This window comes from Macaca nemestrina, chromosome 6, assembly GCF_043159975.1.
Source record: "Macaca nemestrina isolate mMacNem1 chromosome 6, mMacNem.hap1, whole genome shotgun sequence".
Classification (NCBI taxonomy): domain Eukaryota; kingdom Metazoa; phylum Chordata; class Mammalia; order Primates; family Cercopithecidae; genus Macaca; species Macaca nemestrina.
The window spans coordinates 83,819,012-83,891,100 of NC_092130.1; the positions used below are offsets into that span (position 1 = coordinate 83,819,012).

Consider the following 72,089-nt stretch of genomic DNA (forward strand, 5'->3'; position numbering starts at 1 on the left):
CTTCAAGTTTTTCAAAAATAACTGCCTGGAAAGGCTGGCCAGGAAGTCACCCAAGCCCACCCCTCTGCAGGATGTTCTATGTCAGCCAGGGACGCAGTGAATTGCCATTGAACAGAAGCGTGGAACAGAGACAGCATGCCTGAGCTTCTGGAAACCTTCTAAGTGCCCTTGTTGGCCCAGAAAAGACTGGTGCTGCCATAAGAGGCACAGATATGGCAACTTAGCCACTCTAGGAACCACACAAGGTTTAAAGGCTCCCAGGAAGTCCAGGAAGGGCAAACATGGCCTTTTAGAGCCATCAGATTTTATTCTAAGTCTACGTGGGAGACAGTGCACTTGGCTTCATAAAAACACCAGTGGAGGTGCTATCACTTGCTCCAGGATCCGGTCTTTTCCACCTCATCTCAGAGCCAGGCAGCCACCATTTCTCAAAGCTGCTGTGCAATGAAAGGGGAATATTCTAGGTGCTCTCCTGTGCCCACGAAATTCTGTGGCTGCACTAAAGGCAGGAGTTGTCCTCTGGAATGCTCTTCAGGAATCTGACAACACTAGTCAAGATTAGAGAAGTTCAATTCAACGTCATACAAAACCAATAAAAAAAAAAAAAAAATGCACAGTGAGACAAAATGATGAACACACCTGCTAATAATCATGAATGACAATAACAACAATGATGATCTTAGTGATAATGCCACCAACACTGTTAATGGCAATAACAATAAACCTGAGGTAATGGGTGTTAGGGTCCCGATTCACCAATGTGAAGGATGGCGCCAATTTCTGGCCTTACAGAAATAAAGGAAAAGTAAACACCTGAAGGAGGAGGAGGTGAACCTGGAGCTCCCGCCGGCCTCTGGGTGCTCCTTGGTGGAAGGAGAGGGACTTGGTCCTGAGCCTGCCCAGGATACACCCGCACCAGAACCCGGGAGTCCCAGTCACTGGATGGGCTCAGTCCCACCCAGGCCAGACGCCCCGGAGCCCCGGAGCCCGGGTCCTCCAGCCCTCGCTGCCGCCGCTCCTCGCGGAGCCCGGGCCCCCCGCGCCACCTTAGCTCCGGGCCCAGCGGGGGCATCCGGCCCCAACGGGATACTGATGCCCTGAGGGCGCAGAACAGCGCGGCCTGCGCAGGGCCCGCCATCTTGGGCCCTGCAAAAAGAGCGGCCTCTTCAACGCCCCCAGCCCCAAAGCCAGGGCGGGGGCGCCTCCCTCACCCTGGTTAAAGAAAACTCAGGTCCTCAGTGGAGACCCGGCTCGCCGCGGGAAGCAGACCGCGCATGCGCCCTGCATGGCCGGAACGATGGGTTTCATTGCCCTCTGCCGGCCATGAGGTGGCAGTACAGGACGTTTGGCCTTTACTGCTTAGCGGTGGGCCTGAGTCTGAATCACTGAAATTCAGGTATGGATTATTCAGTACGTTTCTTTTGGAAGATCAAATGGAAATTGAGTACGATATCTTGTGCTTTAATTAAAGAAGATGGGAATAAAGAAACAAATTCGAAAGTTAGTATACAAAAGTCGATTGATTCCCTATATGTGAAGGGAAGAAGAGCTTGAATAAGAGAAGCATTCTGTGTTATGCTTTAATGCTGGAGATCTGCCACCATGCATTTGTCAAATCCTGTAGAATTTCACAGCACAAATAGTACATCTTAATGTGGCTCAGGACTACATATAATGTCAGCCACAGTTTGAGAGTAAATTACATATTTAATTAAATAGATTAAACAATAAATAATGTTATGAGCTCTGCCTGGACACAATCCTTGCCTCTCCAACCAGTTTGCCAAGGGCTCAAATTTCTTGCTCATTATCCTCACACTTGACATAAACCCTGACTGCAGAGTGAAATCAATCACTTGTGGAGATTTTTTAATATAATGATGTGTCAATTTCAACCATGGATAAGGCCATTTAGCCTTAGTAAGGCCTATCGTATTAAGATTGTACCTGTTTTGCAAAATTTCATGTCATCATCCCACTTGTTATTCAGGAAATGTTTTCTCTTGAGTTTTAGGTTCAGTACTGAGGCTCCTTGATGGACAATACATTTTCCAATTCTGAGGACAAGGCAGAGGAGGCCCCCTCTGTGAGAACTTTCATTTTGCTTCTGGAAAAGTACATTGAATCAAATATAGGAAAGGCTTGCATGGTGGCTGACAGGTTCGCCTGCTTTATCATGCTGGTGTTTTATCTTCTGGACAGAAGTAAAAGGAACACAGCTATGTCTGTCTCTGTGTAATAACTCAGGACTTACCTGAGTAAACTCTGGGGTGTCATGAGATGAACTGCTACCTCCACTTAGAGAGGCTTCAGGGACAAAATTTCAAGAGATTTCTGAGGGATAGAAGAGCAGGGCTGCCTTATTCTCTGATCCCAGGTAACTACTCAGAGATAGAGGCAAGGGCTGGGGACACCCAAATGCATATACTAGGTGTCTTTGATACAGCCTCCATTTCCTTGCTAAATCTATGCAATGTCACACTGAGAAATCTGGCAAGTGGGGCTGAAGATCCCTGATGTGTCAGTTCCAGGGTTGGATGGAAACAAGTGGTTTCAGTGGACATTGAAGTAAAGGGAGGTGAACTGTGAGGAAAGAGCCGTTGAAGACTGGGGAGACTCAGAAGTTGGGGCAGAATCTCGACCCATAAGCCAAGGAGTGCAGATGCAAATTGATTTGTTAGGGCTGCATAAATGAAAGAAGGACTTCGCCAACACACTAAGTTTTTTCAACAACCGATTGTATTCTTTCAATATTTGTAAGTATTGATCTTTTGGAAATGTTTAATGAGATTTCTTATATAATTCTGCATTCAATTTATGCCCAGGTCACTTTGCTATTATACATTTATGTGTTGCTTTTTGTGAATAGACATTTTCTCAAATTTCTTAATTATTTTGCTAAACTATGTGTTAAGAGTTTTTTCTAGAGGTCCACCTTCTTGACTCACTTTTCTGATGAGAAATCTATCAGGTTTCTCCACAGTGATTTTCAAATTTGATAGCTCCTCGATGTGAGAAACTTAATGTCAACTAAGAAATGAATTACCACTAAAGAATCTTCTCCTTTCAAGATGCTAACCGTGTTTTGTCCAGTGTGAAATCTCACATGTGCCACAAGCGTTACTCTGTGAAGAAAGGATTTCTCATGATTTTTCAAGGCATAACTTCTCCAGTAAGAAGTGTTTGGTATTCCAAGAGAATTCATTGCCCTTGGAAAGACTTTCCCTTCTTATTTAGCTTATAAAGGATTTCCTCTCTTATTTTCCATTTTAGCAGCATTTTATCACCGTGTTTTCTTGTGAACATCAAGCCTAGTGCTTGGCTGAATGTTTATTCACAGAAAATACCAATAAAGGGTTCATCCAAGTAAAGTTTTCTTACGTTATTTGACAACAAATTGCACATAAAAACATTTTCACACTGAACGCAGAGCTAGAGATTCTCTACCTGAAAGTCCCACACGTTTTAAATTATTAAAACTGTTGCTGAAGACTTTTAGTTTATCATGTTGACAGTTTCAGCTCTCTCGTGTCATTTATGATCAGATCACTAACAAGTCTTTGGTACACACATGTCGTACAATTTCTCTTCCATATGAATTTATTGATGTGGATTGAAGAATAAAGGCAACTGAAGTAACGTCCATGTTGGGTATAGTAATTCTTCAAAATGTGAGTCCTTTGGCATGTTTAGATGTTACAACTACAGCTGAAGTCTCTTCCATATTCCTTACGTTCATCATTCCTAACACCATGTCATCTAAAGTCAGAATATGTTCTGAAGACATTTATAATTTTCTCTCCAGGGTAAATTTTCTGATGTTATTTAAGATTAGTACATTGACTGAAGGCTTTCCCACATAAATGGCATTCATATGGCTTTTCTCCAGTGCATGTTCTCTCATATCATCTAAGGTCAGAAGATAGACTGAAGGCTTTCCCACATAGAAGACAAGCATGTGGTTTCTCTTCAGTGTGAATTCTTGTGTGTCCTCGAAAGCCAGAGCTTTGACTAAAGACTTTCCCACTTTTATCACATTCATAACACTTTTATCCAAGGTGAGTTCTCTTATGTCTTCGAAGGTTAAAGGATTGAATAAAGCCTTTCCCACACTGATGACACTTATACGGTCTCTTTCCCGTGTGAGTTTTCTCATGTCTTCTAAGGTGAGAACGCTGAGTGAAGGATTTTCCACATAGATGACATGCATATGGCCTGTTTCCAGTGTGAGTCATCTTGTGCTGTCTAAGGTGAAAGCAATTAGTATAGGCCTTTTCACATATATTACATTGATATGATTTACCTTTAGTATGAATTTGTTTATGTGGTTTAGGGGACAACTGATTACTAAGGGATTTTCCACACTGTTTGCTGATGTAGGGTTTCTTTCCACTCTGAGTTAACAAACACTGAGTCATTGTGGAACTGTGAGTGCAATCTTCTCCCAAATCATTACATTCAAAGGGATCCTCCAGAATGAGAGAGTTCTCCTTTAGGGACAAAGATTAAAAGCTCTTAATGATTTACCAACATACATCTATACATTCATTTCAGCACCTTTGAATCCTAGACCAACCATTCAGTGGTAGAGCCCAGTTGAAATCTTTCCAATGTTACTCGTGTGAAAGGAAATTAAATTTTGGCGCCCCAAACTCATTTAACCAAAGGGAAAAATCAAGCTGGGAACAGGGTCACACAAACCTGCCTCCCCGTTCTGGTTCCTAAATAATATGGCTACAAGATGAAAAGCTACATGCCTCCCCCATATTTTGCCCACAAGGAAATTCCTGATGAGCTGTTAAAATTACACCATGACAATGCAAACTGATAGCTTGTCTTTACAGGCGCAGTCATCCCCAGTTCACCAGACACAAATGCATATCCAATTGTTTCCCTGCCCCATTTTGTCTATGTTGTCTTATATAAAATGCAGCTTTCCTGCGTTATTCCTCTGCCTCATTTGTTTATGTCATCTTATGTAAAAAAATCCAGATTCACTGAGCCAGAAAAATTCATGAATGACTATTTTTTTCTACCCACCTTTTACATGAAAATTGTGTACTTCTCAATATCCCACCCTTTCCCCCTTTAAATTTGGAGAAAATTATCTTTGGAGAAAGGTATACACCTGTCCCCCAGGTGCATGTCCTTAACTCTGGCAAATACATCTCCTAAAATGATTGAGACTTGTCTCGTCATTTTTCTCGATTGACACTTGCGTACACATTATCTCCTGCAGACACAGATATTTTCTGTTTTGTAAGATCCCAACTGCAGAGTTATTCCATTAATTGTGATGATATCAATATCTTTCAAAGTCTGAGCATGAGTAATGTATATGCACTTGTTCTATTTTAAAGATCTCATGTTATGGTTTAGAACACAGGTCACTTTATTCACTGAATTCAAAGTATCCAATTTTTTTTTTTTGCTTAGAAAGCACTTAATGCCAGCCTAATTACACTAAGGTGACTGTGCGTCATTACTAACTTAACCCATTACCAGGTCTTTAACTTAGATGACTGGTGTACAGAGCTATAAAACTCACCATTGTCATACCGGTGGATGCATCTTTTCTGATAGGATGCATGGATATAGTGTGTTTTTTCTTAAGGGCACTTTCCTTGTCTGAAATAATTGAAAAATAAATTGTTACCTTGGTATTATGGTAATAAAATTGTTTGAAAAACCCCAAGGCCTGTTTACTTTTTTTCAAAAATTGACACTTAGATGTGGCAAATGTGTCAAATGAAGAAAATACTTCAATAGAAGAAACAGATTGTACAGCGTCAGCAATTATAAAAGAGTTTTAAAATTAAAATGTGAAAAGAGTTAAAATGGACATGAGATATCAGGCAGGTAAATAGAGGGATAGTCTTCACAGGGGTATCGGGAAAAGAGTCGGCATGTGACAGTTTAACCCCAACAAGTACATGAATTATCCTTTTCCCGAAAGTAAAAGAAAAGGCAAGAGGACACAAGAGTAGCATCTGACATATGAACAAAATGATAATAACATCTAAGGAATTCTGCTCCAGTAGCTTAACCTACATTTTAGAAATTACCACTCATTTAATAAAACCGCTAATTAATATTTGACTGATATTATTCATTGACAAAGCACCTCCTCCTATTAGAGCACAGGACCCTGTTGCTTACCCAGATTCTGGCCTTGGAGAAATTCCATTCCTTCCCACCAGAGCTCTTTTCCTTGCTCCAGCTGCAAAGTTATATAAGATTTGCTTATCTGGTACCCTGTTAGTGGAAACAGTATATGTGTTTTGAGTTCACTGACAATAAATGTGCATTATCACCAACTGTAAGGCAGGCTATCAAGGAAGAATAAAAACAGTGAAGGTCAGCTCAGGCCACAAGACCTAGAAAACAGAAAACTCCCCAGGATTTTTTTGACCCAACATGAGACTAGAAAATAAATCCAAACGAAAGATCCATCAGGAAAAGGAAATTCAAAACAGTCAGGACCTATGAATGCTGAGTCCATGCCTAAGTTCCAAGACACAATGCCTAATACACAGTCTTTTCAGAAACAGATTAATTAAATCTCTGCACAGTATGTTTATTATTATTCTTATGCAGAACAAAAAAAAATTTGATTTACAAAAATAATTGATGTTCTATACAGAAAAGATATTGCTATTGTTTTCACTAATTGGTCTCAGCCTAAGCATAGCGACTAAAGCAGAAGAGTTATTTAGAAAATATTTAATTTAATACATTGAAAATATTCATTAAGTTCCCAGGTCTGTTCTGATTATTAGACACTGAGTACCAAGGAAATCATGAAATCCTTGTCAAGATTACATTCTAATTGAGTGACAAACTAAATAAAACAAAATAAAATAAAATAGAATAAAGATATTTCTTTCAGACAGATTTAGAGAGCTCAAACTTTTTCAGATAAGATCTGTGAGAGAATCAGAGAAGAGATTAGAGTTAGATATGGGGAAGCTGTTCCAACACTTATTGAATGAATGAGTCAATGTGTGTCTACATATGTATGTGAATGTTGAGGGACTCACCGAGGGACACCAGGTGACTGTTGTTTTCCAGCATTACATCTCTGTACAGCTTTCTCTTGGACGTGTCCATCATGGCCCACTCTTCCTGGGTGAAGTCAATAGCTACATCTTCAAAAGTCACTTTCTTCTAAAACATCACAGACATTTTAGTTTAGACAGAGAATCCCTTTTAACGTCCAGAGGAGGAAGGCTGAGATGACATAGGTAGGAGCTGGGTATGCAGAACACTCAGTATTTTAGTTTCCAGCCAGTTCATTCTCAATACTAAGCTGGTATCTGCCTTTCAGATTCACTCACAGAGACACACCCACTCTTAATCCATTAAACTTTACTATGAAGAAATATCGCATGAGATGTGGCGTAATATAGCCCAGATATTTTTCAGTAATGTGTTAATCACCTGTACATAACTGATTATAAAATTTTCACTTGAACCTTCATAAATAAAACAAATTTACCATGAATTTCAAGTAAATTACAGATTTGTCACAAGGCAAATAATCATGATTTACTACTTTTGAAACATGACCGTGATTAAATAAATTATTTCTCTAGATAAACCACAGGTTTCTCACCAATCAAATGGTTAAAAGACCTATTATGTGCTTTGAATAATCTAACGAAGTAATAGAAAACATGTTTCCTATCTAGCAAATATTTATTAAATACATGTCATTGGTCCCTTATTCATTAAAAAGTTAGAAAGTAATGAACCAGACTCCAGCATTCTTCAGAACTGAACAAGTTTTACACGGAATATAGGATTCAATTTATACATAGAGTCACTCTAATGTTATGTAATTCAGGTGTTCATGACAAGGCTTGAAGACAGTCCAGCAGCACAAGACAAGACCGCTGAGGCTGCTACACTGAGGAAGTCTTAGTCTGATGATTCCTGTGATATGAAGCCTCCTGTTCTTAACTTTCTCTGGGCAATCCAAACATCAGTTATCACTGCCTCTCTTTTAACTTTACCTTGTCACTTTGCTTGTTCAAGGATAAAAAGGCCTCTTTACTGTTTTGTTTTTTTCTAACCAGCCCTTATAAAGCATTTCCACAGAACCCTAAATTGTACTCTATCTACTATAATCCTTCTCCTGAGTGTGCAACCATAATTAAGTAATTGTATTTTTTATATGTTACTTTCAGTTACCAGAAGGCAAAAAGGTTAATTATCAAAAGGTAAAATGAATGGGGATAATAATAATAATGACTTCTTTAGTTGTCCTTTTGCAAAGTTTTTAAAAGCACAAATATATTTTATCAAACTCTCCTTTTTCCTCAGCACTGTGCAGCTCTTGCCCAAGGCCTGTCACACGGGATTTATTGAACTCAGCTGCTAGAACATCAGCCTCATTATTGGGCTGTGATCTTCTGCTCTTCACGCATCTCTATTGCCTGCATTCATCACAATCCTAAGTCTATTTCAGCCAACGGTACAGTTAATGGGTCAATTATTTCCCTATGAGGTTATAGGATGGATAGAAGAAAAAGAAATACATAAATGAGACCTCTCATGTCTTTTTTTGTAAATAGCCTGAATAGGGGCTGGAATAAAGTAGTGTAATATTAGAAATTATATTGATAATTTAGGAATCTTTGACACATGATACCCAACCTAGAGTCCTGAGAAAACTTAATTGGAGGCCGGATACCTGAAAGTCTCCTGATTGCATTTGGAACACCCAGGCTGGATGGATTTTGCATCATGAAAACAAACAAAAAAAAAGAATAAAAATGAAACACCCATGCAAACTGGAGAAAACTGCCCATTTGCCAGCAATATGGGTGTAATTTCAGTAGAAAGAGGCATCCCCTACTCACTAGTGAATGCATTGTCAAGAACTCAGTCTCTCTCTGTCTTCTTCTGGATTTCCACTTGCAGACACTTCAGGCACTAAGAAAAGCTGAAGTTGGAGAAAGAACACGTGAGACACCAGCCTTGTACACAATTTTCAGACCAACCTGTGATGAAAAGCCAGACCTTCACTGAAGTGTGACACCACCTGCACCACAGCCTGACCAGCAGACACAAACACACAGAGGCCTCTCCTCTTTTCCCATGGTCAAAATTCGGAAGCCTATGACTATGGTTTCTGACAAAGAAGGAACACAGATATCTTGTGAATGAGAACATCAAAAGCACTGAGTTTTGTATGTTAATTGACACAAGTCCAGATATTCAATTCCCTCACTGATTTTAAAATACAGGGATCCCTGACTCCGCCCACATGTGGAATATGATTTCCACCTGTAGATAAACACTGTGGGATTTCTCAGATTTTATTATCCCAGCTTTATGCCCTAGCAATGTTTCTCCAACACCAATCACAGCCTTCTGAAGCCTTACTCCACTTTTACTTTCTCTCAATTTCGACTTTTGTATTTCACCTTGGAACTTGGAAATCAATCAAGTAAGAATCTGTTTTAGGGTCAAGTGCGGTTGCTCTTGCCTGTAATCCCAGCACTTTGGGAGGCCGAGGCAGGTGGATCACCTGAGGTCAGGAGTTTGAGACCAGCCTGGCCAAAATGGTGAAACCCCATTTCTACTAAAAATACACAAATTAGCTGGGCATGGTGGTGCTTGCCTGTAATCCCAGCTACTCAGGAGGCTGAAGCAGGAGAATCACTTGAACCCAGGAAGCAACTACAGTGAGCCGAGATCCTAACACTGCACTCCAGTCAGGGCGACAGAGCAAGACTCTGTATTCAAAAAAAAAAAAAAAAAAAAAAAATCTGTTTTACGATGGGGATAATCAATTCAGGAATTTATTTCACTTGGAGGGTCAACACTCCCATCCTGCTGATCTAGCCCTTAAAATCCCCTGCATCAGAAATTCGCAGCAGTACCCTGAGTCATGGTGTTTCTGTCCTGTGTATACAGTCACAATCCTCTACGATGCTCAGAAAATACAAAATGACTTAGGGCTGAGAGAAATTTAGCAGCTCAATCTGATATTTTACTAAGGTGGTATCTAAAATTCTTGCAATCATGGTTTATATTAGTCTTTGTTAGTTGTAATATCTCTGATTATCATGATACATATTTGCTGAGAAATACTGATGACCATGTGTATATTCATACATAGATATGTAGGTATATAGATGGATATGTTTATATGAATGCATGTGTTTGAGATGGGGGAAAACATGCATGTATTATTTCCCTGCTAAAAATAAAAAAATGATTAAATATATTTTATGTACAAATGATAATTATGTGTCATAAACAAAAAATTAACTGACCCATTTGTACATGAAGTCCAGGAAAAATAAAAAGGGTAACTTTGTATTAATTGTGACATTGTGCTTACAGATATACATAAATTTCCTTATTTAACCCTTATAATAACCCTGCTGATTATAGTTTATTTATTTTACCAGTCTAATAAATGATCAACAGAGTTTGAAAAATATGACAAAATTACAAAACTAAAAAATGACACAGCATTACTTTTAATTATATTCTGCCTTGTCACTGCCTCTTCTTGCTTTTTTACAAAATTACTCCCCTAACCAAGGTTCTCTATGATTCTGGGGACTCCAGGATTTAGACCCCAGTTACCAAACTTCACTTTGTCTATTTTTACTGCCACATTTTAATGCACATTTACAGACTTCAACAAGCACTTTTCAATATCAACTTTTTTCTTATTCCTTGGTCTATTTCCTACATCTGTTCATCAAGACTCCAGTAACATATGACTCCATCTGCCTGTCCCTTCCATGAATGTACCTGACAGTACATGTATTATGTAGTCTATAATTCAAGCAGAACAGATATTCCTTCAAAAAAATAAAGTATTAGAGAATGCCTACAAAGCCTCAGTGAAACCAGCTGTAACCCTTAATATTATTACCATGTAAACGCTTCCTCGAATATCAAAATAAGATTTGGACTTTAGAGAATATTTGTGTGTGATTATAACCCAAACATGAACTAAAAGTAATTTAAATGGTCATATACAGACTGTGCCAGGGACAAACAAGGACAAATATTATAAGAAAATCAAAGCACACTTATTTCCTAAAGGACTCTTGTGTGGAATCTATAAAAACTATTTCAAGATATAGAGATTAAATATATTTCAAAACACATACATACACAAGCAATCTTTAGGATAAATTTTTTAAAACTTATGTTATGGGTCTAAAATTTTCATTAATTCATGGAAAAAATGTATTGACAAACTTCTCACCAGAGCAGGAATAACAACTTACGTATTTGGTGACTTCAAGATGAGAGCCTGCACAGCTTAGTATCTCCCTCCAGATCTCTCTCTCTCTCTCTCTCTCTCTCTCTCTCTCTCTCTCTCTCTCTCTCTGTTTTTTGACAGAGTTTTGTTCTTGTTGCCCAGGCTGGAGTGCAATGGTGAAATCTCAGCTCACTGCAACCTCCACCTCCCAGGTTCAAGCTATTCTCCTGCCTCAGCCTTCTAAGTAGCTGGGATGACAGGCATGCGCCACCATGCTTGGCTAATTTTGTATTTTCAGTCAAGACGGGGTTTCTCCAATTTGGTCAGGCTGGTCTGGAACTCCTGACCTCAGGTGATCCACCCGCCTCAGCCTCTCAAAGTGCTGGGATTACAGGCATGAGCCACAGCGCCCGGCCCAGATCTCCTAAAAAGTCATGAGGAAGGAGTCATTCTGCATCCTCAATATTACCTTAATATTTTAAGGACACCCATAACAATTAAGAGGCTGACTTGTGACTTCCTAGCCCTTTCAGGGCTATTTAGGCACACCTTAGTGAAGTATTAGGAATGCAGTATTAGGTCTCAAGTTCCTGGACACCAAAACCATGTTCTCCAACAGATCTTCAGTAAAAATAGCTGATGTCTATATTCTTTTGCCTGTCCTTTCCCTTCCTTTTAATTCAGAACTGCGGTCTCAAAAAGTGCTATTATTTAGTAGATTCTCTCAATTCTCAACACCAGCACTATACAGTGTTGAGTAACATCTCAGGTGCTAGGGAAACAGCACCTGACATTCTAGCAATGCACAAATAGAAAAGCAAAGATCACCACAGAGTAAAAGAGAATAGATTTTTTAAAAGTATGAAACCAAAACGAATATATATCAGATTACACTATAAATGGAAAATCCTGTTATCTAGACTGGATTGCAAGTCAAAACCTCTCATGGCTTCCAACATCCAATATATTCAAAGCAGTTCAGGAATGGTGAAAGTGGAATGGAATTTAAAATTATTCTAAGGTTGCATGTGTGAAAGCACCATGCCCTGAAACAAAATATTTATTTTTAAAGTGCATAATGAACACTGCATACAAAGTTTGTGTAACAAAAGAAAGAAAAAAATCTCATATTTTTAAAAAAGGAATATGCAACATATTTACATATAATAAAATAAAATTAAACTAAAATGACAGCAATGGAAGACACAATCTGACCTCTGAAAATCAAGGGAGAAATCTCTTTTAAATAAACTTGGCACAATTTTTAAAGTAAGTTATGAAAAATAATAATACCTGAATATAGTATGTAAAAGTACCAACACAATAAAGCTAAAACAATATCCATGGAAAAATTATTTGCTGTACATTATTTTTAAAAAATGATCTAACTACTTTCCTCAAAAAGGTAAATGAATGAAATTTAAAAATTGCCTGATAAAATCTGTGAAAGGAAATGAATATAGAGAAGCAGAATATAATTTAACTATAAACCACACAAATAGAATTTTAAAATAAGGCCGGGCGCAGCGGCTCATACTTGTAATCCCAGCACTTTGGGAGGCGGAGGCAGGCGGATCACCTGAGATCAGGAGTTTGAGACCAGCCTGACCAACATGGAGAAACCCCGTCTCTACTAAAAATAGAAAAAAAAAAAAAACAACAGGTGGGCGTGGTGGCACATGCCTGTAATCCCAGCTACTAGGGAGGCTTAGGCAGGAGAATCGCTTGAACCTGGGAGGCGAAGGTTGCGGTGAGCTGAGATCATGCCATTGCACTCCAGCCTGGGCAACAAGAGCAAAACTCTGTCTCAAAGAAATAAAAAATAAAAATAAATTAAAAATAAGTGGCAGCCAACATGCCCCACATGATTTTCTGTGATGAAAGAAATGCTCTGTATCTACATTGTCCAATGCAGTAACTACCACACATATGTAGTTACAGAATTTCTAGTTTGGCCACGAATTTGGCTATTACTACTAAGGATATGCCATTTAGTTATTTAATTATAATTAATTTACAGTTTATAGCCACATGTGACTAGTAGTTACTCTATTGGTCAATGCAGATCTAGAATCTTGGAGAAGGCAGTTAAAATAATGAGATATGGTCAAAACAAAAATGGAAAAGGCACTCAAATAGTGAACACAATATGAGAATGTGAAGTAACAATTCACACAGTAAAATTTACTAATGAGATGCTGCCTTGATGGGACACATGTCTAATGATATTCAAGGCTTGTCTTGTTACAGGTAGAAGAGCAGGAGCAGGGCAGGAGAGGGCTCTTCCCCTACCCACTAGAAATGTCAGGTGATGGCCTGTTAATTATCACTTTGACTCTCTAAAAATGATAATTAGGCAGCACCAGAGAGAGGCCATTTCCTGGTGGTCTACACCTGTTAACATCAAAAATGTTAATTAAATGCAGACCCCAGGAAGAAGCAACTTCTTTGGCATGCATGTTAAGAGACAAAAATGGCAAAGTATAATCTTCCGGGGACACACTCCACTGGAAAAGGAAAGAAAGCCTCAGATGGACATGCATCTGACTCCCTAAACACACCGTGCATGCTCAATTCCAAAGGGTAAGGAAAGCACTGTGCATGCCGGAAACTCTCCCTAAAGGAAGAATGATGGGAAAGAGGCAAGCCCATCCCAGGATCAAGGTTAAAGGCCCTTCTCTTTTCTCTCTTGGACCTTCAGGCATCCACTTGGGTCTCTTCCAAGAGAATTTTCCTTTCCTTTCTGTTCTAAAGCCTTTTAAAATAAACTTCCACTCCTGCTCTGAAACTTAGTCTCTTTTCCCGCTGTATGCCCCTCAGTCGAATTCTTTCTTCTGAAGAGGCAAGGACTGAAGTTGCTTATGGACCCATGCAGATATGCTGCCAGTAACTCGAATCTCTTCTACTGGTAACAGTATCATTGTAAGGGAATGAGGCCAGTTTACATCTCAGTGCTCGGAGAACTCACCAAAAATAAAAAGTTGGAGGATGCTGTGAACTTATCTACCTTCCAAGGCAAGTCCCACAAGCAAGCAGCAAGACTCTCCTCCCCCAAGGTCTTAAACTCTTCTGATGCTCCTTCTCTGGGAAAATGCATCCTCTGATTGGCTTCCGCTTATATAGGAAAAAACAATTAATGAACCTAATCAGCACTACTTTCCAAGAGACGTGCCCTGATTGCACAGATACTGAACCTAATCAAAACTTCATTCTGGAGACACACCCGGTTCAACTTGATTGGATTTTTGAGACAACTACTAAAAACCCCACGTAAAGTTGGAAACCAAAGAGTTAAGGCATTTTGAAGGAAAAATAGGAAGATTCATTCCTTTTTTCATTCATAAGTACTTCTTTTTTTTTTTTTTTTTTTTTTTTTTTTTTGAGATGGAGTCTTGCTCTGTCGCCCAGGCTAGAGCGCAGTGGTGCGATCTCGGCTCTCTGCAAGCTCCGCCTCCCGGGTTCACGCCATTCTCCTGCCTCAGCTTCCCGAGTAGCTGGGACTACAGGCGCCCGACGACTCCACGTCCGGCTATTTTTTTGTATTTTTTTTAGTAGAGACGGGGTTTCACCCGTGTTAGCCAGGGTGGTCTCGATCTCCTGACCTCGTGATCCGCCCACCTCGGCCTCCCAAAGTGCTGGGATTATAGGCATGGGCCACCGCATCCGGCCTCATAAGTACTTTTGAGTGTATTATATGTACTAGAAAGCATTCGCAGTCATGGAGTACAGCAAGAAACCAGACAAAGTAGAGTCTTATGGAGACTCTATATTCTAAAATTATTTGGAAGTAAACTGGACTTGAAAACAAATGGAAAGTGAATAGATATAAAAAGTTTCAATGTTCATGATGATGTAAAAAAATAAAACATATTGCAGAAATGAAGTCAGGAAGTGTTAGGGGTCATATGGTACTTGTAAGGCCATTGGTATCCTCTGAAATTCAAGCAGGCTGAAGACATTTGCATAACTAAAAGGAAAGCAGATGCTAATAGAAGACAATGAAGAAAGGGCCTGAAAGGCATTTCAGAGACCTTGGCTGGTGGCAGCCCCTTCCTTCAAAGGTCTGGAGGCCTATAAGGGAAGACTGATTTTGTGGGCTGGGCCTGGGGCTGCACCACCCCGGGCAAGTGCAGGACAGTGCTCACAGCATTCTACCTCCCAACCACTCCAGCTCCAGCCATGGCTAAAAAGGCCCCAGACACAGTTTGGGTCACTGCTTTGAGGGTGCAAGCCATAAGCCTTGGCAATTTCCATGGGATATTAAACCTGCAGTTGCACAAAGTATAGGAGTGCGCTGCTGATAAAGACATACCCGAGACTGGGCAATTTACAAAAGAAAGAAGTTTCATTGGACTTACAGTTCCACATGGCTGGGGGGAGGCAGAAGGCGAAAGGCATGTCTTACATCACAGCAGGCAAGTGAGGGAATGACAGCCAAGCAAAACTGGTTTTGCCTTATCAAACCATTAGAACTGGTAAGACTTATTCACTACCACGAGAACAATATGGGAGAAACTGCCCCCATGATTCAATTATTTCCCACTGGGTCCCCCCACAACATGTGGGAATTGTGGGAGTACAATTTGAGGTGAGATTTGGGGGGGGGGGGGGAACAGAGCCAAACCATATCAGAAGCCTTCACCTGGATTTCAAAAGATGTATGGAAAAGCCTGTATGTCCAGTAGAAGCCTGCTGGGGTGGAGACCTCATGGCAAATGTCTACTACAGCAGTGCAGAGGGAGAATATGGGGTAGGAGCCCCCACAGAGTCCACACTGGGGCACTACCTAGTGGAGCTCTGAGAAGACGGCCACCATCCTCCAGACCCCAGAATGATAGATCCACTGACAGCTTGCACCCTGAGCCTGGAAAAGCTGCAGGCACTCAATGATAGCCCTTGACAGCAGCCATGGGGACTGACCCTTGTATCCAAAAGAAAATAAATTGTTCTACCATAAAGATATGTGCACTCATGTATTTATTATAGCATTATTTGCAATAGCAAATACATGAATATTTTCTCTATTATTGGATAGAGAAAATATAGTATATGTACACCATGGAATACTATGCAGCCATTAAAAAAATTATGTCCTTTGCACCAACATGGATGCAGCTAGAGGCCATTATTCTAAAATAATGCAGGAAGAAAAAACCAAATACCGTATGTTCTTAGTTATAAGTAAGAACAAAGCACTGATTACACATGGATATAAAGATGGGAACAACGGATACTGGGACTACAAGAAGGGGAAGGGAAGGTGGGGACCAAGACCTGAAAAACATATACACCATGAAATACTATGTTTTCTACCTGGGTTACAAGATCATTCATACGCCAAGCCTCAGCATCACACAATGTGCCAATGTAAAACCCTGTACATGCATTCACGGAATCTAAAATAAAAGTTGAAATTTTTTTTAAATAGGTGAAGATCTGAATAGACATTCCCCAGAAGAAAAGATACAAATGGCCAACAAATATATGACAAAATTCTGACCATCTCTAATTGTCACGGGGATGCAAATAAAAACCACCATGAAATGTCACCTGACACCTCTTAGAATAGCTGTTATTGAAAAGATGGATAGCAAGTATTAGTGAGGATGTGGATAAAAGATAACCCTTGTATACTCGTGGTGGAAATACAAACTACTATGGCCATTTTGGATAATAGTATGAAGGTTTCTAAAGAAAATTTTAAATGAAACTACCTGCTGATGAGGCTGTTGAGATATAGGAACACTTTTACACTGTTGGTGGAATGTAACTTAGTTCAACCATTGTGGAAGACAGTATGGTGATTCCTCAAAGACCTAGAACCAGAAATAGCACTTGACCTAGCAATCTCATTACTGTGTATATACCCAAAGGAATATAAATCATTCTATTATAAAGATACATGCACACACATGTTCATTGCAGCACTAGTCACAATAGCAAAGACATAGAATCAACCCAAATGTCCATCAATGATAGACTGGATAAAGAAAATGTGGTACATATACACCATGAAATACTATGCAGCCATAAAAGGGAATGAGATCATGTCCTTTGCAGGGACATAGATGGAGCTGGAAGCCATTATCCTCAGCAAACTAACCCGGGAACAGAAAACCAAACACTGCATGTTCTCACTTACAAGTGGAAGCAGAACAATGAGAACACATGGATACTGAGAGGGGAACAACACACACTGGGGCCTGTTGGGAGGCAGGTGGAGGGAGAGTGTCAGGATAAATGGGTAATACATACATGCATTGGAATATTATTCAGTGTTACATAATAATGAAACCCTGTCATTTGTGACAACATGGGTGGACTTCGAGGGCATTACGTTATATGAAATAGGCCAGCCACAGAATGACAATTACTATATGATTTCACTTGCATTTGAAATCTAAAATAGACAAACTCACAAAAGCAGAGAGTAGAATGGTGGTTGCCAGGGGCCGTGGTGCAGGGGAAATGGGTAGATGTGGTTAGAGCACAAAGTTTCAGATACACCATATAAGTCAGTTCTGGAGGCCTCATTTACAGCATAGTGCTTATAGCTAAGAATACTGTATTGCATACTTAAAATTTGCTAAAAGGGTGGATTTTGTGTTCTTACCAAAATTTCTTACCAATAATAATAATAATAATAATAATAATAATAATAATAATGGGGGGGGACTTTGGGAGGTGAAGGATATGTTTATAATCTTAAGGGTAGTGGTGTTCACGATGTATACTTATCCCCAGACTCACTGAGATGCATACCTTAAACATGTACAGCTTTTTAAATGTAATCATAGCTCAACAAATTGGGTTAAAAAAAAAAAAGAGGGGGTTGGTTAAAAAATTTAAAAGGAGGGGTAGATGTTCCCTTGTTTTTCTCTCTTAGCTATTTTCTTTCCTGCTGCCTGGAATTAAAAAATGATAGGTGGGCATTTAGCAGCCGAACTGGAGCCTCTTCTAAAGTACAGCAGAGCAGACAGCTGGGAGGGGCCTGCATCCCTAATGAATTTGGCAAGCATCTGTACCAGCCATGATACGTGTAACTATAGATTTAAGTGAGAAAGAAATAAACTTCTGCCTTGTTTAAGCCACTTTGTTCAGACATTAATTTCATATGCATATAGAGAATATATGTTGCTTATGAGTAGGAAAATGTTTATGCCATATGGTTCATAATGGGTGTTTAGCAATGTAGGATGATGCTGATTATGATGACAATGGTGACAAACAGCATGAAATAATAAGTAATGAAAAAAAGTGGTTTAATAGTTGTATATGTTTACTTTATTTAAAGATTCTGCTGCTAATATCATTCAATGTATTTGTATGCCGGGGGGAGGTTTATTAGATGTAGACTAAGAAAGTTTACATTATTTAATGAAAAATACTAGATGAATTTTAAAAAACAGTAAAAATCTCATGAGATGGAACTAAGCATTTGTATTGCAAAGCAACTCTCCCAGTTGATTTTATGCATAGTAATGATTGAGAATCCCCTGATCTAGATCCAACAGATCTCATCCTTTATAGGTGCTATCAAGAAAGCACCTAAGGAAGACAATTTTCCTCACTATATCCATACCTCCAGATAGTAATAGATCTAGAGATCTAGAACCCAAATCCAGACCTCCTGCTTCCATGTGCGGTGGTCTTTCGCTGTTCTGTTTTGCTCCACTTGGTGAAGAGGATTTGAGAATAAATGGCCGCATGATTCAACTCCCTCCTCTGCTCTGAGGAATATAGCCTTGTCCTAGCAAGCAAGAAGCTCACACAGTAGTGGAAGAGGCAAATATACATTCACTAATCTAACATACAAGGCAGTAAGCACTGTAACATCAACAAAGCACTTTGGGGTTTCAGACCAGGAGCAAGTGGGGTGATTAATTCTTAGCAGGGCTAGTAAAGTCTGGGAAGTGTTCACTAACAAAATGTCTGGTCATTAACAAAAGCAACTGGTTTCTCAACACAGTCTAATTTATTGTAACAATATAAATAGTTATTTGTTCATAAACTTTCATCTTTTACCAAAATGTTTGTAGCTTATGTTCCAATTTAACAAGGTTTTCTGGCCAAAACTGTGCACCCACATCAGTCCTCCCATAAAAGTAATTTTGCATGCATAGAACACCTCTATCTATGAATATCCCTAATGAGGTACAGAAAGGTTCTTATTATCCAAACAGAGACATTCCACTGGTGCTAGAGAGCCACAGACGGAAGTTTTCTCTGCCTCCTGGAAATGAAGCCAAACTTTCTTCTTTCTTCAGCCATGAGGATTCCTGTCCTCCTCTTCACCATTTTCTTCTTTATGAGCCAGGTTCTACCAGGTAAAAAAATAAACTTGGTAAGAATGGAGTGCCTAACACCTTACAGGGATTCAGTACTTAAAGAGAAATCACCGTCATCTATGACCAAATAGGGGATCTCATAGGAAATCTGGAAGACGCACCAGTCTCTGGCTCCCTGCTTAGGCCCAGTAATGTCCAACCCACCTATACAGGCCCCACACACCCGGTGCCCACCAGGCTCCTGTCAGCCACGAGGACCCGTGCTCATCCCCTGAAGTATCTTTGGGAGCCTGCATCCCACAGGGACCCACATCTCGGGGCCAACCTCCATGGGGGCCTCTTCTTTGTGGTGGCAGGGGTCGGGGGGGTAGTTGACCTCCAGCCCTCCCATCCTGGCCACTGTATTTTGTGGGGATCATTCAGTCCTGGGAGCTTCCAGGGGACCCCAGAAAGAAGAGAACAGGGTGGTCATGGCAGCCTCAGCCCCAGGCTCTGGGCCAGAAGTTGATAACGACCAATTGAGAGCAACCACTGAATTCGATCCTCTTACAGATACACGAGAAGTTGGCGAAGAACTGAATGTCGACCATTCTATGGTCATCCAGCATTTGAAGCCAATTGGAAAGCTGAAAAATCTTGATAAGTGGGTGCCTCATGAGCTGACCAAATATTTTAAATAGTATCCTTTTGAAGTGTCATCTTCTTTTATTCTATGAAACAACACTGAACCATTTCTTGATCAGATTGTGACATGCCACGAAAAGTGGATTTCATACAATAGCCAGCTCACTGGTTGGACAGAGAAGAAGCTCCAAACCACTTCCCAAAGTCAAACTTGCACCAAAAAAAGGTCATGATCACTGTTTGGTGGTCACCTGCTGGTCTTCTGATCCACTACAGTTTTTGAATCCTGGTGAAATCATTACATCTGAGAAGTATGCCAAGTTAATCGATGAGACGCATGGAAAACTGCAGCACCTGGAACCGGCACTGGTCAACATGAAGGGCCCAGTTCTCCACAATGTGTGACCACATGTTCTACAACCAGGGCTTCAAAAGTTGAATAAACTGGGCTATGAAGTTTTGTCTCATCTGCCATATTCATCTGACCTCTCACCAACCAACCAGCACTTCTTTAAGCATCTTGACAACTTTTTGCAGAGAAAACACTTACACAACCAGCAGAATGCAGAAAATGCTTTCCAAGAATTCATCGAACCCTGAAAGCATGGAATAAAGAGGTTTATTTCTCATTGGCAAAAATGTGCTCAATGTAATGGTTTCCTTTTGTTTTTTAAGACCCAGTCTCACTCTGTCGCCCAGGCCAGAGTGCAAAGGTACAATCTCGACTCACTGCAACCTCTGCCTCCTGGGTTCAAGAGATTCTCCTCCTCAGCCTCTTGAGTAGCTGGGATTACAGGCACATGATACCACACTCGGCTACTTTTTGTATTTTTAGTAGAGATGGGATCTCACCATGTTGGTCAGGCTGGTCTCAAACTCCCGACCTCCTGATTCACCCACCTCAGCCTCCCAAAGTGCTGAGATTACAAGTGTGAGCCACTGTGCCCAGTCCATTGTAATGGGTTCTATTTTGATTAATAAAGATGTGTTGCAGCCTAATTACAAAAATTTAAAATTCACAGTCCAAAACCGCAATTACTTTGGCACCAACCTAATAATAGAAGAATTAAAAGAGGCCTTTATATTAGAGAGCCCATGGATGATAAAATAATAAAGAATATTACAATCTCCATAAACCATAAACTTGGTAACTTAGACCAACTGGATGAATTAAAAGACACAATCTATTAATACGAAAACATAGGAGAAATAGGTAATCTAAATATATTGATATGTATTTTTTAAATGAAATCAATACCTAATAACCTTAGAGAAAACCTGTATATTCCAAAGATGTGACATTCTGTCATGTTGTTCTAACTGGTGGGATTCAGGGATTTCCATTTTGATAAGAACATAGGTGAGTCGCACACACTTACTTTTAGTGCTCATTGGTCTGGAAACCTATGTCCACTATAGGATACTGCAGAGCGATGCGTTTTGGAGAATGTAGGCAAGATAATATTATTTTCAGATTTAAAGGAAGACAACTTGTTTTATGTACAGTAATTCCTCATAATATCGCAGGGGATACCATATTTAAACTTTGGGGTATCCCTAGATACAATTCTTATTTGAGCCACATGTGAATTTCAGACACGGAGGCTGCTGAACTTTGGTGGCTTTCAACAGATGTGGAAGGTAACTCACAACCTACTTTGTGAAGGCATAAAATTCAATGAGCCCTCATTTAGCATTTTATTTTAAATATTATTTTTGTAAACTTTGCATTTCCAATTAGGTGAAATTTTAAACCTGTTTCAGTTCTTATCCACTTTTTTTTTTTTTTTCCCTGAGACGGAGTCTTGCCCTGTCACCCAGGCTGGAGTGCAGTGGCATGGTCTTGACTCACTTCAACCTTTGCCTCCCAGGTTCAAGCAATTCTCCTGCATCAGCCTCCCAAGTAGCTGGGATTACAGGTTCCCACCACCATTCCCGGCTAATTTTTGTAGTTTTAGTAGAGATGTGGCTTCCCCATGTTGGTCAGGCTGGTCTTGAACCCCTGACATTGTGATCTGCCCACCTCAGCCTCCCAGAGTGCTCGGATTACAGGCCTGAGCCACCGTGCCTGGCCTCTCCACTCTTTTTAGGCAGAGGGGAGTAAGGGTTGCTGTAAGTTAGGAGGGACTCCCGTGTACCCAACCCATTTGTGTAAATTTCTTCCTTCAGAGTTCTTCAAATCAGCATCACCATTGTTAAAGGCCTCCCACATGGCAATAATTGTGCTACAGGGTTTTACGCACATGAAGTTGATGTTTGGCTGAATGAACCTCCTTGCTGTGGCACAAGGGGGACATAGGTCTTTTCACCAATTATGAAGCAGGTTCACTGTGCAATGGCTACCTACTTTTCTGAGTACAATGAGACCAAACACATTCATATATAAATTCTATGAAGTGAATTTATTACTTACAAATAGCAAACAAAAGACAACGAAAGTCTAGGATTCAATATGAACCGCTACCCCAAGATCAGGAAGGCTACCCAGAGCAGATGGATGGAGTTTTGACTGTAAACGCTTCACTTGCACTACAACTGAGGGACACCAGAAAGCAGCCCACGATGTGGTTTGCTAGACACAAGCGTTAAAGGCCATTCTGTTTCGAGCAGGGACTCTAACAGAGCCTGGGCTGTTCTGACCAATGTCACCTGATTATCAGGATATTGTCTTCCCAGCATATCATACAGTTATCTTGAGAACTACCAGTAAGAAAGGGAGGAAAATGGCCCTGCACCCTTAAAATTGAAGGATCAGGATATTTGTTGGGACAAAGCACAGACAGTAGCGACAGAGTGTTCTTGTGAGCCATCTACTAGTTCTCTTGAACGGAGCATGGCACCTAACCCTTTCTCTTTCCTTTCAATGGAAACTGTTTCAGAATATTTTGAATATTTTGAGTTTCTACATCTACAGAGTTGAGGCACAGGATTGCTGGCAGTGTAGACTCTCTGCATGGTTACAGGAAAGAGTTCAGGAGCCCATCAAGCCACATTGGAGGAGACCACCTAATCCTCCAGAGACTGTCACTCCATCTTCCTGGGGTTAGCTCCACATGCAGTAAGGGCATTATGTCTAAGGCCGGCAAGACTTGCAGTCCAAAGATTCGACTTTTGACATGCTGATAAACAGCAGTGATAAGAGAAGCCCACACACTCGCTGGGAATTTTTCAATGAAAGCAGCTGAGACTCTTCTTCATCTGCTTTGATAGTGGCTAATATCAAACTCTTTCTTCCCATTTTCTTTACTCATCCATGACTGAACCATGAGGCACCATAGATGTACACCTCATCAGGAGGGTGTAGGGGACAGCAGCAAGGGGAGCAGTAGCACAAGAAACAAACAAGGCCACTACTTCTGCCTACATAATAACTATTGTCTTGGAGTGTACAATAATTAATAATGTTCACATGGCTGCCCTGAGCATACAGAGATGGTGACCAGAGTAGATGCAGGGACTACAGAGATACAGCCTGATCCTTGCTAATTAGGACTTAAGTGTCGGTTTATGTGCTGCGCTTTTGTGCATTAATAAGCCAGGGCCTCAAAACTGCCTGCTAAGCACAGGCCAAATGTCATGCGGGGGTGCAAGTAAATATTCATGTCTAGGAGATGAGAGCAGTTTAGTGTGGGAGAAGATGACAACACCTGAAGACCACAAAACGTTGTGTAGACCAAAGGGAAGGCCCATCGTCAGCTCACGGTTCTGACTCAGGCGGCTGCTAATGTGTTACGGAACCGTCAGCCGACAGCAGGTAGGTCAAGTTGAGCAGGTGTCCTTCATGAGGGTTGGTCCATTCCATTTGTGTTGCCAATTGTTTCAATAGCGTCTCATGCACCCCACTGGTGAGGAAGGAATGAGCACCCTACGTTTACTGCACCGTGAAACACATAACATCTATTACTAAACAGATAAGCCAGACATCAGTTATTAATTACATATAGGAGGATGGTGTAAGCTCACACAGGCCCAAACAGGGATTAATTTAGGAGCAGAGAGTGGTATAGCATTAAAAAGGTGAGGATGTTTCTTTTTTTTTTTTTTTTTTTGAGACAGAATCTCACTCTGTCATCCTTCCTGGAGTGCAGTGGTGTGATTTTGGCTCACTGCAGGCTCCGTCTCCCGGGTTCACACCATTCTCCTGCCTCAGCCTCCCTAGAAGCTGGGACTACTGGCACCCACCACCACGCGTGGCTAATTTTTTGTATTTTTAGTAGAAACGGGGTTTCACCGTGTTAGCCAGGATGGTCTCGATCTCCCGACCTCATGATTCACCGGCCTTGGCCACCCTAAGTGCTGGGATTACAGGCGTGATCCACTGCACCCGGCCCAGGATGTTCCTTTATTCCTACAGGAGTATGTGATTGGTTTGTCTATTGGCTGGTAGGGAACTGAATCATGTGACACTGACTGGTAAGACTGTAATACTCTAAAATACAATATATAAACTATCATATCATAATGGTGCAATACTATCTACTACAATAAGAAAGGCATCGATGAAAAGCCCAACGCTATCATATGTGACTGAGAGATTGAATGCTTCCTCCCTCAGATTAGTTACAACATATTGTCCTATCACAGTTCTTTCTCCTTCATTCAAAGTGAATGATCCAAATAATAGACAGAAATAATAAAGAATAAAGGCAACAAATGCAAAGAACTCACGAGATGATACTCTATGGTAAAATTTATGTACTTAGAAATTAATACCAACTCATTATTAGCAAAAAATAAACATCTTTATATCAAGAGTAGTTTTTCCTTTAATAAAGAAAGGTGGAATATGTATAATGAACAAGGGATAATCAAAATTTGCCAAATGTGGCTAGTAAGACAATCCCAACAATTCACAAACATTATTCACTGGTCAGTTAGTCACAGGACAATACATACAAATGAAACTTACTGACCGCGTGCAGTGGCTCATGTCTGTAATCCCAGCACGTTGGGAGGCTGAGGTGGGCAAATCATGAGGCCAGGAGTTCAAGACCAGCCTAGCCAACATGGCGAAACCTGTCTCTACTAAAAATACAAAGAATTAGCTGGATGTAGTGGTGGGCACCTGTAGTCCCAGCTACACGGGAGTCTCAGGCAGGAGAATCACTTAAACCCAGGAGGCGGAGGTTGCAGTGAGCCGAGATTGCACCACTGCACTCCAGCCTGGGCAACAGAATGAGATTCCATCTCAAAAAAAAAATAATAATAATGAAATAAAAAAATTAAACTTACCTACATTTTAGAAAAACATTAAAATTCAACCATGAATCCAGCACATTATCAAATGAATAGACAAAAATTCTACCAACAAACTTAGTATCATTATCTATGAAACTCAAGTACTACTGCTTAAAGAGCATTTACAGAACTCTCACCTCAAGGTTTCCCTGCAAAACAAGGTGAAATGCATACTCAAGACTCTTTAAGAATGAGCCACTGATAAAAACAATATACTTGTAACTTGTGTAACATTTCATACATTTTTTTTCAAGCACTGCACCATAATTAATTTGCATCAGGCTTTTCAAATTAGAAAAGCTTCACTTACAGAACTTCCTTCCTGTGGGAATTTTAACATGACTTTTCAAATAAATGTTAAAACTGAAAATATTCTTGCAGTTTCTAAACTATTAGAGTTTTAATCCTGTGTACGTTCTTGTATTTACAAGGTCCAGGGAGCTACAGTGTGCATTTTCGTATGTCCTTGAGTGGGTATGAGAGAAATGAAACATTCCCACATTCTGGACATTCATAGGGTTTTTCTCAGGAATGAGCTGATATCTTCAAATGGAACTAACACAACTGAAGGCCTTACTACAAATTTAGATTCAAAAGGCTTTTCTCCACTCTCAGTCCTCCCAAATCTTCAAAAACAGGAAAATCTGAAGGCTTGACCACATTTCCTAACATTCTTACGGTTTCTATGCAGTGTGAGCCTTTTCATGTTTATGAGGGAATGGGAAAGAGTAAATGTTTTACCACATTTCTTACATTCAAGGGGCTTTATTTATTTGTTTGTTTATTTTCTTTAATTTTGAGATGGAGTCTCACTCTGTCACCAGGCTGGAGTGTAGTGGCACAATCTCGGCTCACTGCAACTTCCACATCCTGGGTTCAAGCGATTCTCCTGCCTCAGTCTCCTGAGTAGCTAGGATTACAACCATATGCTACCACACCCAGCTAATTTTTGTATTTTTAGTAGAGACGAAGTTTCACCATGTTGGCCAGGATGGTCTCGATCTCCTGACTTTGTGATCCGCATGCACAGGGCTTTCCCCCAACCCCTCGTGGCTTTTTATGTCCTTGAAAAAGAACTAAGACAACTGAAATGTGCCACCATGCCCAGTTAATTATTTTCTTTTTTTTTTTTTTTTGAGACAGAGTCTCACTCTGTCGCCCAGGCTGGCATGCAGTGGGGCTATCTCAGCTCACTGCAAGCTCCACCTCCCAGGTTCACACCCTTCTCCTGCCTCAGCCTCCCGAGTAGCTGGCGTGAGCCAACGTGCCCGGCATTATTTTATTTTTCTAGAGACAGGGTTTCACCATGTTGCCCAGGTTGTTTCACATTGTTTTAATCCGGGCTAGTTATGAACTCCTGGGCTCAAGCAATACACACACTTTTGCCTCCCAAAGTGCTGGGATTATAGGCTGAGTCACTACACCCAGCCTCTATATCATGACTTCTTTCATGGTGAGTAAGGTGACTGGAACGAGTGTAGCCTTTACCGCATCTCTTACATTCATAGGGTTTTTCTAGAGTATGAATTGTTTCATGGAGGTGAAGGGAACTGAGACGACTGAAGGCTTGGTCACATTGTTTACATTCATAGGCTTTCTCTCCAGTATGGTTACAAAGGGAACTCAAAGGACTAAAGACTTTGCCACATTGTTTACATTCATAGGGTCTCTCTCCAGTATGAATGCTTCCATGACAACGAAGGGAAGTGGAACAGCCAAAGGCTTTATCACATTTGGTGCATTTATAGGGTCTTTCTCCAGTGTGAGTCCTTTCACGCGTCTTAAAATAACAAGAAAATCTGAATGTTTTCCCACATTCCTTACATTCCTAGGATTTCTCTCCAGTGTGAGTTCGTTCATGTATTACACAACAACCGGAAACAGTGAACGCTTCACCACATTCTTTACATTTACAGGGTTTATCTCCTGTGTGAGTTCTCTGATGTCTTTCAAATGAATTGAGAAAATAAAACGCTTTCCCACATATCGTACATTTATAACTGGATTTCCACTGTGCATTATCATGTGTCTTCTAACACCTGGAACAGAAACGAAGAATTTCCCACATTGTTCACATTTATATTGCTTCTCTCCATATGGTTTGTATCCTGAGTGAGCTAGGATGTGCCTATTAAGAAGGGAATGATGTACAGACTTTTCCACAAACACTGCATTCACATTGTTTTAATCCAGTAGAAATGTTCTCATTCAGATCAAGGTTTGGAATTTGGCTGACAACTTGTCCATACTGTCTACCTTTTTTGCTTTCACACGGTCTCTGTAACACATGATTTCTGTAAAAAAAATGACAAGCACATTATTATTGGTTGGTTTAATAACTTTCTACTTATTAATAGGTCTTGGACTTACACTGCTACCAATACCAAGGAAAATGCATTATTATTATTTTTTTTGGCCATGATTGAATTATTTGAAAGTAAATGGGTTACCACTGAAAACACAGCTACCACCTACATGACTATGACCAAATTAGTAACATTCATATACACAATTTTGTAGTGCTATTTTCAAGTAAACTGTTTTCCAAACACTGACTGCTACACTGAAGTACGTTACATTTGGGTGAAATTTTTCTAAAACAAAATAAATTTCAAGTGACTCTTATTTGTTTTGATTACTTGTTTTTAAGTTCATATGACTTGCTAAGATTCCTTCAAAGGACTTTATTTCCTCTTCTCAGTGCAAGTTATCTTATATCTTTCCCAGGTTTTTCAAAGTGATCTTCAATATTCTGGTCTTTCCATTAGTTTCCTAAAATGCAGACCCACAAAATTATCATGAATTATTAAAAACTATAGAAACGTTACTAGATTTATGTTCATTGTACACAGTGCCCATGCCTGATTTCTTCACCAAATCATTCCCTTGCCACATTCCAAATCACAAATAGCACTGATGATAGGGAAATACTTCTGTAATTAAGTGAAATGTGTTGTCATTCTTACCTACAGAAGCCAGGTTCCTGCAGGTTTCCTGCATCACTTCTCTCTAGAGATTCTTCTGAGAAGAATTTAAGAAAGCCCATTCCTCCTGGGTAAAGTTTACAGCCACATCCTCAAAAGCCATGGAGTCCTAGAACATTCCACACATGTGGATAGAAGGACGGGTGAGACTGACAGCACTGGGAATTTATACTCAATCCATAAGCTCTTTACATGATTCTAAAATTTTCAAGCATTTCTTCTATGACGTGATTGTCACAACTCTTACTCTGTTCACACATACTCCCTCCCACACAGCAGTATTAATGCTGGAATTGAACTATTCAAAAAGGTAACAGCAAAGTAGAAACACCCATCTCATTAGAGAATCCAGGGAGTAAGATGTGCTGCTAGGAGTTACCTTTTAACTTCACTTTGTACATTTCTAGTATCTGTCATAATAAAGTCCTACCTGATGTGCATAAGGGAGTTAATATTATCAGTCCTGAGACTACTGATTCTTAAAAACACCTGCTCGCAAAGTTCCATCTTTGTATTAGTAACTTACATTTTGAAAGGGATTCCACCAACCCAAGTAATAAGAATGACCCACTGCATCTAAATGGCTTATGCAATATATTTGCCAAAACTTTTTCTGCTGAAGGTCTATTATTTTGTGTCACTGCAGTGGTGCTTAGGGAACCAGACACCAAAACACAGTCTGAACACTAAGTGTTCAATGAGTTTCCCTGGTAGACAATATTTTACATGTGCTGTCACTTGTTAACTGGGAAGTTGAGCCCATTCCATGTGATTACACCAAGACAGAGTAGGCTTATTAAATTTAATTGAGTAGCAAATAAAACCAATAATTGATATTTAACAACATTAATACAACAATTTTTAAAATTTCTATTGCACAATGTCAAGGCAGAAAGGAATAAGAGGAAATATGACACATGGTTTTTAAAATGACATTAATGTCACCACTTCCAGATGCTATTCCTATGAAATCACATAAATTCCCAAATCAGGTTGTTTTAGGCAAGAAAAACTACTTTTTCATACGTAGTAAAAATGACAAATATCTAATGCTTTTTTGTCACTTAAAAAAAGAGTGATAGCTTGTCTAACATACTTCTAAGATTTTCAAACGAAAATACTCAGGACAGCACAGTATTAGCAGAGAGATGAGCAAGCAGACCAAGGGGAAGAAAAGTCTTAATGACCCAGCATTTATATGGAAAGTTGATGAATGATAGACTAGGCACTGTAGAATAGAAAAAGAAATCACATGCACTTTAAAATATGAGGCAAACCAGGCTGGCATCTACTTGGGAAAATGCATTGCATTCTTCTCTATTCCATGAACCGTAATCAACTTATTATATATTCAAATATGAAAGACAAAACCAGAACACTTTCAGAAGTCACAGGAAGATTTTTTTTTTACGAAGGATTAGGCAGAATTTCTTTTGTGTAAGAAAACAGTGATAAAGGAACAGACAAACTCAAACATGTTAAAATTTAGGGACTAAAAAGAAAATAGAGTGGGCCAGGCATGGTGGCTCAGGCCTGTAATCCCAGCACCTTGGGAGGCTGAGACGGGTGATCACCTGAGGTCCGGAGGATGAGACCAGCCTGGCCAACATGGCAAAACCCGGCCTTTTTGCTGTTGTTTGTTTTTCAGATGAAGTCTTCCATTGTCGTTTGGGCTGGGGTGCAGTGGCAAGATCTTGGCTCACTGCAAACTTCACCTCCCTGGTTCAAGCAATTCTCTTGCCTCAGCCTCCCGAGTAGCTGGGATTACAGGTGCCTGCCACCAGGCTCAGCTAATTTTTTTGTATTTGTGGTAGAGACAGTTTTTCGCCGTGTTGGCCAGGCAGCTCTGGAACTCCTGACCTTGTGATCCACCCACCTTGGCCTCCCAAAGTGCTGGGATTACAGGAATGAGCCACGGTGCCAGGCCTAAAACCCCGTGTTTACTAAAAATACAAAAATTAGCTGGGTGTGGTGGTGGGCCTATAATCCCAGTAACTCTGAGGCTGACACAGGAGAATCACTTGAACCTGGGAGGCAGAGGTTGCAGTAAGCAGAGATGGCGCCACTGCACTCCAGCCGGGCTCAGAGCAAGACAGTGTCTCCAAACAAACAAACAAACAAAAACAAACAAACAAACAAACAAAAACCGAGATATACAGATAAGAGGATGCAGATGTGCCCACTGTCATAAATTCTTCACCATGCTACAAGAGGGGAACTGACATTTTGGTGAATCTTTGTAAATCATCAATTTATCTATCACACTTTTATTTCACCAGTAGCATTGACAAAGCTAAGTCCTACAATTCCATTTGAAATTACCCTTAAAAAGAACAGACTTTTAAAACCTACTACACTCACTCTGAGGAAGAAATAAATATGAATTTTTAGCAAATAAAATGCATCATTTTAGCTTGCCTCTTTGGAAATAGTATTTTTATCTTTCAAGCTGTACTGACAAAATGTATCTTACAGTCAATGAAAAACTGAAACTCAAATAAGCGGACAAGCCTTTTCAAGATAACAAACTCAGGGAGAGGCAGTGCTGACCCCAACACAGACCTTTCTAAGTGTCACGGCATTCCATTCTATCCCTCGGGACACCCATCCTGTTCAGTAAAGCACTCAGTCACCACCTAGGAGGCACTGGCACTGCTCTTTGTCCTCCTGTGTGCCTTAAAAGCATCTTCATATTCAGGTTCTTGCACATCCTCTCTGGGGTGGGTTTTCCTTGTCCTTTGGGATAATTTTTCTCTCTTCGAAAGTCTGAGACAATCGAGACAGCAGAAATCATTTCTGCCTTTTCCTCTCACTATCAGCATCCCGTTTGCAGATCGTCAATGTGTCTCCGAGGAATAAAAGCTCCGGCTGGAGGAACAGTTTTAATGACCTAGCTTTAATGACATTACGTTGTATTGTCCATTCATTTTAATGTCCTAAAATTTTAATAACCCTAAGGGGTCACCATTTTAGATGAAACTATACCAGGAGATTCCTCTAAGGCCAAGAGCATCCAGCTGCTCTCCTGAGAGGCTCTACCCCCTACCTCAGGTTGTCCTTGGGGATGAGATGATCCCGGGGCTGATACTCACTAGACCCTCCAATAGACATGGCCACAATGCGTATCCTGGGTCATCCCCAGACAGTTCTAAAATGCCAGGACTAGGAAAAGACAGGAGGGTGGCTGAGGACACAACACCCTGTAAAGTTTTCACGGGGGGACCTCAACTTAAAGACATTTGGGTAATATGTACACTTAGGAAAGATGAAGAGAGGCACAAAGATTTTTTTTACAGTAGAGTGTCAGAGGATTTATTCTCTGCTTTCCTTTCGTGTAAAATGTTTGAAAACAGAAAAATATTTTGGCCATGGTGGCTCACGCCTGTATTCCCAGCGCTTTAGGTGGTTGAGGTGGGCGATCAGTTAAGATCAGGAGTTCGAAACAACCTAACCAACATGGCAAAACCATGTCTCTACTAAAAATACAAAAATTAGCTGGACGTGGTGGTGGGCGCTTATAAGCCCAGCTACTTGGGAGGCTGAAGCAGGAGAATCGCTTGAACCTGGGAGTCAGAGGTTGCAGTGAGCTGAGACTGTGCCATTGCACTCCAGCCTGGCGACAGGGTGAGACTCCGTCTCAACAACAACAACAACAACAAAAATATAAATATATATAAAATATACATTTAAAATTATTACATGTAGATAGTATTTGAAGTCATGGGACTGACTGTAGGTAGAAACAAGAGAAGGCAAGGAAAGTTTTCACATTTATATTTGTATATAATTATATAAAATTAATATACATAATTATAATATATAAATATATCATATAGGCTGTGCACAGTGGCTTACACCTGTAATCCCAGCAATTTGGGAGGCTGAGGTGGGCAGATCACCTGAGGTCAGGAGTTCGAGACTAGACTGACCAACATGGAGAAATCCCATCTCTACTAAAGATACAAAAATTAGCCAGGCGTGGTGGTGCGTGCCTGTAATCCCAGCTACTCAGGAGAATGAAGCCCGAAAATCACTTGAACCCAGGAGGTGGAGGTTGCGGTGAGCCCAGATTGTGTCATTGCACTCCAGCCAGGGTGACAAGGGCTAAACTCCATCTCAAAATAAATAAATAAATAAAACAATAAATATATATTTATATCTAAATTTATAATTATAATACATAAATGTGTATATACATACATTTATTATAAATTTATTAATATATGAAATATATTTATTTCTGAGACAGGGTCTGGCTCTGTCACCCAGGCTGGAGTGTAGTGGCACTATCATAGCTCATTGGAGCCTTGAACAGATGGCTCAAGCGATCCTCCCACCTCAGCCTCCTGAGTGGCTAGGATTGCATCCACACACCACCATGCCTAGCTAATTTTAAAATTTTTTGTAGAGACAGGGTCTTCCTTTTTTGCCTAAGCTGGTCTTGAATTCCTGGGCTCAAGTGATCTCCCTGCATCAGGCTTCCAATGTGTTAGACGTGGGCCACTGCATCTAGTCTAATGCATTTTTTAATTTGCGACTTTATATTATTTAATATTTTGAAGTACTGAATGTGTTGAACAACCAACTTGCAGAATTCCCGAACCATGGACGGTCAGCTGTCATGTCCTCGTTCAAATCGTCCCAGCACACCAAGGCTAGAAACCTTTCAGCCAACTTCCACTTATGTCTCCCGGGGCAGGACAATGTCACTTGGCCAATCCCCACTAAGAGGGACTCTGGAAAGGTAAGAAACTATTCTGTTCTCTATAATGGAATGTGACCAGGGAGAAGGCAGTTGGGAGGGCCAGCTGGGCCCTCCAACCAGCAGCGTCCACCATCGACTAACTGCCCTAGAGCTACACCGTGCTGGGCATTTGGGGCACTGTTATGAGCAAGAGTTTCCATTTTTCTTCTCATGGGACCTTCATGCTAGTGGCAAGAGACAGTTTTTTTGTTTGTTTGTTTTTGTTTTTGAGGCAGAATTTTGTTCTTGTCACTCAGTCTGGAGGGCAATGGTGTAATCTCGGCTCACTGCAACCTCTGCCTCCTGGATTCAAGCAATTCTCCTGCCTCAGCCTTCCGAGTAGCTGGGATTACAGGATTGTACGACCACATCTAGCTAATTTTTGTATTTTTAGTAGAGATGGGGATTCACCATGTTGTCCAGGCTGGTCTGGAACTCCTGAGCCACTGCACCCAGTCAAGAGGGAGATTTTAAATCAGTAAGTATAATTGTGATGAATGCCAGAAAGAAGAATGTGTGTGATGGGGAGGGGACTTAAGTTATTCTCTCATATTTTAACACTTTCATAGGAAATAACTAAAAACTTAGAAGCTTAAAACAACACACACCTTTAAGCCAATTTTGGCAAGCTAGGAGTTGAGCACATTTTAGCGGGACCTGTGCTTGGGATCTCACGCTAAGCAGCTGGGCTGCATCCTCATCTGAGGCTCCACCAGGGCAGAATCCATTTCCAGGTCCGCCGAGGTTATTGACAGAATTCATTTCCTCGGACCCGCTTGGCAATGTCCCAGCTTTTTGCTTCCTTGCCTATGGGGCCCCACCAAAGGTCCTTTCTCAGCACAGCATCTCCCTCCTGTAGCGCCTGCAGGCGGAACCTTTCTCTCTAGTGTGCGAAGGTGATGCACTGTGACAGTGACATCCCATTGCTTTTGCCAGGCTCTATGGGTTAAAAGCCAGTCACCGGTTTTGCTCGTACCCAAGGTCAGGAAGACTATGCAACGGCATAGGTCATTGGGGGGTCAGTCACTTTAGGGTGTGGCTGTCACCACTGAACTTGGTGAGACTTTAAGGGTTGGTAAGAGCTGGCCAGGTACAGGGGTGAGGGTGTGTCAGGCAGGGGTGAGGGCATGGAGGGGGATGCAGAGGCCTGCACCCTGGAATGTCCTTTCACTCCCTGAGGTTTTGTTCTCCTGATCCCTGAGTACATCCCAGAACACAGTGGGGCCCTAGCAGGGGAGAGGTAGGGAAGCATGTGTTGTTCCTCTGGGGACCTTGTTAGGCAAATCAGATTAGGGGCCAGGCTTTCAGTGGTGGGTGCGAGCGTGGGAGTGATGAGTGTGCAGGTGTGTGTGGGAAGAGCGATGGGGATGGGGTCAGCCCCAGCCACCATGAAGACCTGAACTGTGCATCCACCCATCCCAGCAGCCTCCCTGAGTGAGTGCCTTCAGGGCGCAGGTCCTGTTTTACACATGGAAGTGAATCAGAATGGGACACTGCCTTGCTTTAGAGAGGTCACACTTTTTCTCTTTCTTTTTCTTCTTCTTTTTCTTTTTTTTTTTTAATTTGCGACAGATTCTCACTCTGTTGCCCAGCCTGGAGTGCAGTGGTGTGACCTTGGCTCACTGCAACCTCTACCTCCCAGGTTCGAGCAATTTTCCTGCCTCAGCCTCCTGGGTAGGGTAGCTGGGATGATACGCACGCATTACCATGCCTGACTAATTGTTGTATTTTAGTTTCACCATATTGGCCCGGCTGGTCCCAGTCTCCTGGCCTCAAGCGATCTGCCCGCCTCAGCCTCCCAAAGTGCTGTGACTACAGGCGTAAGCTACCACACCGGGCGAGAAGTCACACTTCATGCCAAGTGGGTGGGAGCCACTCAGACAGCACACCAGCTGGTGCTGGGAGTGAGGGGTGCTCAGCGTCCTAGGAAGGCAGAGGGCTGCATGAGAGGTTCGGGGAGGAAGTACTGGAGGAGGATTTGAGATTTTCACCTGAGCAGCTGGGTGGATGGAGGGGCTGTTTACAGAGAATCACAAGAATGTGGATGAGCAGGTTAGGACACTAATAAAGCACTCTGTTTTGGCCCGCAGAAAATTTGAGATGCTTCCCTGTGTCCAGTGGGGGCTTTGGGAAAGGTCAGGGCTGGGCATCTGACTGGGATGGATGTCTCTGGCAGGCAGCAGAGCATGTGGATGGTTTGTGAAGCCCGGAAGGTCATGAGATTACCTGTGGCAATGCCCACTGCAAATGGAAGGTCATTTGGCCTGAGTCCAGACATATACAAGTTGGGCGGAGAAGGGGGTGGGTCCCCGGGACCCACCGAGCAGCAGCTATGGAAGTACAGGGAAACCAAGGGTGTGGGGTGACATGAAGCAGGAAGCTCAAATAAGATGAGGAAAGACGTTTGAAAGACGATCAGGGCTGGGGACAGTGGTTCATACCTGTAATCCCAACACTTTAGGAGGCTGAGAGGAGAGGATGGCTTGAGGCCAGGAGTTTGAGACCAGCCTGGGCAACATAGGGAGACCCCATTTCTATAAATAAATAAACACCATTGGTACTTGGCATTTCAGGCGGGGAACAGCAAACACATGAAAGCTCTGAGGCTGGAAAGGGAAGTGATTAGTGCTCGCTCCTGGTTCCTTTATCAGTCCTTAAAGCGATGCAGAGACATTTCAGGTACTCCTTGGCCGAGCTCCTTCAGGGAAGGCCTAAGTTCGCTTCTACTTCCCATCCATTAATTTTTTTTTTTTTTTTTTTTTTTTTTTTTTGGAGACAGAGTCTCATTCTGTCGCCCAGGCTGGAGCGCATGCAGTGGCACCATCTCAGCTCACTGCAACCTCCACCTCCCGGGTTCAAATGATTCTCCTGCCTCAGCCTTCCCAGTAGCTGGAACCACAGGTACGCGCCACCACGATCGGCTAAGTTTTCGTATTTTTAGCAGAGATGGGGTTTCATCTTGTTGGCCAGGCTGGTTTCGAACTCCTGGCCTCAAGTAATCCACCTGCCTCGGCCCCACAAAGTGCTGGGATTACAAGTGCCAGCCACCGCGCCCGGCCCTACTTCACTCCTAACGCCCACCATACGTGCTTCCAAATGTTTGCTGAATGACAAGGTGAACGAGTGAATGCGACTACGTGACTTCGGGCAGCAGGCAATCCTATTCCTTGGACCTCAGTTTCCCTTTTTGTAAAGCAAGCCTGTCTCTCGCTCTCTGCCCTAAAAGCCTGAGTTCTGGGCTTGAGATGAGCGCGTCCTGTAGAGCAGACTCCAGGTGGACGTTGAGCTGGGTCTTCTAGGAGGCCAGGATGCGGCCAGCTCTTGGGTCCAGTCCTCCCGCGGGACCCCGCACGCCCAGTCCCAGCGCCGCCCCGCCCAACCTGCCTTTGTTCCCCCAGGCCCCGCCCTCTCCGCGCAGCTCGCTCCCCATTGGCCGGGGGGCGGGCCCTGGGCGCCCGGCTCCGCTGGGGGCGGGGCTGCGGGCGGCGGGCCGGGCCGTGTGCACCTGCGCGGTGTGTTTCCCGGCCGCGGCTCCGCGCCAGCTGCAGCTCTTTGATCTGAGCCGGATCCTGAGCGGGGAACACGGGCTGAAGCGGCGGCAGAGGCCCCGCCCCGGGGCTCCATTGTTGAGGCTGCCGCGGCTCTGTCGGCTGCTCAGCTGCACTCCAGCCGGCCCAGGCGCGGCGGCGAGGAGCGAGCGCTGCGAGGCGGCTGCCTGAGGTGAGACGGCGCGACGGGCGATGGGGCCTCCGGACTGGGCGGGGGTCTCTGCCCCGCGCGTGGCGGCTCCGAGCTGGGCTCCGCAGGGTCTGACGTTGGGATCCGGGGTCCTTGCGCCAGGGCTTTGTCTCGGCCTTGGGCGGCACCGGGGGCTTAGCGCCTGCTGCGGTACCTCGTCGGCCCGCGGGGGGTCCCGGTCGCCCTGCGGGTGGGGGCCGGTCCCTACTGCTCCCCGGCTCCCCGCGTCTGCCGCGGAGGGGACTGCATGGACCCAGGCGCTGGCTTCTGCCCGGTCCCCCGCAGCGTGGCTGGTCCCCGCGTGCGGCAGAGGGGGCCCTGCGAGGGCCCACTCGTGGGGCGGGGTCCGGGTCTCCGCGAGTGGGAGACTCCGCCGCCCTCCCCGCCCTCCCTCGCAGCGAGACTGCTTCCCTAGACTCACAGAGGGTGCTGCGCGGACCTTCGGACGAGGGAGTCCGTGACTCTGGGTGGGGGCTCTTTCCTGGCCCCGCATGACAGCTTCCTGAGTGTTTTGTCACCTATATAGGTGGCTGCTTGGACCCGCGCGCCTGGGTAAATGCGAGGTCCTTTTTCAATACCGTGAATCCAAGTATTCATGCTATTTTAAATCTGCAATTCTTTGACTCTCCAGAGGGTTTTTAGATTAATTTTTTTTCTATTACTTCCTAGTGTTTGTTGCAGAGTTCAGAGTACTTGATTAAAACTTAACAGGTCCGCCTGGTGCGGTGGCTCACGCCTGTAATCCGAGGACTTTGGGAGGTCTAGGCAGGCGGATCACTTGAGGTCAGGAGTTCGAGACCAACCTGGCCAACATGGTGAAACCCTGTCTCTACTAAAAATGCAAAAATTAGTTGGGCGTGGTGGTGGGCGCCTGTAATCGCAGCTTCTCAGGACGCTGAGGCAGAATAGCTTGAACCCAGGAGGCGGAGGTTGCAGTGAGTGAAATGGCTCCACTGCACTCCAGCCTGGGCCATAGAGTGAGACTTCCTCTCAAAACAAAAACAAAAACAATGTACTGGGTCTACCTCTGGATCTGGAATTTTCCTGGAAGGCCTTCTCTTCTGGGCTTCATTTTTCTCACTTTTGAGGATCGTAAACTACATAATTTCCAAGAATTTTTGCCCTACACCTTTAATTCTTTCAAGCAAATATAGCAAAGAAAAATTCTCTTCCCCGCAATGGTGTAAGGAAGTCTCTCACAGAAGGGGGCACATGGGTATGGAGAAGACAGAGGGTATATATATATATGGTTTTTTTGTTTGTTTGTTTTTGTTTTGTTTTGTTTTGTTTTGTTTTTTGGTGACGGAGTTTTGCTCTGTTGCCCGTGCTGGAGTGCAGTGGCAGGATCTTGGCTCCTGGGTTCCTGCACGCTCCGCCTCCTGGGTTCACTCCATTCTCCTACCTCAGCCTCCCAAGCAGCTGGGACTATAGGCGCCTGCCACCATGCCCGGCTAATTTTTTGTATTTTTAGTAGAAACAGGATTTCACTGTGCTAGGCAGGATAGTCTCCATCTCCTGACTTCGTGATCTGCCCGCCTCGGCCTTCCAGAGTGCTGGGGATTACAGGTGTGAGCCACTGCGCCTGGCCGACAGAGGATGTATTTTTGAGCTCTACATTTCAGAGTTCTTTTCTCTAGCCCTGGCCTGGGTCCCAAACAGGGAACTTAATTCACTCTATCCCTGAAGTATACTCTTGCTTTGATGCCATTGGTATGTTGTCCTAGAGATTTTGCTGTGGCTGCTAGGAGTGTTTCAGGGTTAAGGACTGATGCAACCTCTCTTTTGTCAGTTTATGAGTCTATAAACCATCTTGTTTCCTTTAGCGTTATCTCCCTGGAACTGGAAGGTGAGAGATGAAGTTTTCTTAGATTATAAGTCTCAGTCTTTGCTATCTACCTTCGTCTGTCGCCCATGTCACCTGCTGTTTTTTTCACCCCTGTTTTTCATTTTAATGTTTTTATTGGATAGGTGTCTATTATTGCAGGCTACCTCAAAACATTTTTGGATATTGACAGGATATAAGTATGAATAATATGTAAAAGATAACTTATTCTAGTTCTTTTGAGCAGAGGATTTGGTTTCGATATGTGGCCCTATTAAAGCTTTTGTTAAGCCCAAGTACTTGCTGAACTTCAGTTCCCTTACCTGTAAAATGGAGTTAGTTGTTAGTAATACCTGTTCTGCCTAACTCAGGAGATTGTTTTGAGGATCAAATGAAATAATGAATGTAATGGAATTTTGTAAATTTTAAATGAAATATTGTATTACCTAAGATTTTTTTTTTTAACGCCGTATTAAGAATGGAATGAATCTGGGTTTTCCTTTGAAATCCAAAATGTTTAATGTATAGAGAAGTTTTAATGTGTCTGTTGGGGAGCTTCATTAGGATTGTTTTCTATCTTTAATTGGCCAGTATTTTTTTATATGTTAGCATTTTTGGGGAACATCAAAATTTGTGTTTCAGTTATCATTAATATTTTACAAAGTTATTGAATGTGCATGATTTAATCTTTAACAATCTCTTCAATTATTTATATTCCCATGTAAAAAATTCAGTAATGAACGTTCATGTAAATAACATTCCCATGCTTTAATGAAGCATAATTTCTTGACATTGCAGTTTCTAAGTGCCCTGTGTTGAGGTTGGGAAAAGCTAAAGGGCAGTCAGAGGTCAAGGTCAGCAAAGCGTCACCTTTGACATTTGAAATCCAGCAGCAGATATCACAGTGAACCCCATTCCAGCATCCAGGAAGTTTCTCTGCCCTGCCTCTCCTCCGGCCACCTCGGAATCTGTGTCTGCGGTGTTGGTCCTGCTTTCCTGTCTCTCCTCTGCCTTTTCTTTCTCTTCACCAACTTCTACCGAGTGCCACTGATGTCTCAGACAGTGGCAGTGGGATTACAAAGGCTAATAAACCCAGCCCTGGTCCTCAAAGAATTTATGTTTTCTGTGCAGATATTAAGTGACACTGTCATATATAGTGTTGACAAACATTGATACAGATTTCCTGGGAAGTGCAGAAGCACCATCCTAGAAGCAGAGATGCAGAGGCAGCACTGGTGACTCACACGTGGAGAGCTGGAGTTCTTGGTCTAGTGGGATAAACTGACCTGGACATCATTTCAGTGCAGCGGAGAGTGAGTGCTGGGATGGGCTCCCTTGGGGCATCTGGGGCTGGGTTTGTCTGGTGTTTAGTCTCCTGCCTGGTACTTAGAGTTTATCAGTAAGATGAGCATTGGGAGGCTTCTAAGTGAAAAGAAAGGCAATCACTTACCTGAAACCTAAAATTTGTAGGTGTTCTGGGCCATTTATAATTCACTGAATCTGTTTTGTCAAAACAAGTCTATCATTTATTGTTTTGGATGGAGTGTGGCCAGCCCTGCCTTGCGATGTAAGGAAATCAGGAAACGCTTGTCAGGTGTCAACACTGTGCCAGACACTCTTCTAGGGGTTTCCACGTGAATCACTGTATTCATTTCTGTTGCTGCTTTACCACATTTCCACAAATTTAGTGGCTTAAAACAATTGAAATTGTATCATCTCACAGTTCTATGGGGCAGAAGGCTGACGTGGATGTGACTGGGCAAAAATCACCATGTGGGCTGGGCTGCATTCCTCACTGGAGAATTGTTTCCAAGTGCTTTTGGCCAAATATAGTTCCTTGTGGTTGCAGGACTGAGGTGTCTGTTCCCTTGCTCTCCATCTGTTGGGAGCTGCCCTCAGCTCCTGAGGCCTCTATCTGGTCTTTGCACGTGGTCCCATCAGCTCAGGACTAGGTAGGCCAGGGACCTCCTCAGGCTCTCCAGTTCCCCTGTGTGCATTTCTCTTCTTGCACTCGGAGAAAGTTCTATTCCCTATTTTAAAATATTTTTTTGAGACGGAATCTCTCACTGTTGCCCAGGCTGGAGTGCAGTAGCATGATCTCAGCTCACTGCAACCTCTACCTCCTGGGTTCAAGTGATTCTCCTGCTTCAGCCTCCTGAGTAGCTGGGACTACAGTTACCCGCGATGACACCCAACTAATTTTTGTATTTTTAGTAGAGATGGGTTTCACCATTTTAGCCAGGATGGTCTCCATCTCTTGATCTCGTGATCCACCTGCCTTAGCCTTCCAAAGTGTGGAGATTACAGGTGTGAGCCACCGCGCCTGGCCAGTTCTATACTCTTAGAGGCTCATGGGATTAGATTGGACCTCCCTGGATAGCCCAGGATACTCTTCCTAAGGCCTGTGGCAAAGCCCTTTTGCTGCACAACATAGTCACAGGTCTCGGGGGTTGGAATCTCCCCCCACAGTTACGGATCCACTTACTACAGCAGCCTGGGAGGTGCTTTTTGTCGCCTCTGGTTAACAGATATCAATTACTTATTTATTTATTTATTTTATTTTTTTGCAAATGGGCAGGAACATGAAGGTCCTTCTTTTTTTTTTTCTTTTTTTTTTGAGACTGAGTCTCATTCTCTTTCCCGGGCTGAAGTGCAGTGGTGCAGTCTTGGCTCACCACAACTTCCACCTCCCAGGTTCAAGCAGTTCTCCTGCCTCAGCCTCCTGAGTAGCTGGGACCACAGGCACGTGCCACCAAGCCTGGCTAATTTTTGTATTTTTAGTACAGACGGGGTTTCAGTATGTTGGCCAGGCTGGTCACAAACTCCTGACCTCGTGATCCGCCCAACTTGGCCTCCCAAAGTGCTGGGATTACAGGCATGAGCGACCACACCCAGCCATGAAGATCCTTCTTAAATGAAAAAACCGTTCCTCTGACTTGATGTGAGGCTGTTGGTGAGACTGATAGCAGTGGAGACAGGTCCATCAGAAATGGAGCTAAACTTTGTTTTCTGGAGTATTTTGATGGCCTGCCCTGATCATGTAAGTTTTGCTAAGAAGTCATTAGAGTAATTCCTCTACTGGAAGAAACACCATATGGGGAATTTGGGACCTTCCCTTTTCAAGTTTTACACAAAGGACTCTTCATGGGCGAAAAGTACATGATTCCAGGTCCATTTCTAGAATGGAAACAGCTGCATCAACCCAACAGCGATTCACATTCCTGAGTTTGAGAGAATCTGATTGTTTCAAGGCTGAAGCCAAAAGCCCAATAAACAATGTTTGTACCTTTATTCATAGTTAGGAATTAGGTGCATCCTGTGGTCAAGCAAACAACTGATGGTGGTCACCAAGTAGTTTAAAACCAAGTAGGACCTCATTTTATCATGTGGGTGTTTTTGATTTTCTTAACTAAGTTTTTATTTTCCTGTGCAATAAATGACAAACTCTGACTTGAAATGCATTTCCTTTAATAAACCAGAATCTAGGGCCGGGCGCGGTGGCTCACGCCTGTAATCCCAGACTTTGGGAGACCGAGGAGGGTGGATCACGAGGTCAGGAGATTGAGACCATCCTGGCTATGGTGAAACCCTGCCTCTACTAAAAATACAAAAAATTAGCCGGGCATGGTGGTGGGCGCCTGTAGTCCCAGGTACTCGGGAGGCTGAGGCAGGAGAATGGCGTGAACCTGGGAGGCAGACCTTGCAGTGAGCAGAGATCACGCCACTGCACTCCAGCCTGAATGACAAAGCAAGACTGTCTCAAAAAAAAAAAAAAAAAGAAAAAAGAAACCAGAATGTATAGTCCTAAGGTTTTTAACCTGGCTTTCAGGACTTTATGAAGTCCCCAAAATCCTGTGCAACAATTTTGTGTATCTGCATCCATGTGTGTTTATGGGGAGATGATTTATAGCTCTCCATACTTTTTCAAAGTGGTTGGATTCCAAAAAATTTTAGAATACACCACTTTGGCCTGGTGTGGTGGCTCACACCTGTAATCCCAGAACTTAGGGAGGCTGAGGCAGTAGGATCCACTGAGGTCAGCAATTTAAGACCAGCAACATAGCGAGACCTCCACCTCTACCAAAAAAAAAAAAAAAGAGAGAAAGAATGCTGGGCATGGTGGTGCACACCTGTGGTTCTAGCTGCTCGAGAGGTTGATCACCTGATCCCAATAATTTGAGGCTGTAGTAAGTTAGAATTATACCACCGCACTCCAGCCCAGGCAACAGAGCAAGACCCTCTCTCAAACAAAAACAAAAAACCATATCACTTAATATACTATTGTTGTTGGTCAAATATCAGATTTTGTTTAAAAACTAAATACTCTTTTTTTTTTTTTTGAGATGGAGTCTCGCTCTGTCGCCCAGGCTGGAGTGCAGTGGCATAGTCTCAGCTCACTGCAAGCTCCGTCTCCTGGGTTCACACCATTCTCCTGCCTCAACCTCCTGAGTAGCTGGGACTACAGGCGCCTGCCAGCACGCCTGGCTAGTATTTTGTATTTTTAGTAGAGACGGGGTTTCACCGTGTTAGCCAGGATGGTCTCGATCTCCTGACCTCGTGATCCGCCCACGTTGGCTTCCCAAAGTGCTGGGATTACAGGTAAATACTCATTTTTAGCAAAGTTGTACAGGCCTACAGTTCTAAGAGTCAGAAATTAACAAGGCTTAGGACAAAACCCAGCAATCCCCCCACCTTACCCTTCTCCACTCTGATCCCTGCTCCTTGGAGGTTACTGTGTTTATGTTTTAGCTCGTTCTTCTAGATTGTGTGAAAGACAGGGAGGTGTCCTACTATGGAAGACAGGGATTCAGGCTGCTTACCTTCCCCGCTCCTCCTGTTGCCCACGTTTTTCTCCCCCATCCTCTCAGTATAATTATTGTGCTAGTGAGGCCAGGCACGGTGGCTCGTGACTTATCCCAGATTTTTGGGAGGCCGAGGTGGGCAGATCACTTGAGGCCAGGAGTTGAAGAGCAGCCTGGCCAACACAGTGAAACCCCGTCTCTACTAAAAAATACAAAAAATTAGTCAGTTGTAGTGTTGCACACCTGTAGTTCCAGCTACTCAGGAGGATGAGGCACAAGAATTGCTTGAACCTGAGAGGTGGAGGTTGCAGTGAGCTGAGATCGCACCATAAGCTGAGATTGCACCACTGCACTCCAACCTGGGCAACAGAGGTAGGCTCTGTCTCAAAAAAAGTTATTGTGATAGTGGGATACATAGTATAATAGTGTATATATTTAGTATTCTTCCTGGTTTTTGGCCCACAGCTTCTAAAACCCTTGTAATTTCCTGAGTGATAGGAACATCATTGGTTATAATATTTGGTCTTAGGTTTCAATACCTGAAACAAGAGCTTCTAAGACTTCGGGAATCTCTGGGGCGATAGGAGTGTCTTTTGTATGATAATGAGATGACAGGGGGCTTCGGCCCCTAGACAGGTTCAGGATCAGGGCTGGTTGCCAGAAAGATGAGTCATGATTATAGAGTTGGACATGTCAGCCCCACACCTACCTCTGGGAGGGGAGACGAGACAGGCTGGAGATTGAGCTAGTCACGGGTAGCCAGTGACTTAATCATGTTGATGTTATTAAAACTCCATAAAACCCTCTAAATACTGGGTTTGGGGAGCTTCTGGTTTGGTGAACTCATTTGGTGCTGGGGAGGTGGCACTTCCAGGGACGGCATGGGAGCCCCGACCTCTCTGCCCCGTGGTGTGCCCTGTGCCTCTCTTGCATTTGGCTGTTCCCGTGTTCTCTTCTTTGTAATAAACCAATAAGAGTAAGTAAGTGCCAAGCACTTTGCATCTGTCACCTCTCTTACTTTTTCAGCAACACTGTGTGGCAGATAATGTCCTCATTTTGCCGGTGACAAAATGAGACTGATGCATTGAGTAACTTGCTCAAGGTCACATAATAAGCGGAATTCAAGCTCTGACTCCGAAGCCTGTGCTTTTAAGGAGCATGCTGCATACGCGGCCTCTTTATTTGTTAGGAGTTTCGGTGTCTCTAGGGCCTGACACCCAGTTGACCGTTGTGGCCTAGAGCTGTTATAAGGGAGCTTTTAGCGGCCCTGCTGAGAACAGAGCCAGCACCTCCGGATTGGCAGGGCAGGGGCTGTTCCTGCTGGGAGCTGCAGGTCACTCCCTGTAGCCCTTGGCTGATCTTGCTCATCCACTCCCTCCCTCATTCAGTAGTTCCTGAGTGCCGCCTCTGTGCGGAGGAGAAGGAGGCAGCCTTCCAGCCCAGGTGGGGTCTGCAGGTACACAAAGGGAGAGGCAGCTGTGCGCTGAGCTGGCTGTAGGCTGGGACAGTGTGGCTCCAGAGGTGGCGATAGAATGCTCTGGGACTGCAGAGAGAACACATGCTTGTGAAAGGGAGGAAGGGGCAGGCACCTCAGAGGAGGTGTACTTGAGTTGGACTTTGAGGGAGGAGTTGGATTTCCACAGTGGAACCGAGCAGCTGAGGCTTTCTCAGCAGCTGAAGATTACAGCCAGCCAGCCTCAAATGTTCAGTTTTTCCTGAATTCCCTTTTTTAAGAGAGTGCAGTAAGTTTTCAACAGAGATAAAGCAGTCACCTCCATGTCATTCATGTTCTGCAAATCCTATGTGTAATTGTTGATGCTTAGCAGATGGGGGCAGCCTGGGCCATAAGAGAAGAGCCTGTGTGTCCACTTGTTTGGACATCAGTCAGGTGTGGCACAGGGCAGTGATCGCTGCCTTCCCCTGAGGAACTCAGTTGTACTTTTATGTGGAGAGGACAAAGAAAGCTGTTGTACAGGGGGCAGGAGACATTTCAACTGCAAAGCAAGGCACAAAATACATAGTCTGTGCCCTGCATGAGAAACCTAGCAGAACTGTGTGCTGATTCCCACCCCTGCCTCCCCTTCTGAGAGCGAACCGTCCATTGTACCATGGTGGAAGGCATTTCTGAAGCCTCTGTAATCGGAGTGATCTGTTACTTGCCCATTGGGCCTTGGGGCAGCAACCAGAAGGTGTGGCTGAAACACAGGCCTTGGCCAGACGTGGTTGGTCATGTTGGTTCTGCCACTGATTGTGAATTACAAAACCTTGGAGAAATCATTGTCTTTGTCTGTGCCTCTCATGTAAGATGGGGAACACTGTGGCCATTGCAGAAAAGCAGATAGGTGGAGCGAGTATGGAGTGCTTTGTGTGTGTGTGTCATACGGTGAATGAAATGGCACTGATTGACATTATTGATAGTAATAACAGGTTTAATTCAGGAATAAAACTGGTAAAGTAGGCCAGGTGCGGTGACTTACGCCTGTATTCCCAGCACTTTGGGAGGCCAAGGCGGGCGAATCATGAGGTCAGGAGTTTGAGACCAGCCTGGCCAATATGGTGAAACCCCATCTTTGCTAAAAATACAAAAATTAGCTGGGTGTGGTGGTAGTCCTGGGTGTGCCTGTAGTCCCAGCTACTTGAGAGGCTGAAGCAGGAGAATCGTTTGAACCCGGGAGGTGGAGGTTACAGTGAGCCGAGATGGTGTCACTGCACTCCAGCCTGGGCTAGAGAGTGAAACTCCATCTCAAAAAAAAAAAAACCTGGTAAAGTATTTTACCCAGCCTAGGTACATGTGGTAGAGCCAAATGAAAGCTTAGAAAAAGATGACTTGAGAACTAGCCCAGCAGAGGAATCAGGTGGGATGTGTTGTTACTGAGTAAGTGAAATTTGCACCTGCTTTCTCCCAGGCCTCGCTGAGTTGTGTACAACAGAGAGCTCAGGTGTTGGGGGCAGTTGACCGGTTGAAGAATGCATTGCTATTATGTGAGGAACATTGGGCTTTGAAAAAGCAGAACTGGATCCACGTTCTTGCCTGGTAACTCTAACTATCATCTAGTTTGTAAAGGGGAATACAGTTCACTGAAAAATTCTTATGACAGTGGGGAAAGGATTGGGGCGTCTGCATTGGTGTGTGTAATATAGGTCATATGAAAGAGCATTTAGGCTGGAGGGAGACTTTTCATCTCTATAACTTTACTTTCACAGGACAATTCCATCATGATTTGAAGATTTTTGAGTCAAAACTACATTGTTCTGCTATGTGTTTTGGGGCAAATTTATACATACAATTTGCTTAAATATTTCAGATGATACAAGAATATATGTGTAGCATAAAAAGCTGAAATTTGCATTTCCCCTTCTCTAGAAGTAACCATTGTGAATAGTTAAGTCTGTATTCCGCTATTTTGTGTATTATAAATACACTGTGAATATATGAGTGTATATATACATATATGTTACAGAAACACATTTTTAGAGATGGAATATTGCTGTGTTGCCCATGCTAGTCTCAAACTCCTGGGCTCAAGTGATCCTCTCGCCTCAGCCTCCCAAAGTTTTGGAATTACAGGCGTGAGCCACCGCGCCTGTCCTGGATGAGTATGTTTACTAATTGCTAAGTTACTCTGTTCATTACGTGTCTATTGAACTCCCCCATGTGCCAAGCATTGTTCTGAATACCTTATATGCACCAATTCACTTAATTTTTAGAGAAGCTCTATTGTTGTGTCCCTTTTACAGTGAGGAAACTGAACCACAGAGAGGCTGGGGACGTTGTCTAACATCACACAGCCAGTGCTGTAGGAATTGAGGTTGGAACCCAGACAGCTGGCTTCAGATCTCTTAGCTGTTATCATAGATGGCACACCCAAACCTTAGGGCCACCTCCCAAGCCTTGCCTGAGCTCTGCCTGAGCTCTGCGAGAGCCGTGTATGTGAGGTTTCTTTCCTCTTTAAGAACACAAGTCTTGGAATTGTTCCAGACCCTGGTAGGAGCTCTTGAGGACCAAAAAACAGGGGTTCTTCAAGCCTGCCCCAAGGCCAGATCTCTGATTTAGCTACTTGGAAGGCAGACATGGAAGAGAGTAATTTTGCCAGAACAAAAAGTCAAGATGGCTGGGCTGACTCGGCCAGATGCGGTGGCTCATGCCTGTAATCCCAGCACTTTGGGAGGCCGAGGCAGGTGGATCACCTGAGGTTGGGAGTTCGAGAGCAGCCTGGCCAACAAGTTGAAACTCCATCTGTACTAAAAATATAAAAATTAACTGGGCGTGGTGCTGGGCGCCTGTAACCCCAGCTACCAGGGAGGCTGAGGCAGGAGAATTGTTTGAACCCGGGAGGCAGAGGTGGCAGTGAGCTAAGATTGCACCACTGCAGTGCAGATTGGGTGACAGAGTGAGACTCCATCTCAAAAAAAAAAAAAAAAAAGAGGGAAGGGGAATGGCTGGGCTGTCTCATCCTGGGGAAGAGGCCCTACAGCAGCCGTAGGACCTTGGCCACTTGGTTGGAAAAGAAGGAAGGAAAAGCTTCACCCATGGCGGTGACCTGGACTGCAGAAACCACACTAAACAGTCCACGTCCTGGAGCCTGGCCACCCCATTTGCTTCTCTTCTCCTTGGGTAGAGGGTGTGGGGAGCTTTCTACCCTGGAGGCTGAGCAGTGCAGCTTCTAACCAGGGTAGGCATTTGTCTGTTCCTGGGAATACAGACAGCATTCTCATAAGCAGCCCAAATACTCCTGAACAGCTTTTTGTAGGGTGGGGTGGAGCGGGGCAGAGGGTCATTTTGACTCATAGGTACCTTTTCCACTTTCACGGCTGATAACTGTGTTACAGATTAAAGTTTTGTTTTTGATACTGAAGAGGGCTTAAGAGAGTGAGCTATTATGGCACATCTAAGTCTGCTAAAATAGAACCGCGGGGTAGTGTAGGAAAATCTCTTCTAAATTATGGATCATAGATGGTGAACGTTAGAAGCCATGTGTACCTAAGTTGACAAATCAAAACATGGCTTGTCTTTGGGTGACCCAGGTAAGTCTGGATGCCACTGCGCCTTGTGTGAACACAGGATGCTGAGGTGTAGGGATCAACAGGCTTTTTCTGGACATCTTGCGCTTCTCCCTTGGGGTAAAGTGGGGCGGCAGTAGGAGCACACAGCTGTTGGGCCCCTAATATTTGTCAGCTGTTTTACATGTGGGATTCCATTTAATGCAATCTTAGAGGTAAAATTATTTTATTGAAGATGAAGATAGAGGCTTAGAGAAGTTAAGAAAATTGTTCAAGGTCACGTCATTTTTTTTTTTTTTTTTTTTTTTTTTGAGACAGTGTTTTGCTCTTCTTGTCTAGGCTGGAGTGCAATGGCGTGATCTTGGCTCACCACAACCTCTGCTTCCCAAGTTCAAGTGATTCTCCTGCCTCAGCCTCCTGAGTAGCTGGGATGACAGGCATGAGCCACCACACCAGGCTGATTTCATATTTTTAGTAGGGACGGGGTTTTTCCATGTTGGTTAGGCTGGTCTTGAACTCCCAACCTTGGGTGATCCGCCCAACTCGGCCTCCCAAAGTGCTGGGATTACAGGTGTGAGCCACCACGCCTGGGCAGGGCCATGTAATTTAAGTGGAAAGATGAAGTACTTGATGAACTCAGAAGTTTGACTTCAAAGCCCTTGATCTTTCCATAACACATGGTTCCTTCCCCGGTTAGTGGGGAGTGACTGAAGAACTCAAGGAAGTTGTGTTTTGTGGAAAGAAGACCTGAGGGGTGTAGGGTCTTTCCAGGCTTGGAATTGCCATGCTGGGCTTCTGAATTGTGTAGCTGGGCCATATAGAGAGAAGCCCCTCATTTAAGACTTATTCTTTGGGGGAAATAAAGGAAGGCCGCCCACATGAGACAGGCAGAGATGACTTTCTCAGAGCTGCTGTGGCAAGGGAGTCGGCACCATCACTTGCGTGTGGCAGAGACTGACATGCAAGTGAGTGGCAGATGAGGAGTGGGGAAGCTTCAGGATGGAAAAGAATGGCTCTCAGTGGAGGCTGTTGTGGGGGCTGGAGGTGGCTGTGCAGAAGTGGGGTGTCCTATGTGATTCGTTAGGGGTGTATTTGGCTTTCTTTGAATTATCCTAAATGGAAATAGGGGCCAAAATTAGGGTGGCTGTCAGTTTTGAGTCAAGTCCTGGCCACGGACAGAATCGTGGTTTAGTTTCTGGGTTGTGGAGAGAGAGCAGTCTGGCTTCCTGTCTCATGTGCTAGCCTGGCTGGCCTCCTAGCTGTTTACTGTAGATAGGGGATTGGTTTCCTGGGTGGGCAGCTACAGGTTGTGGTCTGAGTTCTGTCTTTATACATATGATCAGGCATGTTCTGTTTGTATATTCAGTCCCTCATTTTTCTTGTCAGTAAAAATATCAAATGACAAATTGGATACATTGGGAACTTTTTAGATGTCTGTGTCCCCTGGAGGAAGTTTTCACGTTCACATTTAATCAGAATGAATATAAACAATTGGGCCATTTATCTTGAAGTTGTAAAATAGGAAATCTTCAACAATACTACCTCAGCGCCATTTCCTGTCTGTCCATCGTTAGGGAATGTGTTTTTATCCCCCGCCAGCTCATCGTCCACCAGTTTGTGGTTGATCCACTTCTCTATACGTCTTGTCTTGTGTGCATCTCATTGTTTGCTAGTGTTAGCTTTCCCCTTCGTCAGTGTAGTTTATTTGTGTAGCCTCTGTTGGTAGGAAGTTATTTGTGGAATTTGTGAATGGAAGGGACCTTGGAGGTCTGCTAGGTCAGCCCAGTGATTTTCAAGATAAACAGAAATACAGGGAAATGTTCCAGCTTCTTTGGTGGCAAAACCAGGAATAGAAAGCAGTGTTCTTTGTGCCACAATGTCATTGGAAGACAACTCAAGGTGGGCCTAAAATGCAGAGTAACTAACTTTCATTTATCTCTGCTTCTGACTCTTGTTATCAGACATTTTAAATTGACCTTAATGTGTTCGCAGAAATATGAAAAGTTCTGACTTGTTTACATATAATGTACTTCTTTGCCTACTCATTTGGTTGTTTTTTTCAACAGGATTGAAAAGACATTGTTATAAACTGAATGTTAATGTCCCCTCCAGATTCTTGTACTGGAGCCCTAACTGCCAGTGTGATGGTATTAGGGGACAGGACCTTTGAGAGGTGATTAGGGTTAGATGAGGTCATGAGCGTGGGCCCTGGTCTGACAGGATTAGTGCCCTTAGAAGTAGAGAAACCAGGCCGGGTGTGGTGGCTCACACCTGTAATCCCAGCACTTTGGGAGGCCGAGGTGGGCAGCTCACGACGTCAGGAGATTGAGACCATCCTGAAACCGTTTCTACTAAAAATACAAAAATTAGTTGGGTGTGGTGGCACGTGCCTGTAATCCCAGCTACTCGGGAGGCTGAGTCAGGAGAGTTGCTTGAACCAGGGTGTCGGATGTTGCAGTGAGCTGAGATTGTGTCACTGCACTCCAGCCTGGTGACAGAGTGAGACTCTGTCTCAAAAAAAAAAAAAAAAAAAAAGAGAAAGCAGAGAGCTCCCACTGCCCTGGTGTGAGGAAACAAGAAGAAAGGTGGCTATCTGCAAGCCAGGAAGAGGTCCCTTTCCCAGAACTGAGTTGGCCGACACCTTGATCTTGGACTTCCAACCTCCAGAGCTGTGAGAAATAAACTAATGTTTAAACCACACAGCCTATGGTGTTTTTTATGGTATTTGCCTATGGTATTATGGCCATCTGATTTGACGGATACAGAGATGGTTCCAGAATACTGTAGCCTGTATCTAAGTTGGTGATGCCATGAAAATAAATGTGGTAGTTTATTCCTTTATATAAAGATAGCGCTGTGAGCCCAGGGCCTTTGCTCGTGTCTTAGTTGAGTCTTGTCTTCTTTTAATAGCTTCCTAATTTCTCTTTTCCCCTTTGATTTATATTATATATCTGGATTAAATCATATATGGTATGATTTTATACTTTATGTCTATACAAACTTTTAGTGATTTTATTTCGTTTTATTTTATTTTTGAGACATGCCCTTGCTCTGTTGCTCAGACTGGAATGCAGCAACAGAATCACAGCTCACGGTAACCCTAAATTCCTGGGCTCAAGTGATCCTCCCGCCTCAGCCTCCTGAGTAGCTGGGATTACAGGTGTGCTATCCTGCCTAGCTAATTTTTAAATTTTTTGTAAGGTCAGAGTCTTGCTGTGTTGTCCAGAGTGGTTTCAAACTCCTGGCCTCAAGCAGTCCTCTCACCTCAGCCTCTCAAAGCACTGGATTACAGGCGTGAGCCACACGCCCAGCCCAGTGATTTTTTGTTGTTAAGATCAAGGACGGGTTCCCTGGCTTGGCATTCAAGGCTCATGATCTGGGCGTGATTTGCAAGTTGGGTTTCAGTGTTTCCATTCCCGCCATCAGCCTTGCATTCCAACTTGTTGCCTAAGCGCTGTTCTGAAGCCCAGCCTGAGAGCTGCATTTAGAATTTATACCTTCTCATCTCTTCATCTTCTTTGCCTATGTTCTTATCTCCATCTGGGACATCGTCTTCACCTGTGTTCTTATTTCCGTCTGGGACATCGTCTTTGCCTATGTTCTTATCTCCATCTGGGACATCATCTCCACACTTCTGCCTCTTTAAATCTTCTCCATCCTTCAAGACTTGAAATACTCACTTCCTTTACATGATCCCCACTCTGACATCCAAGCTAGAATTAATCTTTCTTCCTTTGAACTCTGATAGTGATTAATGTTTTTCATCCTTTAATTATGCAGCAGTCCTGTGTGTTAGATATTATTATTTCCCCAGTTTTTCATAGTTACTCTGAAAATATTTACTGTAGTCATATATTTTGAGTATGTAATATGAGCGACATTCAAAAGGTCCTGGAGAGTGAAAGGCAGTCCTACTCCCATCACTGCTCTGTGACCACTGTTGCCAGTTTTGTTTGTTTGTTTGCTTGTTTGTTTTTCCAAGATGGAGTCTTGCTCTGTCACCAGGCTGTCGTGATCTCAGCTCACTGCAACCTCCACCTCCTGGGTTCAAGCGATTCTCCTGCCTCAACCTCCTGAGTAGCTGGGACTACAGGCGTGCGCCACTATGCCCAGATTATTTTTGTAATTTTAGTAGAGACGGGGTTTCACCGTGTTGGCCAGGATGGTCTGGATATCTTGGCTTCTTGATCCACCTGCCTCAGCCTCTCAAGGTGCTGGGATTACATGTGTGAGCGACTGCACCCAGCCTATGTATCTTCTTTTTAAAACACAGATGTTGGCATAAGATAAACAGTGTTCTCCATCAGTTCCCCACTGGTAAATATTTAGGTTATTCCCAACCGTTAGGATTAATCAATGCTGAGTTGTACGTAATTCTTCCATATTTGCGTCAATATGTTCATAGGATGCATTACTAGAAATGGAATTGTGGGATCCAGGGTTCAGCACATTTTAAATGTTGATGGGTGTTGCTCGATTCCCTTCTGTTAGGGCCATACTGTTATCTCACTGTCAATGTGTAAGGGCGCCTATTTCTATTACCTTGCCAACAGTTTCTTCTGACATCACACACACACATAAAAATAGCCCTTTGTTCCAAAAACATGGACATTTTACATTTCTACTTAAAGTGTGCGCACACTGACTGAAGCTCTGTGTTGCAGTGATATGTACTGCTAGGATTGTGGCTCTGTTTTGAATTTGCTAGGCAGGCTATGGCTTTCCAGTCAGTTATTTTTTGTTTTCTTCATGTTGTTGCTGCCGTTGGGCTGGGGTAACCTGTGTGAATTTCCTTCTACTGCCCAGCCAGATTTCCTTTCCAGTGGATGGGCTTAGTGTCTCTTCCGGCAGTCCAGTTTCCTGGTGATCAGGGCTTAGTGTCTCATCCGGCAGCCCTGTTTCCTGGTGATCTGGGCTGAGTGGCTCCATGAGAAGTTGCACCCAACTTCTCCAGTAGTGTGTCTTTTCACAGCAAGCAAAACATTTTCACCACGTTTCTAGCGGGACAGGCACTAGCTCTTTTCTGGGCACCAGGAGACCTGGCTTTGTTCTGGTTCAAGCAACAGCTGGTGAGTTACCAAAGACAAGTCGCATCTGGCCCCTGGTCCTTTGCTTTATAAGTAGAATCGCAGTCCGAGTGGGCATCACTGCCCTGGTCTTTATGCGGTGCTGAGTGTTGTGGGGATGATGGCTAAGTGTCAGGATGCATTTCCACCACTAGGGGATTACAGGCCAGCCAAAGACACAGGAGGAAAGCTAACAGCCCTGGGCAGGTACACAGAACCAGAGGAGTTTGAAAGGGAGGTTCCAAGCTCCTTGGTGTGATTGATGTGATCACAATAAACATTTTATCTCTAAGTCTTGGGCCATTGGACCAAGAGAAGAGAGAGCTGGTGTTGAGTTGTAGTGAGAGGTGCGTGGTTCGTGAGCCTGCTGAGCCTGGCTGGGACTCAATTCCATTGAGTCCCATTCCATTTTACCTTCTGTTTCCACCTTTTTCGTGCTCCTGCTTGTTTCTCCAGAAAAAAATGCAATAAATTGCTTTCAAAAACTTTACAAAAGCCATAGATGCTTATTGAAAATAGTTCAAATGATATGGAAGACAGAAAGATAGTGAGTGTTTTTCTGTTGTGTGTTTGGATGAATGTGTCTTTGGGGTAGTCACTATTAACACTGGGTGTATTTCCTTCCAGATCTTTTCCAGTGTACCTACAAATATATATGTACACTTTGTAAAAAACAAAATAGTACCTGATAAACATTGAGTTCCCCTACTCCCACTGCGCAGTCTACATGGACATCCTTTCAGGGTGATACGATGAGACTTGATCGACTCCTTTTGTTCGCTGGAGGGGCAGGTAATAATAGCTACAGATAACTCTCCTTCAGTGGGCATTTACCATGTGACAGGGTCTGTGCTCCAGGCAGGCTACATGAAGTGGGTCTTAAGGCTTTTTACAACAATGCTATGGGTGAACACAGTAATTGTTAACATTTTGCAAATGATAGAATTGCAGTAGAAGAAGCAAAGCTGCTTGCTCAAACTCATGGCATGATTCCTGAGAGAGAGAGAACACTTTTAAAACAATTGTTGCTATAATCAGGTGATTTATGATCATTTCAAGAAATAGTGCATTCAGCGAATACATTTCAGGGTCTGGTACAGTCTGGGAGCTGTTCCTGAAAATGCACTGGGCTAGAGGTAAGGGAGCGGTCCATTGGCCCTGGACCGCTAATGCAAGGAGGGAGGTCCCGGGGAGAGGGGGTATGGAGAGGAGGTCTCTGAACAAACCTTGCAACATCCATTTCTGCTGAGTGTGGTCCGAGGTCTGGGTCTTGACATGTACACTTTCCAGAGATACTTGGTTTTGATTTTTATCATGGCTCACCTGAGCAGCCATGGTTTCAAACTGCCTGGAGATGTGGTCTGGAAGGCCAGTGCTATGCCCATCCTTCCCGCTCCTGCAGGAGGGGAGTCATCCTGGACTAGAGGGCTTTGCCTGTAATCAGCTCTCTCATAATAAGTGGATTTGATGCTGGTTTCACTAGGTCAGGAAATTTCCCATTTGGAAGGAAAACTGATACTTGTTTTTGGGTTTTGCTGAGAAGTCACAGGGTTTAGAGCAGGGACTGGAGGTTTCTTGAGACACACGTGAGTGCACTCAAACATCTTCCATGAAATGTGGAAATAAAGACAGTGTTCCAGAGAGGTCCCTGGCTTTGGGATATACATATTTCAGTAACAGAATGGCACTGGATGTCTGCTGAATTTTTTTCTCTGCTATTTTGGCAAATTTTATTTGGGTGTGTGTCTCCTGTACAGAAGGTATGACATCAGTTTTTGCCACCAAGTATTTACAGCCGTTGGTTCCTCCTATGTGGGTCACTTTTGTGCCGTGGTTTCTTTGGGGAAATTGTAGGTCTCCTACCCAAAGCACATTGCCCATTTCAAGGTGTTCCTGGTTTCTGAACACCTGTGGCAGTGCCTTCCCTGTAGGTGAAGCCAGCGGAGAAAGTACCCCTCCCCAGGAGGTGGGGACTGGTGATTGCCTGAGTGAGGAGGCCGGGGATGAGCCCTGGACTAGAACTTGTGACTGGCTGCTTTTCCTTCCCCTCCTCTCCCTCCTATTTTGCCACCACCCCCACTTTTTAATAATTTCTTATTAAAAATTAAGCAATTATTTTGGTTTCCTTTATTCGCTATTCCTTTCTAATCGCATGCAGAGTGAGCCTGGGACAGTGGAAAGGAAAGTTGTACTTAGCTTCAGATGATCCTGCCAGTCCCGCATTGAGGGGCTTCCGCCAGGCAGCATCGTCAAGTGGCGTTGTGGAGGTTCTCCTTTCAGTCCTCAGCGTTAACCAGCAGAGGCAGGTGGTACTTATTCCTGGTTAATGTTGAGGAAGTTGAGCTCAAAGTGGCTAAGGGAACTTCCCAAAGTCACATAGGAAGTAGCAGAGTAGAACCAAACACTGAATCAGGCAGGTCATCCGATTCCAAAATGGGCTCTTAATTTTTGGAGGTAAAAAAGCTGAACAGACACAGATATTTCTTTCTTTCTTTTTTTTTTTTTTTTTTTTTTTTTTTGAGCTAGGGTTTTGCTATGCTGCCTAGGCTGGTCTAGGCTCAAGCTATCCTCCTGCCTTAGCGTTCTGAGTGCTGGGCTTACAGGTTTGTGTCACCACACCCAACCGAACAGACATTTCTTGAAAGAAGACATACAAATGGCCAAAAAATATGTGAAAAAAATGTTCAGTATCACTTATAATCAGAGAAATGCAAATCAAAACCGCAGTGAGGTATCATCTCACCGATTAGGATGGGTATTATCAAAAAGACAAAAAATAACAAGTGCTGGCAAGGATATGGAGACAAGGGAGCTCTTACAGGGTGTAGGGGGGTGTAAACTAGAGCAGCTGGCTGGGCGCGGGGTGCACGCGGGACATCCCAGCACTTTGGGAGGCCAAGACGGGCAGATCACCTGATGTCAGGAGTTTGAAACCAGCTTGGCCAACATGGTGAAACCCCGTCTCTACTAAAAACACAAAAATTATCTGGGCATGGTGGATCACACCTGTAATCCCAGCACTGTTGGGCGACTGAGGTGGGGGGATCACTTGAGGCCAGGAGTTCAAGACCAGCCTGGCCAACGTGGTGAAACCGCATCTCTACTAAAAAATACAAAAATTTGCCAGGTGCAGTGGCAGGCGCCTGTAATCCCCGCTACTCAGGAGGCCGAGGCATGAGAACCACTGGAACCCGGGAGGCGGATGCTACAGTGAGCAAGCCGAGATTGCACCACTGTACTCCAGCTTGGGCAACAGTGAGACTCTGTCTCAAAGAGAAAAATGAAAAAGAGTAAGAGTAAGCTAGGGCACCCACTGTGGCAAACAGTATGGAAGTCCCTCAGAAAACTGCAAATGAAATTACAGAGTGATCCAGCAGTCCCACTACAGTGTAGACACCCAAAGAAAAGGAAATCAGTGTTGGAGGGGCATCCACGCCTCTGTGTTTCCTGCAGCACTGTTCACCATAGCCAAGGTATGGAATCAGCCTCGGTGTCCAACAGCAGATGATGGATAGAGAAAATGTGGTCTTTATACACAGTGGAGTACTATTCAGCCATAACACAGGATGAAGTCCTGTTATGCTCAACAATGTGGATGGAACTGGAAGATATTATGTGAAATAAGCCAGGGACAGAAAGTTACACAGCATATGTTCTCTTATGTGGAAGGCAAAAGGAGTGGATCTCATGGAAGTTGAAAGTAGACAGAGGATCCTAGAGCGTTGGAAGGGTGGGGGAAGAGGGAGATAGGGAGAAATTTGTTAAAGGATGCAAAATTATAGCTGGATAGGAGTAAGTTCTAGTGTTTTATAACATAGGACGACTATAGTTAACAAGAATATATAGTTTCAGGCTGGGCACCATGGCTCATGTATGTAATCCTAGCACTTTGGCAGGCTGAGGTGGGTGGATCACCTGAAGTCAGGAGTTTGAGAGCAGCCTGGCCAATGTGGTGAAACCCCATCTCTACTAAAAATACAAAAATTAGCCGGGCATAGTGGTGGGTGCCTGTAACCCCAGCTACCAGGGAGGCGGAGGCAGGAGAATAGCTTGAACCTGGGAAGCAGATGTTGCAGTAAGCTGAGATCACACCACTGCACTCCAGCCTGGGCAACAGAGCAAGACTTTGTCTCAAACAAGCAAACAAACAAAAAAAAACAATATATAGTTCCAGATAATCAGAGGAAGGGTATTGAACGTTACCAACACAAAGAAATGATAAATGTTTGAGATGGTGGATATGCTAATTACGCTGATCACATACATTACATGTATTATAACATCACTATGTGTACTCCATACATATGTAGAGTGCACAATTATGTGTCAATTTAAAAAGAAAAAGCTGAACTTAGATTGCAATGGCTAAGTAGCTAGCTTTTTCATATTTTTGATATAGACCCGGGGCATTTATTTTAAGTAAACTGCCCTTGGCTTCAGGAAATGTTTAGTATTTGAATTTTAGCCTTGCATTTTAGTATACAGAGAAGTAAAACTGTAGGCTTGCTTTAGATACAGTCACAGGGGTTTGCCGTGATGACTTTTTGTGTAATGAGGGGGAAATATACCTTAATTAATAGGCATACATGCTCATTTTTCTCCCTCGTACACATTTTTAGTTGTTCTCCAGGCATTGTGATACTTATGTAAACAGTATGCGATATCTTAGGCAGGAATCAGAATTTTAAGGTAAGAATACTTAGAGTTATATATTTTTCAAGCTTTCAAAGTGGACATTTTACATGTCTATTATATAACTGTAATTAAATTTTCAAAAAGACAATACCTGTCTAATATGGGTGATGCTCTAACATTTTTTGTTTGTTTGTTTCTTTTCTTTTGTTTTTTTTTTTTTTTTTTGGAGACAGTGTCTCACTTTCTCCCAGGCTGGAATGTAGTGGTGCAGTCATGGCTCACTACAGCCTCAGCCTCATAGGCTCGAGAGATCCTCCCACCTCAGCATCCCAAGTAGCTGGGACCACAGGTGTACAACACCATGCCCAGCTAATGTTTAAAATTTTTTGCAGAGACAGGGCCTCCCTCTGTTGCTCAGGCTGGTCTGGAATTCCTGGGTTCAAGTGATTCTCCTGCTTCATTCTCCCAAAGTGTGATTACAGTCATGTGCCACTGCCTGGCCCCATATAAGTGGGATGATGACTTTAGCCTAGGAGTTCCACACCAGCCTGGGAACATGGCTCAAGACCCTGTCTCTACAAGAACTAAAAAAATTAACTGGTCGTGGTGGCACCTGCCTGTGGTCCCAGCTACTCCAGGAGGCTGAGGCAGGAGGATAACTTGAGCCCAGGAGTCAAAGCTGCAGTGAGCTCTGTTCTTGTCATTGCATTCCAGCCTGGGTGACAGAGTGAGACCTTGTCTCTTAAAAAAAGTTAATGGCTACCTGATTATTCATAGGAAAAAAACCTGAACTCTGATCTAAACCTTATACCTCGTACAAAAATTAACTCAAAATGGATCATGGACTAAAATGTACAGTGCAAAATAAAGATGAAAAGAGGAGCTAGAGACTGGGAGAAACTATTTGCAAACCAGATGTCTGATAAAGGACTCATATCTATAATATATAAAGAACTATCAAAATTCAGCAGTGAAACCAAATCATCTACTTTGAAAATGAATAAAAGACCTGAAGAGGCATTTCAGATAACATATAAGCACAGGAAAAGATGTTCAACATCATGAGCCATCAGAAAAATGCACACTAAAGCCACATCACTATACACCTATCAGAATGCCTAAAATAAAAGGTAGTAACAAGACCAATGCTGGTGAGGATGCAAGGAAATGGGATCACTCACACTTGGCTGGTGGGAATGGAAGATGGTACAGCCATTCTGGAAAACAGCTGACAGTTTCTGAAAAAACTAAATGTGCAATTGCCATAGGATGCAGCAGTCACATTCATGGGCAGTTATCCCAGAGAAATGAAGACTTATGTTCACACAAAAGCCTTTATGTATCTGTTCATAGCAGCATTATTTATAAAGGCTAGAAACTGGAAACAGCCTGGAAACTGCTCAGCAGGTGAATGGTTAAACAAACTGGTGCACCCAGGCCCCAGATACCACTCTGCAGTAGTTAATGACATCGTTGTTCATCAGTCTTTCAAACTAGAAACCACTATCATGCTTAATCCCCTTTTTTCCATCCTGGGTCTGAGTGGACTTCATTTTGCATTTCTTTCCAATGCATTTTCCCTCTGTCCTTTCTGGTTGCGCCTCATGCCTCATTTGAACTATTGTAAGAGCCGCCGAATTGTTTCTCTGCCTCATCATGGAATCCTTTCTACACTTGATGCCCCGCATTGTCATTGGAACAATGTTTCCAAAACATGAACAAACTAACTTAAAAGGAATATCCCAGGTAGCCTTCCAAATAAGTATAAGCTTTCTGTTAGAAGTTTTACTTCTTGTCTATAGGGAACCCCAGAACTCTAGAGAGACGGATTTGCTGTCTGCATTTTAAGATCAGGCAGAAATCCCTGGAGGGGCCCATGTGGAATAGTGGCACAAATACTGGTTGTAGAATCAGAAGCCCTCATATCCTGGTTCTAACACCAGCTGGATGTTCTTGGGAAAGTTTTGGTTTCATAACCTCAGAAACTCCATTTCTTAAGAAATGGAGATGAGGAAGCATACTGAAGGGATCACACAAGGCTGCTGGGAGGAGCGGATGAGGGGCTTGGTGAAAATGCTGTGTAATCCATGAAGCCCGTCATATGTGTGAGAAGTGGAGCTGTGTGAATAGCGGTTCTGGAATCACTGTATGAAAACGATGGAAAGCACATTCATAGTTCTGCCTGATGATACCACTGGGCACCTGTGTTGTACATGCCTGCAACATGAGTGAGGCCCGGGTCAGTACGGCTCACAGTTTGGTTTTCATGCAGTTAGAAAGGCCCGAGAGGACCCTTCCCCCCTCCAGCTGTAGGAAGGAGGTGGCTGTCTCCTGCCTATATTTGGTGGAATTGTCTGTGGTTCCTTAGGGACAGGAATGCAGGGAGTGGGGGGAGAAAGCCGGCCTGACTGCTCGCTAGTCAGCCTTCCCCCAGGGAGGAGTGGAGGGGTCATTTCGTGGTAACCTGCCACGTCTTTCTTAACCCATCTGCTCTTAGAAATGACCAGCATGACAAGTAAAAGACCCGTTAGAGACAGATGGGCTGTGTGTCCCCTGCGTTTATGGCTTTGTGGCCTCAGAGCTTCCAGGACTTGATAGCTTTCTGGGGAATGCTGGGTCAGCCAAGGGGCTGAAAATAGTGAGAGGAAGAAAATTCCCCCTCGCTGCTCTGCTCTGGGAGTGGTTACTGAGGAGAGCAGCATGGAGAGCCCAGCCGTGGGGTCCCTCTCAAGCACGCCCTCACCGCAGTGGGAATGCAGGTCTCAACCTCCCTAGGCCTCCGTGATTTTCGTCTGTCACATACTCACCTCCAGCAGGGATGTCTATGGTGATGAGATGAGGGAGCATCATAGCAGATGTGGCACTTAGTAGGCTTGCGGTGAGTGGACGCTGGCGTCAGTGGAACAGGAGACTGGGCGCTGCGTGTGGACGCACTCACGTGCTGGTGGCATGGGTGGACAGAGGAGAGAGGGACGCTCTGCCATTCTCCTTTTGGCCTGTCACCCCCGCTGTTTTGAACAGAATACGTGAGTGTATTCTGTTGCCCCAGTCAACTTGGTAGGCTGATTGCTCAATTTTCTGCTTCCACATTTGATTTCTTATGAATGGGAAAAGGAATACTTCAGTTACTTTTCTGGTTGATGGCATATATTCCTTGATATCACCTTAATGCTTTTTAATTTCTATGTATTTTGGATGCTGGAGCTTGCCTGACATCTGTGTTTTTATGCCTCACCCTCTCGCGTAACTGTTGGCCACACCAGGACCAGAGAGAAGTGACCAGACCGATTGGTAGCAGGGCTAGGACTGGAATTCCTCAGCCTTTTGGCACCCAGCAGGCTCTGTTTTCTGTATTGCACTGCTCGTCCCTATTTCGACCCCTGTTAGGACAGTGGATGTGAAATGTAGCTGGGCGCTTTTGGGGGTGTGCTAGGAGTGTGGCAGATGCCTCAGACTGGCATTTTCCCCTGATTCTGAATTCTCATGGCTCAGAGTCAGTCTCTAGGCTACGGACCGGGAAGATACAGGAAGTTGTTTTGTGTGGCAAACTTTGCCTGGGCATTTTTTTCACCCGGCAATTTATTTGGTTTGGACTGGAATAAATCTCTGATATTGGTTTCTTTGCCAATATTATTAGGGAGTCGAGCCTGACTTGTTAACTTAGCCCGATTCGTAGTGCTTAGAATCTCAGTGAGTGTGTGTTGAACTGAGCGGAAGTGTGAGAACATCTTGGATAGTGGTTTGCAAACCTAGCTGCATCTGGGGGGCTGTGAAAAAAGCATGCGTGCTTACTCCAGACCAGTTGAAATAGAATCTGCAGGAATGGAGCCTGGGCAGCTATAGTGCTGTTAAAAACTGATATACCATAAAGGTTGAGATCCACTGATCCACAGTGAATTGGAGTCCTGGATCATAGACATGCCTTATGCTTTCACCAGCTTAGAATGGTTCTTGTGCTTTAGAACTGTGAAAAAAAGTGTTATGCAAACAAATGTGGAAATAGCCTAAATGCCACCTCCTGTTACTACCTGCCATGAAGTATATTTACCAGTTATTCACTCTATTCTGATCTCTACCCATTCCACCTTTTCTTCATGGAACAATGATTTGACAGTTGGTTATGCAGAACCAGAGTAAGTGTAGTTTGATTGGCGGGAAACAATTTTGGGTATGAAGTACTCTTTAGGCATTTATTGAACTCTTGTTTGTACCGCTGCTGTGCTGGACAGTTTATAAATATTCCTTCTTTAAACAAGGCCTATGGAGTCAGGCTGCCTGCGTCTTGCTAACTAGCTGTGTCATCTGGGGCAAGTTTTTAAGCTTATATAAACCTGACTTTCAGCTATGAAATGGGATGACAAGGAGTCATTATCATCTCACAGGATTGTGCAAATGTGTGTGTAAAGTGCTTAGTTTGGTGCCTAACACATAGTAACTACTCAGTAAAGTTATTATTACACCATCATCATCATGTTTAAATGTAAATATTAAGAGCTAATAAATTTGTAAAGGTAGTATATACCCTTACCCCTTGAACCAAAGACTAGTTTAGTTTTAAGTGGTTGGGTTAATTTATCACTTAAATATTAGCCTCTTGAATACCTCGAATTTCAATTGAACGTAGCCAGAGGATTTCATAATTGGACTGTTGCCTCTGGAAGTTGGAGCTTTGTTTGGTTGGTTGGTTTCACTTCCTACACTAAGCATGTGGCTGTGTGCATCTTTATGGTGACTTCCGGTACTGGGGAATCAAAGCTTCATTCGCTTCTTTGGAGGAGATGATCTTATGCCATATGAAGCACTCAGACTTCGTTAACGATGTACCATCCAGACAAGACCAGGTGCTTCCCATGGCAGCCTGTCCTTTTCTTAGCTCTCTCATCAATCTAGCCTGTTCCTTCTATTCCTCTTTCTATTAGAACTCCTCTTCGAACAAGGAATGTTGTTTTGTCACTGCTAGGTCCCCAGCAATTAGTAATGCCTAGCACATACTAGGTGCCTCCTGAATGTTAATAGGTGATAATCTAGCAGAACACAAGATAAATCCGCAGGTTGAGATTTAAGCTGTGTGGTATGAACGCTGCATTGGCAAACTTATTGAATCAATTTTGTTAATACAAGTTTAACATGTCTTAGTAACTGACTTAGTTCAGTAATCATTTACGGAGTGTCTTCTAGGCCAGACATTTTTGTTAATACAAGTTTAACATGTCTCAGTAACTGACTTAGTTCAGTAATCATTTACTGAGTGTCTTCTAGGCCAGACATTGGGGACAGAAATGTAATAATATATGATCCCTGCCTCATGCACAGGAAGTCTAGTGTGATGGACAGACATGTGCCAATGGCTGCCATGGAATATGGTGAGTATTAAGATAAAGGGGCACCCTGTGTGCCCTTGGAGCACAGAGCAGGGCTTGTGTTCTGGGAACATGGGCTCCATGTGAAAACACAATTTAAATTAATTTTCTTTTTTCTTTTTTTTTTTTTTTTTTTTTTTTTTTTTTTGAGACAGAGTCTTGCTTTGTCATCCTGGCTGGAGTACAGTGGTGTGATCTCGGCTCACTGCAATGTGCTCCCCCCAGGTTCAAGCGATTCTCGTGCTTCAGCCCCCCGAGTAGCTGGGATAACAGGTGTGCGCCACCATGCCTGGCTAATTTTTGCATTTTTAGTAGAGATGGAGTTTCACCATGCTAGCCGTGCTGGTCTTGAACTCCTGACATCAGGTGATCCTCGCGTCTCGGCCTTCCAAAGTTCTGGGATTATAGGCATGTATGTGTTCATCCTTTTAAATATCTGTGGGTAGCACTTAACTTTAAATGGGTACTAATTAAACTATTGAATGACTTTAGTATGGATTGAATGACTTTGCTCGGTCCTCATTTTTTTTTTTTTTTTTTTTGAGACGGAGTCTCGCTCTGCTGCCCAGGCTGGAGTGCAATGGCCGGATCTCAGCTCACTGCAAGCTCCGCCTCCCGGGTTCACGCCATTCTCCTGCCTCAGCCTCCCGAGTAGTTGGTCGGTCCTCATTTTTAATTTCCTTCATTAGAGGAAAAAAAAAAAAAATGCAGGTTGAATATCCCTCATCCAAACTGCTTGGAATCAGAAGTGTCTCAGATGTTTTTGCATTTTTGGATTTTTGAATATTTGTATTGCACTTGCTGGTTGAGCATCCTGAATTCAAAAATCCAGAATCTGAGCTGCTCCAATGAACATTTCTTTGAGCGTCACGTCGGCACTCAAAAAGTTGTGGATTTCGGAGTTTCTGGTTAGGGAGACTCATCCTATATGGGTGCTGGATTGTCACAGGATTTCTGGACCAGAGGTTAAGTGACTAGGCTTTGGTTTCCGCTTTGTTCCTAAGCAGGCTGTTTTCTTCCATAATCTCAGCTTTAGATCCCCTGGTTGTCAAAGAAGGGGATGGGCCATTGATGTTTAAGGCCTCTGTTAGTTCTGACTTGGAGACACCTGGCTTCAGTTCATCTTCCTTAGGAGTGGACAAAGAATATGGGAATTTTGAAATTGTTAGTCAACATCTACAGGGTCATTGCAGCCTGGTTTTAGGTAAAGGTAATCTTTAGTGAGCCCAGGGAGAAGCACTGGTTTAGCTGTCAGCTGAGAGGGGTAAGCGGTCCTATTAAATTTTCTCTGTTAGTGAAAGCATTGTTAAGGGTCACAGCATTAGTGGAGCTGGCTGGAAAGAGGAGGGGAACTCACTGTTACAGGTTATACTGAATGTCTTTTCAGTCACTAAATGCTTTTTATGATATGTTTTTCAGGATTTCAGTGTTGTATGATTTCTCTGTATTAAGCACAGGAAATTAAACATCAGCAAAAAAGAATGCTCTTTCTTTATTTTTTTTTCTTAGAGATGGAGTTTCGCTCTTGTCCCTCAGGCTGGAGTGCAGTGGCGTGATCTCAGCTCACTGCAACCTCGGCCTCCTGAGTTCAAGCGATTTTCCTGCCTCAGCCTCCCGAGTAGCTGGGATTACAGGTGCCCGCCAGCATGCCCGGCTAATTTTTGTATTTTTAGTACAGACGGGGCTTTGCCATATTGGCCAGGCTGTTCTTGAACTTCTGACCTCAGGTGATCCTCCTGCCTCGGCTTCCCAAATTGCTGGGATTACAGGCATGAGCCACCACGCCTGGCCTTGAATGTTCTTTCTATGGGAATCTACAAAAGCCAGCTTTTGAGCCTAGTGGCAGAAAACCTCTTCTTCATTGTTTAGCTGTGCTGTGAGCTTGGAGGGCTTCAAGCCCAGCTGAAAAAGCTGTAGTATTTTATGTCAGTGGCTGTCTTGGAGAACTTAATGAGCACTGGGCTGGAGTGATACTGTCAGAGTTCCTGAGCTGTTTGAGGCTCTCAAAGCCTAGATACTGGGGTTGCCCAAATACATCAGCTGGACTCACTATTTCTCTCGGGAGTCGGGGGGTGGAAAATGCTGTGGTCTTAACTCTGCTCTTAATTTTACAGTGCTGTTATTAATGGTAAGAATGATTTCATACGTTTGTATTTTGCTTCGTAATTCACAGAGAATTTAAAAATCCATTATCTGATTTTATTCCCTCAGCAGTTCTGTGAAAAAGGCAGAGCAGTTTTCATATCTTCTGTTTTCCCGTGATTCTCTTGTGGCTCACAGAAGCTAAGAGCCTTCACCAAGGTGATAGGGTGAATGAGTTGCAGAGCTGGGAGTAGAGGCTCAGGCTTCTAGTGACCCTGTTTCTTCCTTGATAGCTCGCTCTGGTGGCGCTATGCTCAGGTAACTGCGCATGCTCGGTTTGGTCTTTTGTAAATCCCTGCCCCATTTTGGGGGAGGTTCTTGGGATGCTTCTATTCATTTTGGAGCATTTAAGTATCTTGTCCTCTCTCCCTCCTCCCAGATGCATGGGCATTTCTGCAGGCCCCCAGGCTGGCCCTTGCGCGTGGGAGTGTCTCCTGCCTGCACGTTGCTTGCATGCCCCCTTCTGAAGGTGCTCTTCCCCGCATGGAGCCCCCTCGTGCCTGCCTCCACACTGCAGGCTGTTCGGTAAATGTTACTGACTCAGCATCGTTGTTTTCTAGAAATGAGACGGGGTATGGAGGCCAAGTTCTTTTCTGTGTGAAGGCTGCGATGGTATCATCTTGCCTTCCCCGTGTGTGCTCCTTGAGGGTGTCGCTGTGCTGCCGTCATCTGTGTTCCCTAGGGTGCCTCCCTTGGAGTCCCAGCCGTAGCAGACATGCAGTCAGTGCTCATGGCCTAAATAAGAGGAAGGCCAACGGAGCCATTAAATCTGGAAAATGACAAGTGAGGGAAAGGAATTTTTATTGAAGGCTTGTGAAAAAGAAATCTTTTTAGAAAAGTTGACCTGTTTCTTAGCTGGAGCTGAATTTCAGCTCAGAAAAGCAACTGTGTGCCCAGAGGGCTTTGGGATTTCAGTTTGGACAGATGAATTTAATTTGTTGTTGTATTATCCTTTTGTAGTTTTATTAGACCTTTCTCCCAAATGGAATTGATTTTTCTATAAAAGTCTCACTTCCTTTTTGAGAAGTGTAACACTAATTGTATGGGATGGTCTCCCAAAAGATTACCTGCCAGGAACCAAACACACTGCCTCAGACTCAGGCCCCTGGTTTCTGCCTGTGCAGCTGCAGGGGAGAGACGCACGCTCGAACTGAAATCAAGACGCATGTCTGCATCTTCTCTTTCTTTACTGCTGTTTCGGCTCTGAGCTGGCCTGCCTTCAACATCTAGGAGCTTGGTGGGTGTAGATACATTACGGTATGGAGGAGGGATATGGTGTTGCAACAGCCAGGAGACTCACTGAAGTCTCTGTTCTCTTCCTGCTCACTGCTCTGACTTTGTACAAGTCGCATGTGTAGGGCTGTGCACAGTGGTTTACACCTGTAATCCCAGCACTTTGGGAGGCCGACCTGAGAGGATCTCTTGAGCCCAGAGTTCGGAACCAGTCTGGGCAACATGGTGAAACCCCATCCCTACAAAAAATAAAAATTAAAAAATTAGCCAGGTGTGGTGGCTCATGCCTGTAATCCCAGCTACTGGAGAGGCTGAGGTGCGAGAATCACTTGAGCCCGGGAAGTCGAGGCTGCAGTGAAACATCATTATGCCACTGCACTCCAGTCTGGTCAGAGCAAGAGCCTGTCTCAAACAAAAAAAAAAGAAAAACAAACAAACAGAAACCCATTAGTAATAGTGGCAGTAGTTAACTTTTGAAAGTTTGGAGAAAAGTTCCTAAATAACCTGTGACCATGAACAACTTACTTAGCCTTTCTATGACTCAGTTTCCTCATCTATGAAAAATGAGAGAATATGGTACTGATCTTACCGGATTTCAATGAGAACTAAACGAGATCAAACTCAGAGCCTGGCACCTCGTGAGTGCACACTCAATGTTATTATTTCAACATTTTAGAGGAAAAAGAATGCTAATGGGTCATTATGGCTAAACATAGTCTATCACTGGCGTTACTCATGGTATTGGAAGGAACTTGAATTCCATATAGATAGTGTGATGGAGAAAGTATTTTGGGCATTGGCAGCATTTATTCAAAGAACAAGGGACGTGTCTGTCCTGTGTGGAGAGCTGTTTCCTCTTGTTTCTTTAAATGCTATGGCAAAAGCAGTCGGCCCTGTGCTCTCTGCCGGACAGCTTCAGTCTCCATGTATTGATTTGGCCAGTTGTCGCTCACTGTCATCATGGCAGCAGCAGTTGAAGGGACAGCTTGTCTTGATTTGCATTTTTGGGTGTTTGTGCTATTTATAGACAATTAAGACATGGAAGCCTGTTTATGGCAAGCTGGCAAATTCAGCAAAACATGGAAAAACCTGTTAGCACAGTTTGCACGTGTGCGGGCACAGAGCAGCCAAATAAACACACACGTTTTCCTGTACTTTAAAAATCCTCTGGGAAAAAAAAAAAAAAAAAAAAGACATTAAACCATTGCCCAGATCGCTTACAGAGCTAGAGCTTTCTCCTTGAAGTACATGAGTATGGCTGTCAGACATCTGAAACCCAAAGCCATCTTAAAACATCACCATAATTTTGATGCTACCCCTACCCACCGTTTTTTTCCATTTGTAAGGTACAAGGATCCAGGAAGGAAAGTATCAGCTTACAAAGGCTTTTGTTACAATTAATCGTTCACGTTCTTTCTTTTGGTGTCTTATTCTCTGTTTACATTTTATTTTTATTTTTACTTTTTTTGAGACAGAGTCTTGCTCTGTCACCCAGGCTGGAGTGCAGTGGCACGACCTCGGCTCACTCCAACCTCTGCCTCCCAGGTTCAAGTGATTTTTGTGCCTCATCTTCCTGAGTAACTGGGATTACAGGTGTGTACCACCACGTCCAGCTAATTTTTATGTTTTTAGTAGAGACAGAGTTTCGCCGTATTGGTCAGGCTGATCTTGAACTCCTGAACTCAGATGATCTGCCTGCCTCAGTCTCCCAAAGAGCTGAGATTACAGGTGTGAGCCACCGTGCCCGGCCGCTGTTTCCATTTTGTAACGCTAGCATCACCCCAGTGTAGGGTGGCTAGGGGTATTCTTCTTTCCTGTTTCCTGGTGTATTTTCCTCTACAGCATTGATCACTCTTTAACATACTTTTTGGTTGTCTGTCTCTACCTACAAAAATATGTATGTTCCTTGTTATATCACCAGTGCCTGGCACGTAGTTAGTCAGTCAATATTTGTTGAATGAATGAATGAATGAATGGGCTAAAAGAACCTTCTTCTTTCTTCTGTCACTTCACACCAAATGCTTTTGGAAAATGCCATGTGAACAGGGATCATAAGCAGGAGAGGTTACACACATTGCTGTGGGATCGCCCATCATCCTCAGATTCTTGTCTGGAAGGAGGTGGAGTACTTGAGTAGAAATGATACAAGATAACTTCTTCAGGAAATCAGCCAAGTGTCACAGCTTTTCACATATGCGTGTGATATTTGCGTATGTGTGTATAAAGAGCTGTCGTGGCCTAGAATCACGGGCCTTTAGATCCCTTGTACAGATAGAAAAGTAAAGGCCGAGGCCCAGGAATGCTGCAGGACACTGAGGTAGAGTCCCTGTCTGCCCTTCTCAGTGCCCGGTCACTTCTCACTGCACTCCCCTCTTTACTGCTAAAGCCACTTTCCCTGACTCTGAATGTGTAACCACGAGGGAGAAAAATGTACTCCAGCCTCACAGTTTGTGGAGAAAAAGCCCAGCAGCTGAAAATCATGTTCACGAAGTTTGTACCTAGAAAAAGTGGCCATTTCTATAGTGTCTTTAAATTTCCCTGTTTCTCATACATTTTATAAACAAGACAGTAGAAGGAGATTTGGGAACAGCAACTTTAGAACAAGGGGGAAAAAAATCAAACCTAGAACATTCCAGTTTCTGTTTTCTTCTCAGTTTAGGGCTGAGGCACTTTAGCTTCCTGTCTAAGGGACCACTCAAATCTGATTAGAAGCCATTGTGGGCTGGTAATTATCCGTAATTTTAGGAAGACAGATGCAGCACCAACTCTGTTCTCTAATAGCAGGCTTATTAATTTTATATTTGCATGGCAGGAGAAGCAGATGGCAAGGTGGGATAAGCGTCCAGATGCTTGGTCATTGATAGCTTTTTACTTCCACGTATCACATGGGGATTTGGGACCCAGGAGGCCTGCTGAGAACTGATGATTATCTGTCCCTTAACCAGCTAGGTTCTTTTTCATCCTGAGCTCAGAAAGATTGCTCCTACTGCAGCCAGGGAAGACAGGTGGTTGACTGGTTAGAAATCATGGCAGGTTATTTTCTCCACCTGCAGTTCCCAGTTGGCAAGCAGAGCTATCAAAAAGTTGTCTTCTCTATTGTATTTCAAATCTGGGTGTTTAAAAAATTGTGTAAGCAAATTAAGCATTTATTTAATGGTAGTTGTGTGTGTTCTTGATGCGAATGAGAGGTGCATTCCCTTGTAAAATCCCTGGGACACTGTAGGAGGACGTGAGCCTTAGAACTGAAGTTGGTTTTCTAGATAATCATGTAGACATGATGCTGAGCACCAGACAAAGATGTTGATTGAAGTGATTTTAAAAAATTTTCTGAGTTCAGATTTTACACCAATATTTAGAAAATCAGCAAAGGAACTTGGAGGAATGTTCTCAGGCATCCAGTTCAGCCCCCTACCCACATTGTCATAAAATCCGAGTGTGCGTACAGGGAGGCGCATTCCTTTCTGTTCTCATCACAGATCCTTCCCTGGCTCTGCATCTGCCTGTCATGTACGTCCCTGTGAAGAGACCACCAAACAGGCTTTGTGTGAGCAATAAAGCTTTTTAATCACCTGGGTGCAGGCGGGCTGAGTCCTAAAAGAGAGTCAGTGGAGGGAGATAAGGGTGGGGCCATTTTATAGGATTTGGGTAGGTAAAGGAAAATTACAGTCAAAGGGGGGTTGTTCTCTGGTGGGCAGGAGTGGGGGTCACAAGGTGCTCAGTGTGGGAGCTTTTTGAGCCAGGATGAGCCAGGAAAAGGAATTTCACAAGATAATATCATCACTTAAGGCAAGAACCGGCCATTTTCACTTCTTTTGTGGTGGAATGTCATCAGTTAAGGCGGGACAGGGCATTTGCACTTCTTTTGTGATTCTTCAGTTACTTCAGGCCATCTGGGCATATATGTGCAAGTCACAGGGGATGCGATGGCTTGGCTTGGGCTCAGAAGCGTGACATTGCCCTCTTCCCTACCTTCCCTACCTTTTCCCTCCTGTGCGGTTCTCTCACAAAGTGAATGGCCTCAGCCACAGCTTCTCTGCAGCTGCATCAGACTGTGGCAACCGGAGTGGTGGCTGCTGCAGGGTCTGCTGTCCCCACGGAGCCCAGTCTTGCTTGCCGCTACAACCTGGTCACCATTTTGCCCCGAAAGTATGTAATTCTACAGAATGTGAGCCCACATGCTGGGGATGGAGGCGTCTTTATCACGGTGCTCTGCATATTTTAATCTTGGGTGGAAAGTATGGAAAAGTATGTGATACCTGTGGTTTGATGTCAGAAGGACGTTGTGAACTTGATGTGGACTGAGGATGTTAAGGTGCAACAGGCACCCCGGCTTCATTAAATGAGACTTCCCCATCTCCCTGCCAGGCACACACAGGTGTATGGCCACGCCTTATGTGTTATCCTTATCTAGAGTGTGCCTTGTTGTCATGCTTAAAATTACATGATGACATTCTGCCTCATAGAGTAGGTCCCAAACTGCATTCAACACAGAAATGTACTCTTGCTATTATACATAGAAAGTGCTTTCATATACCAAGTGGGAGAGCAGTCCTAAAATCTGGGCTGGAATCGCAGAAGGAAGGCATTGGAAAGCAACAGATTCCATAATCCGAAGCTGATTTTTGATGAACCTAGAAACAGGACCAAGAGAAGTGAATTTGCCTAAGGCCCTGACAGTGTCTCACTGTAGCATCTGAACCTAGCAGTTTCTTGACCTATTTCTTTAAATGATTAGTCATGCTTCCTCTGATTCCTATATAAACATTCATTTATATAATGTTCATTCTTCATTCATTCTTTTATATTCATTTATATAATGTTCCTCATTCATTCTTTTGTTTCAGTGAATTATTGCAGTGCTACCACGAAACAGTATTTGAGTCAAAATGTGGCAGTGTTGATCCCTTTCCAAGGATTTTAGTTGCACAGTTTTTCAAAGTTGTGCTAGCAGTTTCTTGTTGGTTGCAAGGTGTCCTTTCAGAAGCCAATTGTGTGGTGTATTTATGTTGATTGTTGGAGGTAGTTTGGTTAGAACCTACTTCAAGTGGCTGGCGTGGGCCTGGGGGACAGTGACAGCTGCCTGCTTCATGGGCAGAGATGAAGTAATTGCTTCCTGGGAAGTACCATCCTCCTGGCCACACTCTCCAGCCCATTTCGTTTGTGTTGGTTTCCTTGG

At 43.5% G+C, this 72,089-nt stretch overlaps 1 long non-coding RNA gene and 2 pseudogenes across 1 annotated transcript; all 3 read right to left on the reverse strand.

The window, feature by feature from the left end:
* Window positions 1-3,800: 3,800 nt before the first annotated feature.
* On the reverse strand, window positions 3,801-8,876 carry LOC139363594 (zinc finger protein 705A-like; annotated as a pseudogene).
* A 17,748-nt stretch (window positions 8,877-26,624) lies between these two features.
* Window positions 26,625-35,718, reverse strand: LOC139363819 (uncharacterized). The gene is made up of 3 exons (XR_011624841.1): window positions 35,556-35,718; window positions 28,353-28,479; window positions 26,625-27,680 (listed from the first exon to the last, which is right to left on the reverse strand). It is a non-coding gene; the product is annotated as an uncharacterized lncRNA (long non-coding RNA).
* Window positions 35,719-36,409: 691 nt separating this feature from the next.
* LOC139363950 (collagen alpha-1(I) chain-like) lies at window positions 36,410-37,470 on the reverse strand (annotated as a pseudogene).
* Window positions 37,471-72,089: the final 34,619 nt, after the last annotated feature.